We start from the raw sequence: 72,089 nt of genomic DNA, 5'->3' as shown, positions 1-72,089 counted from the left end.
ACCCATTTTCTTTGCTCAAAGTTCTCACTATTTATTATCATTTGTTTCTGATCAGTTTTCTCTTTCTTGTTTCAAAATATATTTCAAAAAGCTGCATCGCTTTGGCGATCCCTCTCATTTATTCTAAAGTTGATTTGCATCCTTTGGGTTTATGTCAGTTTAATGTGTGTGTGTGTGTGTGTGTGTGTGTGTGGCACACATGCACACACTATAGCTCCTGACCACAAGAGAATGAAGGGTTTGGGACGAATACCGATCAAGGGCTTTCAATAGCTCACTCGGTACAGCACCGGACTAGTAATCCGGAGGTCTCGGGTTTGAATCGGGTTTGAATGAAAACCCATTTTCTTTGATCAAAGTACTCACTATTTATTATCATTTGTTTCTGATCAGTTTTTCTTTCTTGTTTATATATATATATATATATATATATATATATATATGAAACCTTCTAATTAGAAAACTTCCAAACTGAATAACATCACTAACTTGAAATGAAAAAATAAATTGGGCATTAATTTAGGCAAATTTATGAGTTTTGATGTAAGGTTACAATGAATTCGCTTTATTTCAATTGAAAGAAAAATCAGAATTAAGTGCTTATTCATGTGCATGTCATTGATAGACTTATGATGGCTTCATGGAAATGTTTTTTTTTTTTCATTTTTACATTATAGTTCGGACTGATACAGAAGACGATGAGTAGTGAAAACATTTCAAGCTATGATACTTGACATTAAAAATGAAATTTACTGCGGATATTCATGAAATTTTGCTTTGCTCTATTCATCAAGTGAATAATTATTATATATGAACATGAAGTGCCAATGGGCCTCCACACCTCTGTTTTTAATGTTAATAAACAATGAATTGAAAATTCGATCATCACCATATAATTTCCAGAAGAGCTGCACATTCCCTCCACTACGTTAAATTTTGTCCCATTGGCACTGCAAAAGACCATGTAGGATGTCACCCACTGATCATAGTTTGATCGACCCTGCGTTGCTATGCCAACGATCCGATGAGGCGACTGAAAATCCACCTTGGGGTAGGGATAAAAAAAAAAAAAGATTAATGAGCGCCTTACCATTCATAAAGACAATAGTCGTAGTATTTTATGAGCATACAGATAACTTCTTTTTTGACATTCTAATGTTTCAGAGAAAAAGTATATCTCAAAAAAACTAAAGATTTTGGTATTTGTAGTGATTGGTAGATATCTTCAACTACCGTCTTACGGCAGCCCCACTGTATCCCTCCTCCTTGATTTTAAAAAGCCAAAAGCGGCAGCTCAGATACTTGCTCCCTCTCCCTCTCTTTCCTCTCTCTCTCTCTCTCTCTCTCTCTTTCTATTATATATATATATATGTATATATTTGTTTGTTTGTTTGTTTGTTTTTTATTGTTCCATATTCCACATTTCAACAAATACATAAAGCATAAACATCACAATACAAAAGCATGAATGAATTGTCAAGTACAGCTTATAAGACAATAAAACATGTGAAATATGAGGAATCTACATAGAAGCATTGCTTGTAGGGTGTAAATTCCCAGATGCGGATGTGATATTATACAAATGATGCACAGGATAGAGTGCGTTAGTGGAGGCGTAGCGCACTCGAGGGTATTTACAATTGTGAAACATGCACTACACATACTCGAGAGTGAGCTCCCCACGAAATAATCCTGTGCATCATTTGTTTTATAAAATGGGTCGAAAACTAACAGCATTCCCATTTGATAATATTTCTTACTTGGTATATGTAATTAAAGGAATGGCAATTTTTGAATTGGAGAAATACAAACGTTGAAAAGTAAAAAAGAAAAAGAAAAAAAAACGATAACAATGTCCGCGGCACAAGACTTCTTGAGTGTTGCGTGATCACCCGCGCGGGGTACAAGTCAGCTGCAGTTTACAATAGCAGAGATACCAAATGTGTACAAAGGAAGTTCAGGAGATAGTACAAAAATCACGAACGAGGCACAATGTCATGTTACATAATCGATAATGTCAGTAATGTGAAATATGAACAGAGAATGTCGAGGAGGATTGGAGAATAGCTATAAATATGAATTCAGAAAAACTAGTTTAAGGTTATGCTTAAAATGAATAAAGAGACTGAGATTGAATTATTTCTCTATCCAATTCATTCCAAAATTAAGGTCCTGTAGTGGTTATTGTTTTTAAAGCAGATACGGTCCGTACAGGAGAAAGATGAAAAGAATCTTTTTGTCTAGTAGGGTAAGAATGAACTTCAGTATTTTTGACAAACATCGGAGAAAGCACATCACGGAGACCACTTGAGTATAACTGATACATAAATACCCCGATATTGAAATGATATAAATCCTAGATCTTAAGTGTTCTACTGGCATATGACTGGAAAAGAATAGGACATTAGTGTGTTCCAGAAATGTGGCGAAGTTAATTATCCGTATACCTCTTTTCTGTATCAATAATAAAGAATTAAGTCTAATTGTAAGGCAGTTTCCCCATGCCAGGATTCCATAACCTTTATAAGGTAAAAAAAGAGTAGAATACAATGAATTCAGAACATGTTTAGGAAAATACTGTTTTAACTTAAACATAGCACCTACATTTTTTTTAAAGTAATTTAAGCAAAGAATCAACATGAACTTTCCATGTCAACTTACAATCAATATAAAGACCAAGGAATTTTATATATTCCACCTGGTTAAATTCCACGTCGTTTTCCACCAACTTGCCCGGTAAAATATTGATTATATTGCTAAAGACCATATATATATATATATATATATATATATATATACATTATGAACACGTACAGAGAAGTAGATAGACAGTATACCAAAGGCGGGGAGAGAGAGAGAGTGAGAGAGACGGAGAGGGGTGAGGGAGAGATGGAAGAGGGAAGCAGAAAGGATATGACGCGATTAAAGAAAAAAAATTAACGACTGTCTGTCATTGTCTTCCTTTCTCAAAGAAATGAAAAAAAAAGTTCATGTCATACTCTACCTGGATCCACTCGTTCGCAAAATGTCCGTTAGCACACCACCCTCCCGCCAAATGCAGTCGTCCCCTGCTGGGTCCAAACTGGGCTACCTTCCCAGCGGAAGTGCTGGATGCGGTGATGCTGGAGTCGGGTATGGCGTAACTCTGAAGGCCGAGGGGTACAGCATCCGTTGGTATGCCTTACGGATAGGCGAAAATGATAAGGGTAACTTCGTAACTAACACCTTCTCGTGTGATGAGGAGTGGGGTGGACAGCTAGACCATTAGTGGGGCAGGTATGTTTTGGTATAAAGTTGAAAACGTTTCATTTTCGGCAAACTATGAACATCGTGCATTCTTATAACAATGTCAGATGGCATTCTCCTGCAGTATTCGTCTGAAAACAATTCACCGTTGTTGTTTTGTTTTTTTCAATACAATGGTGTGTTCCAAAACAAAACTGATGGGGACATAACATGTACATTTTATATTTTGGTCGCTATAGACGTATTTATGAATGGGAGAGTAATTGACATCCGTCCAACCACACACGTAAGTTAGTTGTTTCTGATAACTCGTTTTGTTGCCTCCATTTCTAAAAAAAGAAAAAAAAAAGATGCTGTTAGATCTCTATCATGAATTCATTTTTTTCTCATCCATCTACTAGACTTCGGAAGCAAACTTCAGTGCCAGACTTTTACTTTTGCAATCGCTAAGGTCATACCAGAAGTAGGGGTTGTTGGAATATCGTCGGTTGTTTGTGAGACTTCTGTTGTTTTGTCATTTGTATCTGGCGCATCTGCAGAGGTCGTTGGGATATCGTCAGTTGTCGGAGAGACATACGTTGTCTTTTCATCTGTGCTTGGCGCATATGCAGAGGTTGTTAGGATATCGTCAGTTGTTGGAGAGACATACGTTGTCTTTTCATCTGTGCTTGGCGCATATGCAGAGGTTGTTGGGATGTCGTCAGTTGTTGGAGAGACATACGTTGTCTTTTCATCTGTGCTTGGCGCATTGGTAGAGGTCGTTCGGATATCGTCGGTTGTCGGTGAGACATCCGCTGTCTTTTCAGGTGAGTTCGGTGCATCTTCTTAGACGGAAAATGAAACATACAAACATTACATAGTAAGGTAATTTTGTGAACGGCCAAAAAAAAGAGAGGGGGGAGGGAATCGACTATAGACACCTGAACGAGGTGATAAAGTGTAGACAGGAAACTGAGAAGTGACAACAACTCTATATACAGACTATGTTTATATCGGTGAACGATGATTATTACACATTATCGTGCGCGCGCGCACACACACACACACGCACTCACAAACATATTGAATACGTCATAAAATATATGTACATGTATATGTATGTATATATGTATATATATATATATGTATATATATATGTATATATATATATATATATATATATATATATATATATGTAGTTCAGTTCAGTTCAGTTCAGCTTATTTTTACCATCAGGCAAGACGTGAAACAAAATATAATCTGATAATAAATAAAGCATGCGAAAAACAATCACGTAGTTGGTTAATTTTAAACAAGGGAAACAGAAATCCCAAACGAGTGAATTCGCATAGTATATAATACTATACGATATATACATAAGTAGTATAACTGAGATCATTTAGGCATGCTTTGAAAGATAACTATAAAGTAGGTATGGAAAAAGAGTGATCCATTAAAAGCTAAGCATGTAATACATGGATCACTCAAACATAATAAATGATATATCATATCAAGGGTCATACCGGATTCTGTGGTCGTTGGGACACCGCCGGTTGTTGGTGATGCATTCGTTGTTTCAGATTCCTCAGTGGTTGGTATATCTATAGAGAAAAAGTTTTGGTGCAAAGTCAAAGAAATGAGGTTTTATACAGAAAAGTTATTCCCCTGTGACTAGTCTACCACCCTCATATCTATACATCAAGAACCTAATAACAAAAAGCCAAATCTGAAAAAAAAACTACAGTTCAGGTGAATACACACCTACACGCACACACACACACACACACACACACACACATATATATATATATAATTTATATATATATATAGACTGCGAGAAGGGGTCTCGACCATTTACAGCACCAGTGTAGCTCCTTCATTATTTATATTCAGTGCGAGAAGAAGAGCAATCGTGGACGTTGCTAGTGGTCAACGTGCGTGTTTATTGCCGAGCTTTCGGTCCCGTTAGGACCTTCATCAGGGCTGTAACGATACAAACATGACTCACTCGTATGGCTACATTAATATATATATATATATATATATATATATATATATATATATATATATATAATTATACTAATAAAATCTAATAATTATACTAATAAAATCCAATAATGATATACATAATCAATTGCATATTATTGAATACATTTCATATCAAACTCGTGTTATTAATTGAGATGAAGGTATATAACAAAAACGCCAATTCAGTATCTTCATATTGTGTGTTGTATAACATACACGAGGCACTTCAACCTCCCAGAACACAGCTTACAAACTGCTTACAAATCATTGCCATTGAACTAATCAAGAAGAAGATCCGCTCTGTGATTCTAAATCGTGAATCCTACTGGATAGCCACACTAAAAACATTACAGCCAACCGGCATCAATGTTGATCCTTAACCACCAGACCATTAACTGCACATGCGCAACAATGTGATGCGCATATGCAACCGTACACCATATGAAATGTATTCAATAATATGCAATTGATTATGTATATCATTATTGGATTCTGTTATATGATTACGGATTGATTGGTTACATAGTCATTATAGACTCACGCCAGTTAGATTTATATATATATATATATATATATATATATATATATATTACAGGGCTCGACACTAACGGTGGCCCGGTGGCCCGGGGCCACCAAAAATGAAAGTCGGGCCACCAAATTTCAGAAAAGGGCAAATTTGGTGGCCCACCTCGGGCCACCAAAAATTTTTTGAAAAATATATCAATAAATTCGTAACTTTTTGCGACGGAAATTAGCAGAAAGGACTGAATGAGTGCCTGAGAGTGAGTGATGCAAGTTTGTTGAAGTTTATTTATGAGTAGATAATTATGTCCAACTTCTAATTCTTACTATCATAAAACTTAAATATTTGACTCATTAAAAAAAGTACTTTTAATGTTTTTTATTGTTTGTTTTTTTCGGGACACCAAATTTTTCTCTCGGGCCACCAAAAATTTGAAATTTAGGATTTTGGTGGCCCCATCGGGCCACCAAACAAAAAAGTTAGTGTCGAGCCATGATATATATATATATATATATATATATATATATATATATATATTTATTTATTGATGTAGCCATACGAGTGAGTCATTTTTGTATCATTACAGCCCTGATGAAGGTCCTATTAACGAGACCGAAAGCTTGGCAATAAACACGCACGTTGACCCTAGCTACGTCCACGATTGCTCTTCTTCTCGCACTCTATTATTATTATTATTTTATATATATATATATATATATATATATATATATATATATAGATATCTGTCCATACAGACATGCAATCGTGTATTGCTGAATGCTGGAATTCCGCAGATATATTAAACCTTGGATAACTGCATTGGGGGAAGATAGATATACTTGTTTTGGCCATTGCTGACATTCAAGTGACGCAATAGGTGTAGGATTAAGGATTTAATTTATATTTTTTGGGAGAGGAATGTTTTGATATATAGCATTTGATGGTTGGCAAATTAAGGCGCATTTTTATCCTCTGTATATTATGCAGACATGTGAAGGACAACTATCCCGTTTGCAAATATCTTGTTCATGTAGCATATGTCCGCCATTTCAGTGAGTGTTAGCGCGGGGTGACTGAATATCGTTATACCAATACATTTTAATTAAAAGCACTGCGTGTTGAACTATTTTCATATTTCTTTGGTTTCAATATATTGCATGTAAACGTACGTACCATCGATGGATGGCATCGGACAACTGTGGGCTTGAGTGTATAATTGCATTATTTAATCTGCTATTAGAGATGAATTGAAAAAAGGATTTAATGAAAGGAATATGTTTAGAAAGCGTGGATATGAAAACAGCTTTACATCGTTGCAATGAACGGACACATGCATGCAAGGGTTAATTAGATTGGTGATTGATCTGTGCATTTCAGACAAGGTCTGACAAATATTGTTACTGAAGGAATTGATCTTATTGAGCTATTTGAAAACCAGTTCACCGTCTATTTTTGGTAATATAACTGGAGGTCTTCATCAAGAAGAAATGTGCTTTTACAGTTGTGATTACAAAATCAGTTTTTTTTTTCATTGCAACTGATTGACAAATTGCCCTGCATCGAGGTAAATAAGCCCTGAATTGATCAGTGTTTTAGTAGTAGCCATGATAAAAATCATGGGCGTACATACTCAAGCAGGATTCGAACCTACGACCTCCTGATCACCGGACAGGCGTCATCTCCACTAGACCACCGGGCTTTCGCCCAACAGCAAGTGTTGGTTCTAATCCTTATAGCATACAGCGGGTACTGCTTTTGTTAGTCAAAACAGGGAGGTGATCTCTTCCCACATCCCTGGTCAAAATTAGTGAAATTCTTCCGTCGAGATGTTGCAATTTCATTGCAACTGATTGACAAATTGTCCTACATCGACATTAATAAGCACTGAATTGATCAGTGTTTTAGTAGTAGCCATGATAAAAATCATGGGCGTACATACTCGAGCAGGATTCGAACCTACGACCTTCTGATCCCTAGATAGGCGTCATCTCCACTAGACCAACGAGCTTTCGCCCGACAGCAAGTGTTGGTTCTACTCCTTATAGCATGCAGCGGGTACTGCGTAATTATTTAAATTCATGAAATTCTTCCGTCGAGATGCTTTCATTGCAACTGATTGACAAATTGCCCTGCATCGACGTAAATAAGCACTGAATTGATCAGTGTTTTAGTAGTAGCCATGATAAAAAAAATCATGGGCGTAGATACTCGAGCGGGATTCGAACCCGCGACCTCCTGATCTCCGGATAGGCGTCATCTCCACTAGACCACCGGGCTTTCGCCCGACAGCAAGTGTTGGTTCTAATCCTTATAGCATACAGCGGGTACTGCTTTTATTATTCAAAATTAGTTCGAATTGAAGTTCGATGTAGGGCAATTTGTCAATCAGTTGCAATGAAAAACATCTCGACGGAAGAATTTCACTAATTTTGAATAAGTCAAAGCTTGCTGTCATATCAGTATTTGTTCTAACAATGCATATTATTGTATTACTTAGGTTGAAGATAATGTGTGTAAACGAACGCGGTACTCTGCTTTGCACAAGCCAATGTTTTATTTTTATTGATTCAGTATGATAAAAGACGTAGCGTCTTCTGACATCTCTATTGGTACTAACCCAATGGGCATATCCCGTCCTCACAATTTCACAACACACACATGTATGTATGTCTGTATGCATGTATACATATATATATATATATATATATATATATATATATATATATATATATAAACCCTTCAAAAAAGTTTGGAAATCTAACTTCAGTTGTAAATTTCTCCAGTTTGTAAGCACTATACAATACATGCTTGATATCAATGGAAAGATCATTAAATTCTCTTTGAAATTATATCCTACCCATTGTGATTATGCTATCAAGTAAAGGGCTGTACTCAAAAGTGTATGATAAAGTCTGCATTGAAAAGCTGCAAAATCAAAATGAACATAGAACGGTCCTTATGAATGAGAATGGTCGTGAAGAATAAAGAGAACATCTTCTTTTGTGTAATGTCTTTTGTTCTCAGCTGGTCAGCCATGAAGGCAAATTTCAAGAGACATCTTAATTTCACATCCAAGTTTTCAGTGGTGCAGTATGCCATGCCAGGCAATTTTGATAGCTTATGAAGTTTTATGGTTGTACATCATGCCACGTATAACCAATGTTCGAAAAGCCCGCGCCATAGGGCAAATGGAAGCTGAGGTGCTTCAAAAAGATGACAACGCTAGACTGCATAGAGCGAGACTTGCGCGCGACTTTCTCGAGAGAGAGAAGGAGAGAGAGCATCACTAGAATGGACTGGACTGCATGCAGCCCACACCTCAACGCCATAGAATATCTTTGGGATCAACTTGGCCGAGCTGTGGGGAAGAGGATCACAAATCCAACGACATGGGCAGGACTCCGTCAGATACTGGTTGACGAGTGGAACGCCATTCCTCAGCAGCGGAATCACGAAGCTAATCGACAGCATGAGGACACGGTGCCAGGCGGTGGTGCCAGCACTTGGGTCGTCCACCAGATACTGAGCCCCGATCATGTTCATTGACAATTATATTGAGAAAGTAAACATTAAGTAAAGACAAAATAACGCAAACTGAAGACAAAATAAAGATGAAACTCCAATAAACCCAAGACCATATCATTTCACATCTTTATGTCTTTGTTGTGGTTAATATGGCGTGGTTCTGTGAGATAAAATGGTTTTAGTCATGATCGCCTGTATTTGTGTGTGTGCGCGCGTGTGTGTGCGTGTGTGTGTGTGTGTGTGCGTTTGTTTATCTGTTTGCTTGAACGCATACATGTTTCACTCCATAAGAATGCTGATGTTACAGTAAATGAACACCAAAGAAACATTGGGGAACTCATTCATAACGAGGAAACTCCATTAGGAACGTCAAAAATTTGACCAATTTGCAGCTTTTAAATTCTGACTCTACCTCATATTTGTAAGTACTGCACCTCCATGTATACGATAATCATAACAAGTATGGTATCATTTTAAAGAGAATCAAACAATCTTTGTGTGGTACTAAGCACAAATAAATCATTTCTAAGGAAAAATGAGAAATGATTGATCAAACTCAGATTTCCAAACTTTTTAAGGGTTATATAAATATACACATTAAATGTATTGTATGTACATGCACACCATGCGCCTCTCAGAAATACAGGGCCTATGGGACAGTGCCAGTACTGCATGTATATGGTAGCCTTGGCGCAGACTCCTTTACGACCGACAAGAATTTGTACCTGTAATTTACATCTTCACTGATTTAAAAATGAATTATTGGGGACGTGTACAATTAGCTATGTAGGGGCCTACATATAAGCTCCATGCACCAGTCTAGTTTACGAAAGTTTCCATCCGCAATTTATTCTCGTTAGCCGTGAGAATAAAGGCATAACCTCTCGTGATCAGTGTCAAGCAGGAGTTCGTCATTGTTTGAAAATCAGTCTTTACAAACCTTGAAACGTACCACCGGCGAAAATAATCCAGTGAAAGCAGTAATCCGATAAAACGCCATGGCAGATCGGTAGATGGCTTGATGGATTAACCTATCAGTCGCCAGTAAATGCATGTGATTTGTTGCAGTGTAACGTGACAACCAATCTTTCTCTATTAAAGGTCCAGTTTACCTTTGGGAGCATTGATTTCAAAAATGTTCAAGATATCACATTTGATTCAAATGTGTAGGTCTGTTGTGTCATAAAACATCCTACCATATAAATTTTTTGCAATAAAGCCTAAAATATAAGGGGATATCAGTGTTTTTCTCAATAGACCGTAACTGTATACGCTTCAGTCTGGAAACATTTTTATTATAACCATTGTTTATATTTTGTGTATTTAACAACACTTGACATCGATTATACGGATTCAAATTTTTACAGTGGTTGTTTCTATCCCTAACTCACATTTTAGAACAATTTAAAGCACTAATGCTGGGTTTTTGTTTCATCTGCAAAATGGTAAATTATGCCTTTAAGTCATATCCGAACTGCTATCTGATGGGCGACGAATACGCTACAAACAGAAAAAGCGTCAAAATGGCCATGAGTTGGCCATGACATTGACAATGTATCAAGTTTTGGCAAATTTGATATCATTCAAACAACAAACCTTGGTCTACGCAGCTCGATACTGTCGATATGTGTGGCGCCCATTGTGACATCATCATGGCTAGCTTTGAACCTGGCGGTACCGGGACCAATTCCTGCTGAACGAATGACCCGCTACGCCGGTCCCACTTCTTACCACACGTGATCTTTTCTAGCCCTCGACCGAGTACCATTGGGATCAAAACGACTGGATAAGAGAGAAAATTCCTTCCATCAATGTATAGTACTGTATGATAATGATGGCAATAAGGTAATCATTAACTAATCATAATGATGATAATAATCATAATATAAACGATGCCAGCATTACAAGTTAGCTACGGAGAAGGGAATCAGCTTTATAAACTTGAGACATATCGTTATTGTCAAATGTGAATACAATGTATAGATGCAGAGAAAATTCACCGGTGTCTGATTGAATATCCTAGAATTTCAACAATCCCTTCAAGTTTAGATTGAATAAAGAACACAACATCCCACGCGAGAAAAAAATAACTTAAGTGTTAACGCCAAAAGAAACAACAATGCGTCATACTGATGTTGGTAACTATGAAACAACATATTGTGAGAAATAAAATTGTGTCAATGCACACTTATTCGGTCGTTTCCACTATCAGCCTATCGGTCCGTAACAGGCTAAGAACGCAATCGTGAAGCTTGCAAAACCATGGCATGAATGACTGGATTAGACAAAAATCCACGATATCATCATCAAGATACTTACAAGTCAGAATGAGAAAAGCCATTTGGTCCGTCATGTCACTTTACAAGCACGCTGAAAAGAAAATCCAAGAAAATAAGATAGCAACAAAACAAAGCTGTAAGGTGTGGTAGTATAGTCACGACGCAGTGGGTAGCATTATTCATGGTAAAGCCACTATTCATCAGTTGCAGTTGAAAAAAAAAAACCAGCTTCCGTGCTTCGAAATAGTTCTTCAATTTGAGTTAGGGATAGAAACAACCAACGTAAAAAAAAAAATGTAACCAGTAGGCCTACAATCAATGATAAGTATTGTTAAATACACAAAATGTGAACAATAGTTTTATCAAAATCGTTTCTAGAATAAACCGTCTACAGTTATGGTTTGTTGGGAAAATTAGTAATAACTCGTCAAGTTTGCGGCTTTATTGCCATTTGTTATTCATCATGGTCGGATGTTTTGTGATATAACTAAACTATACCTATGCATCAAATGTGATAATTCGAATACTTTTTACCCACTGCTCCCGATGATAAACAGTAGCTTTGAAGTTGATATAATTGACAAATATATTGCGGAAAATGGATATTACGAGCCAAAAGAGCAAAATAACTTTGCAATTTCTATAATCCTACAGGCTACAGACAGATCAGAGATATTTTTACGAGCAACTGTATAAGTGTCTTATTTGATTGATTTGATTTTGATTTGATTTTTGAATTTCTTTTTCAAACATAAATGAAATACAAAGTCAATTTAACGAACTAATTGAGCACAGTATAATTTGCATCTGACAGTTAAAACAGATAAATGATTGATTTAAACATCCAACATTTTTTTTTTCTGACACAATGCAAAATGAAAACAAATTATTCCATGCATGCATTTATGCAAACATAGGTTCCCGTATATCTGAGCAACTCTTGATGTACAGAAATTCAGGAGACCATCATCATAACCAAACGCTTGACGAAGACAATGGCCTCGGAAATGATTGTCTAAACAATTATACGACATTGTAAAGAATATAATATACAAGTTACCACTCACTGAGTGGTGATAAAGAGAGAGGGAGGGAAGAATGAAGGGGGAAAAAGTGCATTCGATAATACATAATTATTTGATCAGTACCTCTTATGATAGGAGGGAATCTTAAAGTGTAGCAATACCTTGAGTATTATGTTTGTTATATTTGTAGAATATAGATATACGAACTTTTGTTGGGACATGCCCTCTGCAAAACGTTTGAAATTTTTGTCATTCTAATCTTTATTTATGAGGGTTTAAAGGTGAATTTCAAAGAGTATGTGAGAATTAGATCCTTTGACACCGTATAATACATGCTTATCTTAGCCGAAGCAGCACTTGTATTGATTAGTAAAACATAAAGATATGAATTATATATAGCAAGAATGTAGTTAAAGGCATTTTCTGTGAACGCTTATAATATACAGTTTTGTTTTGTTCCACGGAAAGCCCTTGGTCGATGCAAAAATAAAATAATAGGAAAAATATTTATTGGAAGTCAAGGATATGTTAGATGAATATATGGTGGACCTTTCAGTTGGAAGATTGTAAAGGCAAGAGTATACTTCACTCTTATCAGGTTCAGGGTCAGTCTGATTTAACTCTTGCACAAATGAAATCATATTGTCAAATAATATAGAATATAGAATATGCCCACATCAACACATAAATAAGAGATCTCAAAGGGCACTTTATAGGAGAAACCAGCATTCAGCGTGTCCTATAGAAATCAGGACAAGTATAAGTGTTACAGCACGTTTCTGTAGTGATAATATAGAATTGATTTTGTTAGTAGGCCTACCTCAGGTTCCCGTACGACATTCATCATTTCGTCGGGTGCCCGTGCATTGGCCGCTAACGCAATACAATTTGTATTGCGTTAGCGGCCAATGCACGGGCACCCGACGATTTGTTCATTAGGTGATAATGTTATAAGCTATAGTGAGGATGTATCATAAAGCATTTGCAGTGTGTTTTAAGTTAGATATTTTCAAACTTTCAACACGACCCCGAAACGTCTTGCTATTGCTGAATGAACCCTGTCAATTCTGTGAATATGATTTATCATTTCAAGAATTAGTCAGTAGTTACTTCCCAAAATGTTAATGCACTTTATATTTTAAGCCAGTCGTTTGCTATAATCATATTTGAGCAACGATATTTTACATTTGATCGGTATACGATCTTTTTTTTCAAAATACCTTTTTTTTCAATAAACTATTTTCGAAGTTCATGAGAGAGAGAGAGAAAAAAAAGAAGAAAGAAATGCTCTCATCGTCTTTAATATACCGACCAATTAACAGTGCATTAAATTGAAATCACGTTTCAGGGCACATTATTATATACTGTCTTTTCATTTCGTAAATGCCTTTCATTTATATCTACATTTCGGAATCGAAGTGCAACCCCTTCGATATTGGCCGTTAAAGGGATCGTATAGTTTTGGTTGACACCTAATTTCAGGTTTCTAACATTTTTGGTGAGATAATGAGAAACCTCTTATGAAACATGAAAGAGCATGTAATTCTATGAGGAATTCAACATTTATTTGATAAGAATTGGTTTTGAAATGGCTGAGATATCCAAAAAAGAGCTATTCTTATAAAGTGTGGGACCCACACCTTATTACGATCACTTTATTTTACTTTGTTTTTGGATGTTTCAGTCATTCCAAACCCGATTTTCATCAAATAAACTTTGAATTCCTCTTAAAATGGTATGCTCTGTACCATATCATAAGTGTTTTCTTGGTATCTCACAAAGAGCTAAAAGCCCAATTCTCATCTCCACCAATACTGTACTATCCCTTTAAAGTAAAACAAGCAAATATATCATACAACAACACGTACACACAAACACACACACACACACACACACACACACATGTGCACAATCGATCTGTTCGTTGAATCTTAACTCAAGAGGTGAAACAAGGTTAAACTAAGCGTTTGAACTCTCAAGTTACTCTGTTAGTACTCTTTACTATTACTATTTTTTTATTGTTGACAAGGTAGAAAAAAGAGAACTTGTGCTGTTATTTTTGGTGTATTATTGATATACGAAACGTATGAAAATAAAATGAAATTGAATTGAATTGAAATTGAATCGACTTGCACTGAATTGAAAACCTCTTAAACTGATCTGCAAAGGAAATACACACAAATGTTGTCTCAGCGTTGGACTCTCAAGTTCTTTGTGATTACTCGAATCGTTTTGAATTGAAAACATTTTAAACTGAACTGCAAATGAATTATACACAAATATATGTTGTCTTACTCCGATAGTGAGAAAACAAAATCTAACGTCATATAAACATCGATAAATTCAACAAAAATATATCGTACTTACATTGTGTTAAGTACAAAAAGACGCCTTCTGTGTCATGCATAGAGATTGAGGACAAAGAAAAAATTGAGGAGAAGAAAGAAGATAGCTGACTACGAGACTTGTTACCAATACCATACCCTCAAACCCTTCATCACTCTGATCGGCTCGCAGTAGGTTGATGTCTTACTACCCAGTATAGAGCGCAATTTCACTCCGAGCCTCTTCTCGAATAAAACTGTCCCCATTTTTTAACGAGCCAGACACTTAGCTGCTCAAGCGAATGTGTTTGTGCGTATATATTTATTGTGTTTTCTCTAGGCACGAAATCCCCTCTTTTGAAGTTATGAGTCAAGGAAAGTACACATGCCATGAAGTTACAAGATTTGGTTTACCTTAAAGATATCTCGTCACATCGGCGACTGACGTAAAATCAAGATACAGTAATCCTTTCCGATTTGTGGTCGTGCAGTCGGCGGGTATCTGCCGCGGGTGGTAAACTGCCGTCATGCAGGACTGTCCGGCAATATCATGTCGAAAGAGCCGTATAGGCTGATGGCTAATTGTTTGTGGCCTGTACTAGGAGTGTTTCTGTTGCGCACTTGCTGATTTTCATATTCATGCATTGCGCATGCCCCGCGTCAAGGTCAACGACGCGGAGTTTGAGGAGTTTAGTATCAGAATGCTGCTGCCAATGAATCAAGTTTTCTTTTGTTTTGCTTTGCTTTGTTTTGTTTTGTTTTGTTTTTTTTATAAAGCGGGGTTCCCACTATCACGTTTGGCGCAACGATTGAAATCGTGGCCTTAATCGTGAAGGAATCGGGGTGATCTTATCAGATCGTATTAGATTGTATCAGATCTTGAGGTCAATCGTGACAATCGCATTAATCGTAAAAAAATTTTGGACGGTTCAAATATTTTCTATGATTAACACGATTAATTTTTGATCGTGATCATCGCATCAGATTGTCTTGGATCGTTTCAAAACGCAGCAAATCTTATCTAATCGTGGTTCTTAATCGTGTAGATCGGGATCGACTTTTTCACTTTTCTTCTGCTTATTTTACAAATTTACCCTTGTTTTACTCGCAAATCGTATATATTTTGTATTTTTCTTTTTGTTACACAGCGGCATTATTTTAGGGGAGTTACCTTTCTGTTGTGTGTGTGTATTTCGGTTTTGTTAAACACTGTTATATAAAACAATAAATCAAACCAAACCAACCAATCTTTCAACACCCCGTGAGATAACGACATGTTGAAATAAAAATGCATATGATACATGATATGCGAATATGAAATCAAACACAAAAGCGATGCTATCAGTTCGGCCAACTTCCTTATATTGAGCGTTTATAACACGTATTATGTTAGCATTCAAGAATATTCCATTCTCTTTTTTTAGCTTCAATTTTAATCATATTTTCTTCTTGTATTTCAAACAAAGGTGAAAACATTAGTCTTGATTTTTTTTCTGGAGAAAATGGGGCAATGATCTGATCTTGTGTATTCGGGTTTTTTTTCTTTCTTTTTTTTTGTGGAGGGGGGGGGAGGAATGAGCACGTCGATTCAATAATCTATTAATTTCTTTAGGTTAAATTAGAGGAGGGACTATCTGAGGTTGTGGCTGGCCTAGGTGATGCTTTCTATCTGATGATAACGTAATCGTTATTCGCAATGCTGCAAAGGTCACGTTCTCATCATCCTCAACCTGTCAATCAACCCTTGCCATCATCAATAGTTGTGGATAGTAGGCCTAATCACTCTGCAGAAGGTGAGGAAACAATGAAATCCATCGTCAGCCGGACTAGGCCCATAATATTCCCATTCGGGTCCAATCGCTTTTGATCCCGATCGTGAAAGATATCATATCATATCACAGCAGCCCGTATTGGTTCGCGGTATTCGTATTGGAACGTATAAGAATGTAGCTGCACGTACCAGATCGGGATCCGGATCGTAATGATAGTGGTATAGATCGGATCCAGTCATGGACTCAATTGGGACAATCCTATCGGATCGTATTTGAACGGGAGACCAAATCGTGACAGATCAAATTGCTTGAAATAGACCAATCGTGACCATATCGCATCCTAGCGAAGCAGCACGTATTGACTCGCATAACTTTGTATCCAAACGTGAAATTTCAGACGAGTTCAACGAAACTTCCACAATCAGTTACGAATGTCCAATCGTGGCGTTCGTAATAGATCATACGATTAAGTGGGAACCCCGCTTTAAAAAGCAGTGTTCGGGGAAAACATTGGCGTGCATCACTCAGGTTTGGATCGTCAATTCGTGTTTGATTGACCAAGAAGATGCGAGACGGATTGCGTATAGTGAGAGTTCTCTGGTTTAAAAAGGGGGAAATTAATGATTTTCCATGCTACTTTTAATCAAAGGCCTGTACAGCTGTAAACAGGCATCCTAATGTCCTTTGATAAGTCCAAAATATGCTGGCATCTATACAGCATACAATATCCAAATAGCAGGCGGAGATAAACCTCTTACTAACAAGATTTTGAAGTAATTTCTAATGATATACAGTCAAAATTCAAGCGTTTCAGAAGATTTTAACGACAGCTTTTATAGACTTCTTATCTAATAATCAATCTAGACTCATCATCTCACACTTAAGTTGATTAAACATCTTTGACCTACGTTTGGAAAATACTAGCTTTACACACGAATTGACATTGACATTTACGAATATGTCGTGTCGGTGCGCAACCAATGTTTCTGAGCTCTCGGTTTCTTGAGACTATTTCCTGATTTTTACTGATATTTATCTCGGAAAACGTGTCTTCTTGACGAGAAATACCATCGTGAGCTATTTGTATCAACTTTGTTTGGATTGTGTGCTCTGATCTCAGGTAGTTTAACTGATGTTTCTGTGGAATACTGATTTGTTCATATTCGGACTCACGCACTCATATACCGCTGTTGCTTCAACGTGACGTACATTGCCGTAAGTACCACTAAACTACTACGAGTGCTACACGTCTGTGCAGTCATTGTATTCTATGTGTTTCGTCACAGTGTTTTCGAGAGAACAAGTCATGGAGCAATAATTTCGCAGTATACAACATCAGTTTGAGGATGCACCTAAGTCAACATTTTGGAACTTAAAAGATCAGGCACCTGTCATTATGAGAATCTGCACCAATCGCCATTTTCGATAGATCTGATGAATGAGATACGAGTTTTATGACAGATTTGACCCCGAGCTATCTCCCCAATAATGATCGAACATTTACATCGTTACAGATACATGATATTGATATATTACGTTCCATCGTGATATAACTCATCAGGTCTCTGCTGACTGATTTTCCATGCATATCATATATTACAACTTCGCCCGCAATTATGGTTGCAATGACCCAAGATAGAGTCCGAGCCATTATTGACGAGGCGTTGCAGTCTTTTGTTGAAAGCGATTCCTTCCTTCAACTAATCCGTGAAGCTGTGCGTGAATCAGTGAAGGCCGAGATGTCCATCGTCACGGAGCGGATTGAAAAGAATGAGGCGAGGATAATGGATCTGGAGAAACAAATTGAAAACCAATCATCCGAGATCGCTAAACTCGAGAAAGCAGTTGAACGTGAACAAGAAGTTGTAAAGAGCCTGCAAAGGAACGCCAACGCACAAGAACAATATTCAAGACGCAATTGTCTGCGTTTCTATGGCGTCGAGGAGTCCAACGGAGAGAACACTGACGATCATGTGTGTCGAATAGTGAGCGAGGTTCTCAAAATTCCGATCACCAAAAACGACATAGAGAGATCGCATCGCGTCGGTTCTGTGAACAAGGCGGAGCAAAGGTCTCGAAATACTCGCGCATCACGAAACACCAAAGAAAAGTCTCGTCCTATCATTGTGAAGTTTACTTATTGGCGGCCATTTTGAAAAAATATGACCACCATGCTAGATATAACATATCCTTAAAACGTATGGACAAAGGGTCATGACTCTGGTACCAACTTATATGTTTTTGGGGTCAAGGATTCTGATAAATTCAACTGTAAGTAAATATGAATCGTTTCATCATACGTTTTGGCGGCCATTTTAATAAGTATGGCTGCCATACAACAGATAATGAATATTGTATATCTTCCAACTTAAAAGATATATAATCACGATTCAAGTGTAGATAGTTTTTGGGTGAAGGTTTTCAATATAATGATGCTTTAGCAAAGTGAATAGGTTCATCACATCCTTTGTTTTGGCGGCCATGAAAGTGTTATGAAAGCGGGATGCCCATTGTGGATTGATTCTGGTGTAAACGTTTGTTTTAGGGGTCAATAATTACTTGTTCACTCATTTTTAGTATTCTAATGTGGAACATCTGGGCATAGTTAACTTTGTAAGCATTTTGGAAAATATGCTCAACTTCCTTTATAGGATTTCTGTGTGTACAGTGTATGTGAAAAACATGATCTTCACAATTTCATATCTGAAGTACATATCAATCAAGATTATACATTTTCTAGAAATATAGACTCTCGCTTTCTCTGGTCCCTGGACTATGGAATGAAAGTCAAAGTTTCCAACCAATATACAGTAGTACATCTGTTTTCTTTGGAAACATGACACTAAGTGTGAGAAAACTTCTAAAACTTCTTGGGTCACTTACATCCAATGTAAACACATTATGTATATCTATAAAATCCATGATTGACCAGGCTGTTCTGATACTTATAACTACACTGAATCCTATACATCAAACAATAAAGTAAATAGTGGCAGTGGGCTGGTCCTTCTGGTCCTGTACGGGTAGAGAGACGTCCCCGCCCTCCACGAGTCTCCCGCTGCCTTGCGGGCAGTTTTTTTGGTTAATCAAAGGCTAGGGAGTAAACCTTATCCAAATCCGGAGCGGAACCCCTATTAAGGCGGTTAGGTGTTGTAGTTCATCATCTCTCCGGCAAATATAGTAGGTATTATACAATACATCTTTATAGGTTTACATCTAATTGTCATTTGCAGGTCCACATGAGCCTACTAGCAAAATATAAACAACAAGAAAAATTATGCTAATTTATGAATTTAAGGAAAACCTCAAAGAAATACAAATTTTTAGGTTCATAATTATTATTGGAAGATAAAACTGCAGAATGAAATGTATTCAGTAAATCGATCTTACTTACCGGCACCAATAGAAATACTGACGACGTTCTCTAAAGCGCACCTGCATCTATATATGCATTCACGTTCATTATCGCTCATCAATGGATGATCAGGAACAATAATTGTTTTGGATTGTCAGAGCTAATTCGATTTCTTCATATGATTCCTTATAATTTTGTGTAACAGTTTTGACAAGGTCATACTATGAAATAATGAACAAGAACTGAAAACAAACTTTAGAAATCAGTAGGTCTTATAAGACTGCAATAATCATGTCTTTGTGGCTGGAGGCTATGACAGTACACTATTTGTACTCTCCTGTCTATGCATCCAAAATTGGGGGGAAAGTCTTCTATTCCATTCTCACCATTTTATTCTACCTTTGATATTCAGCATAACTATCTTTAGTATTCCAGGTATGCAACAATTGTACTTATGTGATGTTCAATACATACTTGAATAGTGAATGTGATAGAAGTATGGTCAATCAACAACAATCAATGAACAATAAAGAACTAAACGCCGCAACAACATAGGAGGTTCATTTACCAATAATAGGTGAACGATTCTTGTCAATGGGACAATACATATGGCAAGTGAGGGTGTATATATAACATATACAGGGTGACCCCTAAGAAAATGGAAACGAATATTTTTCCAAAACCAAAACGAAATTGTCCAATTTGGTTGAGTACTTTTCTTTCTCTATAGACATGTTTTTGTTAATCATTAATTTCTTACTTTTTTTTATCAAAGCTCAGCAACGGAGACTACCCAACAATTGAAGGTCAATTTTCGACAATAATCCCATTCAAGCATTTCACATTGTGATGTGCGGCTTCAATTCTTTGTTAGTCTCCCAAGGCAGTGGCTTTTGTTCGATGCTGAAATTTGTTGAATTGAGCTAAGAAATTTACGCTCTACCCGTCTTTACAAAAACATCTGTAGAATGAAAACTACTCAACCAAATCGGATGATTTTGGTGTCATTCTTCTTCTAGACAAATTCTTTACAACTATATGTCATTCATTTTGGCATCAAGGTAATTCAAATGTGCAGATATTTGCGAAAACTCGCGTTTCTAGGCCACACTGTATATAATGTGTGTGTGTGTGTGTGTGTATGTGCATACTCTATGTAGTGCGGCAGTCATATTTATCAAAATGGACAGGAAAACGAAATGTGTTAGTTCTATTTATCAACAAATGCTTGTTTAAAATCATTGACCCCAATTAGTTTCAGAGACGGACAGTATAGTATATATTGCGGTGGCCGTGTTTTAAAATGGCAGCCAAAACATAGGATGTGATGGTTGTATATACGAATAGATGTATCCATTTAAATAATTGAACCTCAAAAACATATTTTTGTACCAGAATCATGAAGATGCATCCATTGGTTTTAAAGATATATGAATAGAATGTAGAGCGGCAGCCATGTTTAACTGGAGAGAGGCCATATTTATTAAATGGCCGCCAAAACAAAGGATGTGATGAACCTATTTATTTTGCTAGAACATCATTATACTGAAAACCTTCACCCCAAAACTATACTTTTACTTACACTTGAATCGTGATTGTATATCTTTTGAGTTCGAAGATATACAATATTCATTATCTGTTGTATGGCAGCCATATTTATCAAAATGGCCGCTAAAACGTAGGATGAAACGATTCATATTCACTTACAGTTGAATTTATCGGAATCCTTGACGCCAAAAACATATAAGTTGGTACCAGGGTCATGACCCTTTGTCCATACGTTTTAAGGATATGTTATATCTAGCATGGTGGCCATGATTTTTTCAAAATGGCCGCCAATAAGTAGGTTGCCATGGTTTTATACTCTTGAAAATTATTTTATTGGAATCCTTGACCCTCAAAACCTATACTTTGGTACAAGAATCACGACAATCGGACTTATAGTTTCCAAAATACACAGCATTGCTACATCACATGGCGGCCATTTTGAAAAATGGCCGCCACGGCCGCCACAGGCAGAATCTGAGTGGCTTCCATATCAGAAATGACTTGTATTGACATCATGTACATGTGTATCAAATATGGTGCTTTTACCATAATGTGCACGATTCACCCTATATGTGCTCTATATCCGCTAGACTACGGCAAAAAAAAAAAAAAAAAAAAAAAAAAGTTGTATTGGCGTAACATGAGATTTTCAAATAGGGTCAGGCGGGCGGATTTTTTTTTTTTTTTTTGCTACCTGTATTTTACGTGTAAAACTCATATTTAACAAAACCCCATTCGATAGAGAGGGTCTGTTGCATCCAAAGTTTGTTATATCACCGGTTTAAAAGCAATGAATATTAAAAGAGAATCATATTTTGGACATGGAAAAACACCCTGGCCCCCCACTCGAACCCATAGGAGACCGCATGCGTGTTCCCGTTTTTAACGTCTATCTACGGAAGATTTGTCCTTAGAAATTTATGAAGGGAGGGGGTGATTTTTAGTCTTTTCCGTAGATAGGGGTGTCCATTGAAAATTCTTTCGTAGATGGGGGGAGGGGGTCTGTTGAAAACTCTTCCGTAGATAGGGGGTCAGAGCCCACCCCCCCCCCCCCCAAAAAAAAAAAATGGACTGATCTCCAGAAGATTTTCCCAAGAAATTTATGAAAAGGGGGGGGGGGGTTATTTTGTCAGTTTCTGTAGATAGGGGGTAATTTTCTGAATGTTTTCCCTAGATGGGGGGGGGGGGTCTTTTGAAAATAGGGAACAAGTATAGGCGTCCACCCAAAATTGGGGGGGTGGAGAGGGGGGGGGGTGAAATACGCGAAGGTGGTTTTGGTTTAAGCCATGGGGTGGTTTAAATTTGAGATGCGTTCATTGGACCACTTTTGAAATATGCGTTTGTACTGGCGCGACCGGCACTTCTTCGCCTCCATCGTATTCGTAGTAGCAAACCATATACCGGTACCCCATATCCAACAGAATGGCACTCTGGTCGGACAGCAGGACATCTTTGAACGGACCTGTTTCCGCCTTCCCCACTTTAACAGCCGTCACGACATACCGGTCAGAATACGAACGAACAAATTCCTGGGCTAAATCACCCAGATCCACAGACAAATCGATTCTCCGAATAATATTAAATAAAATCTTCGAACCGGACTTGCCGGTCGCCGACACGATGTACTGCGCGGCCATTTTCCGACACCAGCTGTTGTTGTTGTTGTTGTTTTTGATAATAATTTGCAAACCCGTATCGCGCCCTCTCTCGGTAAAAACGATGTATTTCCTTTTTCTTTTCTTGTTTCTTTTTTTTTTAAGTTCAGGGTCGGGTTTTTTTTTTTAGGGTCGGGCGGGTTAAGCCAATACAACGATTTTTTTTTTTTTTTTTTTTTTTTTGGGGGGGGGGCCTAATTGTCAAAGCAAACAGGCTTACATATCCTGACCTTATTAAAGTGAAACCTACCTCTCTGATCTTATTGAAGATTCTGAAATGTCTTGTGAAGGTTATTTCATCGAGCGCAGAGATAGAAACAGATCAGGCGGAGGTGTTGCTGTCTTTATCAGAGAAGATATAGACTATGTTGTTAAAAGGGATTTCTTTGTTTACGATTTAGAAATGATTGTCATTGAGGTTAAACGACCACACACCCCTTCCACGTGTATTGTTAACTGGTATAGGCCGCCCAACTCCAATGCTGCAAAATATAAATTTGTTTGAATCAGTGTTAGAGAGACTCGACTCAACAAGCCCTGATTGTGTAATACTAGGTGATATGAATTGTGACCTTATGAAGATAGATAAGCCTCATTATACGAAACGATTGTGTGAAATAATGGAAAGATTTAATTATAAACAATTAATTTCTTCCCCCACAAGAGTGACAAAAGACACGGGGGCTCTGATTGATTTAATTTGGACGAATGAACCTGAGAAAATTGGTAGAGCTGACGTCATTGAAACCGCGTTCAGCGACCATTATCTTGTTTTTTGTACGATCGGGAAAAAGAACTGTGGTAAGGAAAATGAACACAGGTATAAAGTGGGACGAAAAATGAATAAAGTCGATGATTAAAAAGTTAGGGAAGATATTGCAGCTTTATCATGGGAAGAAATTGAATCAATGGATGATGTAAAGGAGGTGTATGATATGTTTGAAAAAGCAATGTTACGTGTAATTGATCGACATGCACCCTTAAGAAAAACGCGAATTAAGAAAAAAGAATCCCCGTGGATTAGTAATGATGTTTTGATCTTAATAAGACAAAGAAATGAACAGAAGAAAAAAGCAAAACTTTCAGGCTTATCTGAAGATTGGAAACATTATAATCATTTACGAAATAGAGTTACTGCATGTATCCGAATAGAGAAGGAGAATTATGTTACAACCTGTATTAATAAAAGTAATGGTCGATCGGCTGAAATATGGCAATATTTAAAATGTTTAATGCCACATAACTTTAATTCTGTGAAAGTTTCATGTATCAAAAAAGATAATTTTGAAGTTACAGATAAGGTTGAAATAGCTGATGGTTTTAATAATCATTTTATTGATATTGGACGAAAAATACAGGAAAGAGTTCAAGTTTCTGCCAATACCTGTTTAAATGAAAACATACAATCTATTTCCAGTGATGTATCCCTATTTAAGTGTGACAGTATTTTCAGTTTTGAACCGGTAACGGAACAACAAGTTTTAGATGTTATTAAGAATCTCAAAGAAAATAAGGCGTGTGGTCCAGACAATATACCGGCTGCCTTCTGGAAAATGGTAGCTGATGTTATAGTTAAACCTTTTACGTATATTATAAATGTATCATTCAGTCAGGACGTTTCCACTATGAATTGGAAAGAATCACGTGTTATTCCGATACATAAGACGGGCGATAAAAGCGATATGAATAATTATCGGCCAATATCAATTTTTTCTGTCTCTTCTAAAATTGTTGAAAAGTTGGCATTCGATCAACTATACTCTTACGTTGATCAGAACGCCATCCTAAGTAGCACTCAGTGTGGATTCAGACCAAAGCATTCTACCGCGACAGCTCTACTCAATGTCACGGAAGACTGGTCTCAGAGTCTAGACAAAGGCCAGTATGTCGGAGTTGTATATGATGTATAAGATTGCATATGATATGATACCGGGAGAATTTGTAAAACATTTTGTTTTTAAAGAATATTATTATGGTTTAAGAAATGTGTATAAATGCTTTGAGTTATTTAAACCACGAACCAATATTAAGAAACGGAGTTTTTCATTTCGAGGAATTAAAGAGTGGAATCGATTGCCTAGAAATCTGAAAGAAATGTCCTTTACTAGACTTAAATTGAATATATAGTTGTTGTTTGTTTGTTTTTTTTTATTAACGAGACATCAGCGATGGAGTCATGTGTTCTGTGTATATTTGTTTGTGTGTTATTATGTAAAAGTTAAACATGTATAGATTTTGTGTAGTGTCTGTAGGGGGATAGAGAATGTGATATGTAACATGTAAGCTCATTTTTTTTGTTTTTTTCCTTCTTCTACTTTTTCTTCCTCTTCTTCTTCCTCTCCTTCCTTTTCTTCAGTATGATTTTGTGTATTATGATGTTTTTGTATTACGTGATGTAACTGTTTTTTATCAATAATGAATGAATGCATAAGAACAATCAAGAGGGGACCCCTTTTTGTGAATACTAAAACATCATGACTAATTTTGTTGAACGAAAAAGACTCTTTACAAGCGTATTTTCCTGTGCTGTGGTAGTGAGGACATTAAAGGGGATGGCTAGTAACCGATCAGTGGGAATCAGTGGGAATGCTGAGGGATGATTGTTCCAATCCTTGTGGGATTCATTTAAGAGTACATTATACCTACTGTTGTGTGAAAATTATTTGCTTCAGAATGGTCTCATATTCAAGTAATGTGCAGATTAATGCCCCGTCACTGACCAGGCACGCTAGCCTGGAAACATTAAACTGCAAATTACTTGAATATGAGACCATTCTGAAGCAAATAATTTTCACACAACAATAGATATATAATGTACTCTTAAATGAATCCCACAAGGATTGGAACAATCATCCCCCAGCATTCCCACTGATTCCCACTGATCAGTTACTAGCCATCCCCTTTAAGTCTAATTCACGCAATCTTATTTGCTTTGATTCTATTCTTTTCAGTTCCATTTTTATTTTTACTTCTCTTTGTTCTTATATATGCATATATATATATATATATATATATATATTGCTTGTAATGTAATTTCATTTTCTCTCTCTCTCTCTCTTTCTCCATTTCCAGTTTAGCCAGCTTAGGACGTGTGGTCCCACTACGCTCAAGAAGAGCTTGTGTGGCGATTTCAGTTTGTTCTATGAGCTTCATGACTGTGATATGCATGTGTGTGTTTTGTGTATCGTATCAGTTAGCGTAAGTGAGTGTGTATCTCATTTGTATGGACCTCTTTACAGGGAGATTCGATGCCTTTGCCTTTCCAAACACGTTTTCTTTTCTTTCTTTTTTCGTTTTACATTTCTTCCACCTTTTTTAAGACTCATAATCCTAGAGAATAAGACTTAAATGAAGTGGTATAATATACATATCTCTCTCTCTCTCTCTCTCTCTCTCTCTATATATATATATATATATATATATATATATATTTGGTCAGTAAAGAAGAATGAATTTATTCGACTCAAATTTTTCAGCCGCCTCCGCTTTCTTCATGTGTCTTGACAGAAGAAGGCGGAGGCCGCTGAAAATTTGAGTCAAATAAACTCATTCTTCTTTATTGACCGAAAATGCATTACCAGTTTATTTCTTCATTTCTTCGTGAAGCCATTACGCGAAATCTATATATATATATACATATATATATATATATATATATATATATATATATTAGTATCATTATTATTGTTATTTTCATTATCATTATCATTATTATCATCATTATTACTATTATCATTATTATTATTATTATCATCATCATTATTATTGTAGTCGCTAACACAACAAATGTGTTGGGTAACACCGTGCTAAAATTTTTGTTCCCAAAGGTTCTAAATCTACGCAATCAAACAGAAATGTGTCACACGTCAAATCCTACAAGACTGCAATTTATTAGTTATGGATATCCACACAAGAAGGTTGAAATGGGCAGATTGTTGTTTTCTTTTTCTTTAAAGCAAATGTTATATTAGCTTTAAACATATGAAATCACTGCAACTAGTATGATATGAAGCTGCCGTTATTCATGTCAGACATTTGAGAGATATTGCAACAGGTTCTAAGAATATATGAAACCTGTTTTGCTTTGTCATGTGAAGATAGATCATGAAAATTCGAAACATTCAACTTTTTAACTTAAGGGCTAATTAGTATGGTAATCACTGCTGGTGCAAATACACGTGTAGGCCTGCTGCTTTCTTACGTAATGTCATCACCATTATATACTTTAAACTGAGTAAAAATTCCTTAAACCGCTACACATTGTATAAGATATATAAGGTAATGTCAGGACAAGAGAATTATTATACAAAATGATAAAAGCACGTAATAGTAGATGATATTATACTTTATGCAATGTATGACATCTCCTATTAGTATACTATTAGTATTATTAGTATATTATATTTGTTCAATCACAAAAGATCCTCAATGTAACATGAACATAACGAACTTCGACACTGTCTAATATCTTTTTAAAGTGTAAATCAATTGCAATTTTAACGGTTTCGAATTAATCATGAACGCTACTAGACTTATCGCGAAACGCTACAAAATTGTCTTTATTTAGATGACTTAATGAACAATCTACTTATTACTTTTGAATCACGCGCTTATTATATCTAGTTCAAACTCAATATCATTGCTTTGATTTACTGTACCAGGTTGGGTGTAAAATAAAGTGATATTATCAGCTTATATGATGATATGAAACGGTTATGTCATCGTATATTATGTAAAAACAAATGGGGGCCTACCCTATACACAAGGCCCTTGAGGAAAGCAAAGCATACAGTGTTCGGAATCTCATGGATTGCCAAGAAAATATTGCAATATTCAAACAAAGTGGTGTCAAAAATGGCTCAATCAAATTTCAAACGTAGATGGAGCTGTTCACATTACACCTTCATCTAAGCAAGGGTGTTAGTGCAGAGAATATTTGATTTAAAAAAAAATACTGAGAGTAGTAGTTGGCAAAGCAGGCAGAAAAAACCAAAAGCGAATAAAATTACGCGTGGTATCGGTTGTAAAGAATTTTCAGCAATATCAGTTTTCGGATACCATTAAAAACAACCGCAAAACAAAACATCCTTTCTGTACCTTTCCACAAATGTGAATTTCTAAAGGTCATGCCATGACCAGATGAGAAATTCAAACAATTATTTCAAGACATCAATTTGACCGACCAGAATGCAAGCAGATATGTATCTTTCAACAAATAGAGCAATGCTTTTCCTTTCGTTGGAAAGTTGTCTTTGTAGTTTAACGACATCTTTTTACGTTTTCGAAATCTAAATTTATAAAAAGCTCACAGAGAAGAAGCGACTCAGAGAACAAATAGAAAACTAAAAAATAGTAGAAAATAGAAAATTGTAAGTGCTTGCAAGAAGAATGTTTTAAATACATAATAAGAAATATATACAAACGCATAAGTAACTTCAAACAAGTAACAAGTAATAAGCTATCATGTTTTGGTACTTATGATATCCATCACTAATGGATAAACATTGCAATAAAGTTTGGAAACATTGGAAAAGTGAATCACAGAAGACTGCTAATTTTCGTCAAGAGATAAAATCTATTCCATTTATGATATGCATTTGATTATCACAAAAAAGAAGGAATGATTGCTCCAAATACGTTGATTCTTCAGTGAAAGTCTACAAGGTAAGTTATATTTGCCAGATTATTAATCTACATCGTCACCTTAACTAAGTAACACAAGTATGCTTTGTCATTTTGGCGGGTATAACAGTTTTGTGAAAACATTAGGGAAAATCCAGATTTGAACTGTCTAACATTTTGTGAGACCTTTGTGAGACCGACATTGATTGATATGTCGATTAAGCTTCTCGAAATATTAACAATCCTCCATTATCTTCAACTATACAGCTTTAAAGATATCTCTGTTTTAAGAGTAGCTTTTAACGAGAAATGCGTTATCTTTGAGGCTTGTACAGGACGAGTGATCACATTGCACGTCTATTAATTCCGTAATTATAAAATATCATTAATATACTTAGTACAACTGTATATGCATCATACGTGTTTACATTTCTACTTTTTCCCCTAGTACTTATACAGGGAAACCTCATTTAAAGCGAGGACCCAAAACAATGACAATAACCTCACACCAGGTATATCACTATGCTAGGGTACAACCACACAGAAATAAAGAGTTAGGACCTGCAGAACACAGCTTATATCCAATCTCTTCACTAAACGAGAACCCTCTGCTTGTATACGGGATCGACCTACCCATCGACCTACACATTTAAGCAGAGGTTCCATACAGTTCCATTCGAAAGACGATGTTTTTTTTAGGGTTCCAAGAAACAGGTACGATGCGGACGTAACGGCAATACAACGGGTCGGGGAGACGGTTGAACACCACCGTTTGACTGTCCCAGTTGGCCGTGAAGATCTGAAAGAAGGTAGGAGAAGAGGGGTGGGCTTACAACATTTTATAAAATGACGGAGCAGATCCTAATCAAATGATTGGTTGAAAGCATACACGTGAACAGGCATTCACTTTACCGAACATTTGATTTTGCTTGTTACTGCACTGGTCATTGGCAAAGTATAGTGACCAACCATTAGCATTTTCACGTCGCGATGCATGGTCGTAATCCATCGTTCCGTTCACTCGCAACAATTGCTGGCGCAATCTTATCAAACGCAAGTATGTGCTTTATTATTTGAAAAAGCAATATATATATATATATATATATATATATATATATACATATATATATTATACATATGTATATAATATGTATATAACATACTATATAAAATACATACATGTATATCATATAGGCCTATATACATATATATATATATATATATATAATACATATGTATATAATATGTATATAACATACTATATAAAATACATACATGTATATCATATAGGCCTATAAACATACATATATATATATATATATATTATATATATTTATTGTATGCGTGTGTGTATTAAAGCTTGGTGTTATTCAACCTGTGAGTGAATTCAAATCGGCGTTACAATCAAAACTGGCAAATAATAGTAATTGCCTGTAGGACTACATGATAAAGTGAAAAGTCTGAATAGTATGTAAAGTAAAACTTTGTGGAAACTGAACCATGGAGAAGTGGTTAGTCTAGCTTTTTTTCTTTTTTTTTTGCAGTGTCGAGGAGCGAATCTCTCAAAATTCCATGTTTCTGTTATTAAAGTGCAAAACATGATGTCATTCGTGTTTGAATAATATCAGAATAATGATCTGTTAGATATATAAAGATTTGAGACTGAGGTGTAATGCGTTTGAATGAAAAAATGGAAATTTCATGCAGGCCCACAATTTAATTATATTGCAAGTTGTGAAGGGAGGACACCATAATCTCACTATTTGCATATTTATATTGATGGTTCAAGAACTGTTTCTTGAAGAATAAAAAAAAGATTAAATGGCATAACCTTCGTATTTTTCATTTGATGTGGGTGAAATTTTTACTGTTGTGCTAAGAACATTTTTACTCGTCCTTTTCAGATAAACTTTCAACTACACTGGAATTCCCTTTTAAAAGTCTTCCGCAGCATCCTTGTCCTTTCGGAGAGCCCAGATATGAGCCACTTTCCTGGGCGTCCTGTTTATCAACAAGTCTAAGCTAAGAATCAGCAGGTCGTTTTTCTGCCTTCCAGTCCTAGGGAATGCATGCCCCAAGCGAGTTCAACAAATCCACCTCTTGCATTCGGGTCTTTAACAAAGCGTCGATTCTTGTTTCAAAACGTTACCTTCTCCACACTAGTTTAGCTATAGAAGTACATACACCAAACTACAAGTAACGACCAAAAAAAAAAGTTTCAAAAAGTATTGCCTGTTACGAAGGGAAGCAGAATTCAAAACTGGAGCCGCTTGTTTTCCCGCTTCCTTCTGCATCCCTTCCCAACCCCTGAGCTCCCTTTGCAAAAAAAAAGAAAAAAAAAGATATATTTAGCGCCTAAGTTCTGAGTCAATTATTGAGTATTTGTCACGTGATAGAAGAAATCGAGTCATTCCTTACCATGTCTCCACAGGATCCCTGTACGAAAGTGAAATTTGCTCCATTCATCCCGGAGGACACTTTATACGACTCCACCCATGATCCGATGTCAGGCTTACTTCCATGGGTGGCTATTCCGACGACTTTCTCCGTGGTCCGCAGATCCACCTATTGGCAAGGTTGAGAGTTGTCAACTTTATTAAAGCAAGTACAAGGTTGTGCTTTAAAATTAAATCTCCAAATACGTGTAGTGCCTTTCCTAAAAAGACGCACACCAGTCCATACAGCAATATTTCAATACCTCCCCACCCCCCCCCCCCCCCCCCCGGCATTAATAGGTAAAATCCATCCATGAATAACAATAATAATAATAATAATAATAATAATAATAATAATAATAATAATAATAACAATAATAACAATTATGATAATAATGATAATAATGATAACAACAATACTGATAACAATAATACAATTCTCAATATGAATTTGGCCAATTATGGTCGACATGGCTGCGTTGGCCCACAGTGGCCCGGGATCACAGTAGCCCGGGCCCTCTGTCTACAAATAGATGGCCACCAGTTTCTAAAGACATTATGTTTTGGTGACTGATTTGCTCATTGTTTACTCTTCAGGAAAAGGGAGGAATATCATATTAAACGGCCGAGTGCTTTAGCACTGCAAGCATTTCCGCTTAGTCGGGTCGATCAGGGGTGCTAGTATACTAGTCACTGCTAGTATCTTTGTTGCTAAGCTTTTCTACGGACAATTTTGGCACAACATTCTTATTTTCTAATGGTCACATTTCATTGCCAAATTCTACATATCCCATATGCATAACAGAAATAGGTATACTCCCATGTTGTATTCATTCATTTCATGAATATTTGGTGTCTTGGTAAATCATGTTCATGTCTCGATTTTATTACTTTTCGGAAGATTTGCAAAATTAATTATCTCAGTTTCAAGCTTCTGGGTCTTTTCCTACATGATATCCGAAGCAATTTCTCAAAGGTGTCAATTTTTCCCATATTTGCTCTCATTAAAGGATTTGAATATCTATGTTTTTTCCTCTCCCCCCCCCCCAAAAAAAAAATGATCCTCTTCGTTACCCAAACGGACCACAAAAGCGAAAAAAAAGGTTTAGCCATCGTTAAAAGGCGAAACAAACCAAAGCCAAAGCTTTGAGACATAAGGGCTTTTTACACTTGTGTTTCTTAACCCCGGACTTTCTCTGACCCAGGACTATCGTTAGTCCCGTACCAATTTTTTCAGCTTTTTACACTCGCTAATTAGTCCCGTACTATCTCTTGTCCGGGGCTAAGGAGAAAACTGACGTTTTTACACTCGTATTTCTTAGCCCCGGACTTTCCAAACCACATGAATATTCATAATTACGTTGTGTACTGTACACGTACACGCACGCACCGGCAGCACTTGATTACCTCGTTTCTGATTGGTCAGTGAGGGTCGGACTTCGTCTCCGTCGCTTAGCCCAGGATTATTTTTTCGTTCTGTTTACACTCACTTGCTTGGCACCGCAATTGCGGTGCTAACCCCTGCTAATTTGCAGGGCCATATAGTACCGTACTATCGGTGGGGCTAGCCCACTTTGGCAAAAACGAGTGTAAACAGAAAGTGGGCTAAGGATAGTCCCGTACCAACGGTGGGGCTAAGGCCCCCCCTTAGCCCCACCGTTGGTCCGGGGCTAAGCAAAAATTTACAAGTGTAAAAAGCCCTATACACTGTGAGCTAGTTAGTTCAGTTAGTTTCATAACTTTGAATTAACTGCATTTTTTACTGCAAGTTCCGCATTATCTTTCCATTATAGCATGTTATGCTTCGAACCAGTCGTATATGAACGACTACATTAATAGATTGATATAGATAATGTAATTACTCTATTGCACCCCACCTCACAGAAATCTAATATAATCTGGCAAGAAATGTATTTGACTTGAGTAGACGCAGGTGAAATAACTAACAGAGGCATGATCCAATTTGGATATTACATAAAATCTCAAAATTCATATTTTAACAAACAAAGCACACGAAGTGGAAACGACGATGTTTCTACTTCGCAACCCGCCCAGTGGCTTGTATACACATTTTCACTGAAATCAATAGTTTGTTTGATTTAGCAAGCTCAAATTTTTCCTCAATTTCCGTGAAAAAAGGAGGAACAATTATCAATAACTATCCGGGATGTGCGAAATGGACAAAATTTCGATCATGACATTTGTTTCGGGGATGATTTCTTTTTCATTTTCTTTTTTTACTTCGATTTTAGCATAACGAGTCGCAGTTATACCTGAATCCACTCCCATCCTTCTGGCACTGCACCTGTATAGCTGGGGTTATTGTTGAGGCGCCACAGACCGGCAAGACCCGGGCTGGCGGAGCCAGATACCCCGAGACTGGAGTCTAGTATATCCAAACTCTCCATCCCCAAGGGCGTGACGTCATCCGGAACTCCTGGAATTAGGCAAGAAAGACAGTCATCATACACCACATGGAAGATATGACACCGGAAATATGAGAGATGTTCGTTATATCGAAGGTTCTGTAATCCGAAAACGAAATAAAGTGCGTTATTCAAATATTTCGAGAGTTCGAAAAAAAAATGATAAGGTTCGGACTTACGAAACTTTCTAGACTAAAATACAGGAAAAATACAATACTATATCGAGTGATCCACTAAAGGGCTTCGATGTAACGTTACACAGGAGGATAAAGAAAATAAAGAGAAGGAGAATTAGGCATTTTTTTTTAATGGCATCCATACTCCGAGATTAGAGCAATCTGTATATTCCCCAAAACTAAAGTCACCAAATCTTTTATCAGTGAGATTGTCTAGAGAACACTCACCTCAGTCAGTACTAGTAAGTCGTGAAATCTCTGTTGAGCCAACTTGGTAGAGATCAGCTATTATCATTAATAGGACTTGGACTATATACCAACCTGTATACTGAGTGGCTTTTCTTGTATATCATTTCCTTTATCATTGAATCGGCCTTCTTGTTTTTAAGATATGAATTTATAAAATAGAATTTCATTATTCATCCAAAGCGTTATGTTGAACTTTATCACAATATTGATATTTTGATGTCGTTTAGGCATTAGTGTACACGAACATATTATAGCACAGGAAAATGTGATAGGTTACACGTGACCATATGTACATCCTATCATTGACTAGGTACCTTTAATACGAACATTTACATGCAAATGAGCAATGAAATGTTCTTACATTACGAAACGGATGGGCAGGCGTCCTCCCGCATATTCGTGGTTATCGTCGAAAACTTACCTGGGGTTTGCTCGTACACTTCCAGTCGCAGACTGATATGTTTATGGTAGGTGATCGGCGCAACTCTCACGGACTTGCAGTTTTGTGGGCGTGGCAGGGCGTTGTAAACTACCGTGTTGCGATCCATGTTACCCTGGAATATCTGTGGAAGACACGCTTAAATGTTGAAATGTATGGAAGCTTAAACGAGAAGGTATGGCACAAAGTGACTAAAACTGAACAAGGCGCCTTGTATACTGAGACAACGTAACGTGGGGACTGTCAAAATTTAGTGTGTATTTGTTCAGGTTTATATATATATATATATATATATATATATACAGTACTCTCCGCGTAATCGGGTATCGCTTAAACGGGTACTCCGTTTAATTGGGTAGTAATGTCAAAATCAGTTCCAATGCACATTAAAATTACCTGATAATCGGGTTGCCTCTCCCCATAAATGGGTAAAAAATTTTCTTCTAATCTAATTTCTACCCACATATTATCGCAGATATAACACTTCAAGAAATCATGAATGTCAAAATTTCCACGGGTAATCGCATTCTCTGTTTAATTTGCAAAGAAGACCGATCATTTGGGGAGTGATTAAACATGAAAACACATGTGCCAGTACCGACTTGCCACACGTAAACGAACATTACACATGTAGCTGGCACTCACAATTGCCTAGACAGACATGAGTTGAACACATTTGCGCTCCTCCATTGCTCCGCAACAAAATTCACAATACGAGATGTTTGCAACGAAAATCAGGCCATGCACAAGCTCCAAAATTTTGCTTTAACTTCCCTAGTCACTTCTTGAAAAGTAACCCGACGTTCTACGTGACTAATGCACGCAAGGAGACGTGTTCATTTCGGAAAATGCCTGCGTGTTAGCGAGGAGTCCATAGTCAAACGACAAAGTTTTCTAAAGATACATTGTCCATAAAAAGAGTGTAAATTATTGCTCGTAACTGAGCAAGTGTAAGGTATGATTAATGTGCCGTGAGAGCACGCGTGTTAAGCATACAGTGTAGATGTTTGGTGCACTGTACAATGCATGTACATACACATTGTGTGTGTCAATTGTGAACGAGACGTGTTCTTCTGTTAATTGGGTACTCCGCTTAATCGGGTAAGAAACGCTCCGCTCGAGCCTACCCGATTATGCGGAGAGTACTGTATATATATATATATATATATATATATATATATATATATAATATATATATTATATCTCACGTTGCAACTTCAAAACTACTTAGTTACTATGGTGTTTTCTCAAAAATAATGAAAAGGTACTTGATAGCACTAAATTCATTAATTAACATTCATCAAGCCAGGGCAAAACAAACATAGACTTAAGAAAAAATAATCGATACAGGGTATTTTGCATTATTTTCATATTTAACATTTTCCGCAACAAATTGCGCCAATCGGCTTATGTCTTTTTTTTTTTTTTTTAACGGGACACATCACGTACATTCATATGCATGCAGGGTTAATGTATCATGAAATGATAAAGACATATATTAAGTAGAAGTAAAGTTTAAACACTGTAAAATCTCATTTCTTTTGAACTGTTTTCCGATTGACTTTAAACCTCACTGAATTATACTAATAATATGTCTGCATTAACTGAATCCAGATATATTTTTGGCTTTTTTTTCTTTAAGAACGTCTAATCGAATAACCTGTATGTACAGGGATAATATTATTAACTTCAAAAGAAGAAAATCATTAACAAACATTCATGACCTGGCATCTAAATCCCTTTGCTTTAAAAGTGGGCATAGGCAAATTTGATGAGTTTTGATGCAAGGTTACAATGAATTCGTTTTATTTCAATAAAAAGAAAAATCGGAAATTATTAGTGATTATTCATGTGCATGTCATTGGTAGACTTACGATAACATTATGGATATATGATTTTTTTTTTCTTTTAACATACTTATGGCTGTTACAGATGCCAATATTTAGTGAAAACATTTGAAACTGTGATATATGAACACAAAGTGGCATTGCTCTTCCACACTCTCTCTCTCTTTAATGTAAGTAAATGTGATGAAAATTTGATCCTTACCATATAATTTCCAGAAGCGCTGCACATTTCCTCCACGGCATTAAATGTCGTTCCGTTGGCACTGCACATGACCTTGTAGGATGTCACCCACTGATCAGCATCTGATCGACCCTGCGTTGCTATGCCAACGATGCGATGAGGAGACTGAAAATCCACCTTGGGGTATCGATTAATCAAGATTATCGCGCGCCTTACCCTTCATAAACACAATAGTCTTACTATTTTATGAACACACAGATAACTTCTTTCTTGACATTCTAATGTTTCAGAGAAAGAAATATCCCCCAAACAAAACAAACAAAAAAATCTCGAAAAAAACCCAACAACAACCAATCTTTATCTAAGCAACACGTCCTTCCAACTATCCATTGGAATAAAAGAAGAAGCCGGAGTTCCACGTTTTATTTGTAGGCCATTCTGGAAAACTTAATCGATTGTATTGTTTGTCTGTTACAGTCGATTAGTATCTTTGTTTAGCAAATCGATATAGCAAAAAATAAACAAGTCTTATCATCAGTGGAAGCACTGTGAAACAGTCATTGGAGAGTACTGGCTACAGATTAGAGGTAAATACAAGACGTAGTCGACTTTGTTTTACTTTGAACAATTTTCTAAACATTTTGGTATTGGTAGTGATTGGTAGATAACCTCAACCCCCATCTTCCGGCCGCCCCACTATACCCCTCCTCCTTGATTTTAAAAAGCCAAAAGTGGCAGTTCAGATGCTTGTTCCCGCTCCCTCTCTTTTCTCTCTCTCTCTCTCTCTCTCTCTCTCTCTCTCTCTCTTTATATATATATATATATATATATATATATATATATATATATATATATAAAGACTAGACGCATTCCATCACAAGCAGGTTAGTTTTGAAATCCGTCCGACCAGGAGCAGACGTATACCTTTGTGTGTACGTTCTGCTTCAGAAACGGATTTTTAATCTAACATCACATCGCATCCTGGTCGCTGATGAAGAATGCGATGACTAACCTGTTTGGTGTCTTGTTTCTAAAACATGCGCTTTCCTCGCCAGGTTAAAGCGTTTTAATGCCATTTTAGGTTTTAATCTTATATATATATATATATATATATATATATATATATATATATATATATTATATATATGTGTGTGTGTGTGTGAGTTGAGTGCATGAGTGTCTGAATGTCTGTATACACATTATGAACACGTATAGAGAAGTAGATAGACAGTATACCAGAGGCGGAGAGAGAGAGAGAGAGAGAGATAGAGACGGAGAGGGGTGAGGGGAGAGATGGAGGAGGGAAGTAGAAAGGATATGACGCGATTAAAGAAAAAAGATTACCAAACATAAAAGTTAAAAACTTTGACGACTGTCTGTCATTTTCTTCCTTTCTCAAAGAAATGAAGAAAAAAAGTTTATGTCATACTCTACCTGGATCCACTCGTTAGAAAAAGGTACGTTAGCACACCACGCTCCGGCCAAACCGCCTCCATTAGTCAGGTGCAGTCGTCCCCTGCTGGGTCCAAACTGAGCTTTCCCAGCGGAAATGCTGGATGCGGTGATGCGGGAGTCGGGAATGGCGAAACTCTGAAGGCCCAGAGGTACCGCATCCGTTGGTATGCCTATTAAACGGATGGGCAAAAAGGATGACTTCGTAATACTCTTTCGTGTGGTGAGGAGTGGGACGGACAGACCGGGTGGGAAGGCATTTGTATGGAATAAAGTTGAAAACATTTCATTTTAGCACAGCTGCAAGGTGCCATTCTTATGATAATCTCTAACAATTCGATGTCTTTTTCAATACTTTGGTGTGTTCCAAAACAAAAGCGATGGGTATCTTAAATATACTTCTTCTTCTTCTTTTTTTTTCTTTTTTGCCGCTATACCCATTCATAAATGGAAAATGTATTGACATCTATTTTCTCTAACCATGAGTTACTACATAAGTTGTAATAATATAAGCCATTGTATTTGTTTTCTCCGTTTCTAAAAAGAAGCTGTTATATCTTTCAAGTTGATTAGTGTTTTTTCTCATCCATCTAATCAACTAGCCCCCGCAAGCAAACTTTAAAGTCAGAATCTCGCTTTAGCAATCATTAGGTGGACGTACCAGAATAAGTGGTTGTTGGGATATCGTCGGTTGTCGAGACATCCTTTGTCCTTTCATCTCTGTTTTGCGCATTGGTAGAGGTCGTTCGTATATCGTCGGTTCTAATTGGTGTGACATCCGTTGTCGTTTCATCTGCGTTTGGCGCATTGGTAGAGGTCGTTCGGACATCGTCGGTTGTCGGTGAGACATCCGGTGTCTTTTCATCTGTGTTTGGCGCATTGGAGGCCGTTCGGATATCGTCGATTGTCTGTGAGACATCCGTTGTCTTTTCATCTGTGTGCGGCGCATTGGTAGAGGTCGTTCGGATATCGTCGGTTCTAATTGGTGTGACATCCGTTGTCTTTTCATCTGTGTTTGGCGCATTGGTAGAGGCCGTTTGGATATCGTCGGTTGTCGGTGAGACATCCGTTGTCTTTTCAGCTGTGATCGGCGCATCTTCTCAGACAGAAAATATCACAAACAATTATTACGGTTTATGGCAGTGTTGTGCAAGAAAACCAAGACAAACGTTACTATACTGAATGACGTGATAGAAAGGAAACATAAAATCGGCAACTCTTCAGACTTACTAAGAAAAATGTTTATATCGGTAAATGACAGTCGAGATATCTGTCACACGCAAGCATGTAAATACACACACACACACACACACACACACACACACACTTACACACAGACACACAGACACATACAGTGCATATCTCTTTTTTTTCTAAAAAAAAGATACGTAAACGTTTGGTGAAAAGAAATCAAAATCATGTGAATTCCTGTCCTTACATGCCGATTTCCAGGGTTTTACTACCACTTCTTTTATAAAGCATGAAGATATGGCGGCCCAATTGTTCTAGAGCACTCTTTAAGATATGCAGACTGAAATCAAAATATTGTATATCACACCCAAATATATCTGCCCGAATTCATTGATTTTAAAAAAACTATTAGCGTCGAAAACTTTTGTGGGGGACAATCCTTCGTCGTTTATTTTCAGAGAGTCATTAAGTTTCACAGGTGCTGTTTTAGACATCGTTATACTGCATTCCCATACTCAGCTAATTTAGATAATTCTGGCATTGCATGACCTTTGTTAAGTTAAAAGTCAGTTGTATCTCATTAAAAGCCATTCCAATGACTCTGTTCACTATCTGTTGTATAAACAGATACTGTTATTTCCGTCATAGTTTATGCCCGTAACCAAAGATAGTGTTGTTGCTGTCATTTTTTGTTTAATTCAATCAGAGTCTATCACCGTATAGATAGCTGGGAAACTCGGTTTTCACAGTTTTGCACTTGCAATCAATCAAGGATCATACCTGATTGTGTGGTCGTTGGAATACCGCCTGTTGTTGGTGATGCATTCGTAGTTGTGGATTCCACAGTGGTTGGTACATCTGAAGCGACAAAGGTGTTGGTGCAATGCAAGAGCAATTTATGTGTGGCTTGTCTTTATAAACTCCTAATACCTATGCCAGAATCCCTAACCAGAAGTAATCAAAGTTACACCGTCCCAACCTTTTCAAAATGTGGTTGAAGTAGAAGTATCAGGAGGTGAAGTTTTATAGAAAACGGGAGTAAAGAGAATTTAAAGATTATGATCTTCCAGGCCGATATATTTCTATTTCGGCTTTGTTTTAATAAGTTGCTTAAGTAGCAACATTTAGACATTATAGGTAAAGAAAAGATTACTCTCCTAGGTAAGACGAACTTAAGAAATTTCGAGTGGTCACCACAAATGACTTTTTATGACGATTCATTACAGAAAATCCTAATCCGCATGTTTTTGTAGCTTTAAAGCTTAGCGGACACAATAATGTATTCATATATGTATATTAACATCATATGATATAACGTAATATATCATGATACAATTATGATATAACATAGAGATAGGTACATATATATATATATATATATATATATATATATATCATATACGATAATAATACATGTATATGGTACAGTGACATTTTAGTAGTTCAGCTCATTACAGTTCAATGTATTTTCAAATTTCAATATTTCTAAAAGAAATAGCAAATTCTTTGTCATTGATGCAACAAATAAAAACAAAGAAATATGTGAAACAACAATGTTTTTGGATTGCATATTACAAAATATAGCACATATTGAAAATGAATGTTAATGGTCATGTTGCGGTACAAAGTTGTCTCAAAGAAGTAACAGATATACGGGGTATGATATTTGAAACTGATTATTAGTCGTTCTGTACAAGTTGATTTCTCAGAGGTAAAGTAACATTAATTTCGTCGTGTGGGAAAACGAGTGACCAAGAGGGAAAGAGAGATTGGTTGGGGGGGGGGGAGAGATACGTTCACATCAGTCTTATCGGTGGTAGTATAGGTAGGAGTTGTCAACAAGAAAGTTAGGTCGCATGGCAACGGTCACAAGAGTTGATTCATGTTTTAAAAAATTGTGTAGCTACAGGCAAGTAATTTGCCTTACTACGGGGAACGGCCTTCAATGTGCAGAAGTTCAGATTTCAGTTTTTATCCAGTCAACAAAATCTAGACAGCTAGTTCACTCCTCTGATTTAACGCTCTTGCGAGCCACAGTGGAGAAGTTGTAGAACAACGAGAAACAGGCACTCTACCTTCAGTACGACAGGCGATCGTCGCCTCGTCTTCCGTTCGCACTTATATGCGCACCGTACAGTAATACTTAATGGTACTATTTTTGCATATTACAGTGGGTTTGAGAGATTCTTGTGTTGGATTCAGATATGAGCATGCAACGCTGTAGATAATTGTACGTAACATTCTGTCAAACAAGCTGCTCCACATTAAAGAAGGGTGTTGGTGATTTCTCTTTTTCATTGTTCCGATTATTTGTGCCCTGCTTGTGAATGCTGGAATTGTCCAAGTACAAGCCTGAATAAGTTGCGTGAAGATAAATATACTAGCTTTGGCCATTACCCAGTTCTAGTGACGTAAATCATGTAGGTTGCTAAGGAGACAAAAATGGAATTGGATGGGAATTCGGCAACGGTTTATGGCAACATGCAGCATTTGATAATCGGCAATTTAAGTTGCCTTTTAATCCACTGTATAATGTGAAGGACAATTATATTTTTCTATGTATCGTATGTGACATTAATTCAGTGAGTGTGCATTGCCGAGGCGAGACTGAGTAACTTTACACAAATAAATCTTAATTAAAAGATATTGTGTTGTTAAAGCTGTGCCGGAGTTTTAACAAACAGCATATAAACGTGCGTAACATTGATGGATGGCATCGGAGAACAGTGGATTAAATGATTGCATCATTTAATCTGCTTTTAGGCATGGATTGAGAGAAGGATTTAATGAAATGAATATACCATTATGTTTAGAAAGGGTGAATATGAAAACAGTTGATTGCATCACGATGAACGAACACATACAAGACTTTCACATTCAGATTGTTTTTGACCTATTATGCAGACAATACTGTAACTGGAGGAATTCTATTTAGTTAGCGAACCACTTCATATCAATCTATTTTTTTTAATATTGTAGTTGGAGGTCTTCATCGAGAAGAAAACATGTGCTTGGTTGTGATTACAAAAACAATGATTGTTGCTGCCATAACAGTTTTTGTTATAACAGTGCATATTATTGAACTATATAACAAAATATTGAGATGTATGTGTAATTGAACTCTACATTCGTTTCTCTGCTATGAAGGAGCTATTGCTTTTATTTGTACTAAAGTGTAAACCAAACATCTATGATATGGAGCGAAAATCATGCAAATTATAATCATTTGTTAATACATACAACTATATAGAAGAAGTGCGCCTTCCAGAAAAGGTTGCAGTTCATCAAAAATAAATGTATCATCTTATGCTATTATATAGCCGTCACGACCTACGTCAATTTTGCTATTCTCCTGTCATTGAGTTACAAGCTCCATGCTCCAGTTTACGAAAAATTCCATTTGTAATTCATTCTCGTCAGCAATGAGAATCATGACATGACCTCATGTAATCCTTGTCAAATAATAGTTCGCCGATGTTTGAAAATCAGTCTCTACAAACCTTGAAACGCATCATCGCCGAAAGTGATCCAGTGAAAGCAGTAATCCGATAAAACGCCAGATGACAGATCGGTAAATGGCTTAATGGATTAACGTATTAGTCGCCAGTAAATGCATGCGATATGTTGCATTGTAACGTAAAAAGAACAAAGTGACAGCGATTTTTGTTTTCGCGTTTACGTCATACTCTAGCTGATTTAAGCTAGACGATATGATACTGAGCTACAAAGCAGAATATTTCTATGAGTTGCAGTTGAAGCAATATTGAAATCTCAGTAATATGCAGTTCACTCACAAAGGAAGCACATTTACAATCCATCAATAAGTATGGCAAATTTAATATCATGAAAAGAAACAACAACAACAATGCCAAAATAAATTATGGTCTTTACCTGAGTCGAAGCAACTCGATACTGTCGATATGTGTGGAGCCCATTGTGACATCATCATGGCTAACTTTGAAGCTGGCGGTACCGAGACCAATTCCTGCTGAACGAATGACCCGCTACGCCGGTCCCACTTCTTGCCACACGTAATCTTTTCTAGCCCTTGACCGAGTACCATCGGGATCAAAACGACTGGACAAGAAAAAATATCACTTCCAAAATTGTAAAGTGCTACAGCATTGATGATGATAATCACAATAATCATCCCATTTATCACGATATTTTATATGCATATCATATACATACACACACACACACACACACATACATATATAAATATATATATATATATATATATATATATATATATATATATACTTATATAGGCAACTTTGAAAGATAGATATGGGTGCAAAAATCATCTAGGTTTGTTATTTATTGTTACTGTCAAATGTGTCACTATGATTAGATGCAAAGAAAGTTCGCAGGCATCCGTATCACTATATTCAAGAATTTCTGCATTTCCTTCAGTTGTAGATCATATTAAAAAGAAGAACAAAGCACCCTACCGAAAAATGAGCATCTAAGTGTTAACGCCCGAACAGTACGTCATGCTGATGTCGAAAAGTATGAAATTAGAGTAAATAAAATTGTATCAATATACAAGAGAAGGTCGAATCGACTGTTAGAGTCTATCGGTCCATCACAGGATGTCAAATGCAATTATGAAGCTTACTAAACCATGGCATGAATGAATGGATTTGACAGAAGTCCACGATATCGTCATCAAGATACTTACACGTCAGAATGAGAAAACTGGTTTCACCAAAACTTGAAGCCATTCGGGTCGCCATTTCGCTTTTCAAGCAAACTAGAAGAAAAATTCAGAAAGATAACAACCAAACCACGCCCTTTTACATGGTGATATGGTAGTATAGTCACAAAGTAGGGGTAGCATGATTCATATTCATGTTCATACTCATTTTCATGTTAAAGTTGATATCATTGGCAGGTATAATTCCGATAATTGATACCTTCACAAGTCAAAATAAGCAACAACAACAACAAAAACAACTTTGTAATAATATTATTCATGTGCCTGCTGGCGTCAAACACATAAGAGACGTTTTGATGAGCAAAACTGAGATTGTCTCATCATGTCAATCGATATTAAACTATTGCCTATCATAAATGCACTTTTGAGCAGAAATCATAGAAATAGACTCTGAGGTAACTTGGTAGCATTTAATGTCCTGTACGATGTGTTTTCTGAAATACAATATGGCTTTGATTTAGTATATATCTGGAATCATGTGAATTTTGAATTTGATAAATTTTTAATTTGTGTGTGTGATTTTGTGTGTGTGTGTTTGTGTGTGTGTTTGTGTGTGTGTTACCATATTGTTGTTTGTTTTTCATTTATCGTTGTTCTCTTTTCTTCTTTTTTTATCAAATAGAGTAAAGGTATAATTTGAGTTTGGTTTTGAAGTAAATATTGCATAATTTTGGGTATGTTTTCATTCATCTTTTGTATTTCAATGAGATATTTTCATCATTGGTCTGTTTTGATGAATTTGTGTATTTTTATTTGTCATTCTATATGTGTAAGGGCATGCATCGCATGATGGCTCTTGCCTTAGGGTATTAGCAGTAAAATGATTACTTGTGTGAGCCAGAGCCTACTAGTATGTGTTGCTTCCCTGTTCATACACTATTTGCGTTATACGTCAACTGTGCCATTTCCATGTGACTGTACACTTAAACTGTGATTGTCATTCTCGTATATGTGAATGAATAATTCTTATTATCAATTAAGGAAATCCCTTTGTCAAAAAGTGAAAAGTTAAAAGTAGCTTCAGTACAGCGTAGATGAGATCTCTAAATGATATCAAATGCCCTTCAGAAATATGTGAAGGAAACTATACCATTCCTGCTGTTGGAACTGACTACTCTGCAAATTTAAAAGATAGAAAGGAAATATGTAGATGGAAATTTAGCAATTATAGTCTTTATGAGAATGAGCGAGCTGAGAGGTCAAGGGAGTAATGAATTTTTACACTTTGTATCTAGAGTTATGGGTTAAATCTGGGGCGGGGGGGTAGCATAAGTGTATGTTTTTTGCGGGTAAATTTATAGTATTCTAAAAGGTATATGAAGAAGAGAGAAGAGAAACATGTATTGAAAAAAAAAATCGATGACAATGAAAATCAGCTCCGCCAAGAATATGTAAAGGTTAAATGTGATTATGATAAGTTGTGAATCATATCAATATGTTACGATATTGAGGTGCAGATCTAAATGTTTTAACAAGTATAGAAAAACAACTAACAGTATTATTTTCTTAATCTGGAAAAAATAATACTGCTAAAGTATACTCATTACTTTGCTGAAAGAAGGGGACGAATTTTTGGTTAACAATAATTAATTTGATAAACAAATAAACCATTAATTTTTATGAGTTAAACAGGGAGCCTGAAAAAGAAATCGTTTACAGACTGTTCTTTTTAAAGATCTTATGTTGCCCGTCTTTGTCATCAGAAAAAAAAAATGATACATGCAATCATGACGGAGACTTTATTTTGAGGGAATCCACAATAGCCTAGAATGGCCAAAAATATTATTTATTGCAAATTTGGGGATAAACTTGGAGCTTTTCAAGCAGAAAACGCTGAGTAACAGCTTTGTGGTTGTATTAATGATTGTCATTGCAAAAAAACAAGGGAGTTTAGGAAGGGAAAATAAGTATTCAATTATCAAGAATTATCGGCCGATAACTTTATTAAATGTTGATTATAAGATATATGATATACGAACATACATTTCATCGTACCTTCAAGTATATATGTGAAGACCGTTTTCAATAAAGCTGTTTGCTTGACAGAAATAACGGCCTCACAACCTGGACGATAAGTTGTAATTCACTCTTATTTGTAACAGTGTGTTTTTAGTTAGATATTCTCTAACTCTCAAGAGGATCCTGACATTTCTTGATGGTGGTGAGCCCTGTGAATTATTATGATCGACCACTTCGAGTCTGAATCGGTCTTTGCATTGTACTCTCAACAATTTAACGCAATTCGATGAATTTTAATCAAATTACACTGGCATCATCTATTTGAATAACAATGTGCTGTGTTGGTGTAGGATTTTTTTTTTTAAAGAATATAATTCGTCTTGTCAATATTAGTGAGAGTTTATTACACGTGAACTATATTAGAACATCAAATAATTCTACGTAAACTACTGTGGTCAGTCTGTGTAAGTTTTTTCTATAAAATAAAAAAGTTTTTTGTATAAAATAAAAAAGATGCTCGTATCGTCTGTAAACAGATTTTCCTCTTATTGAATGTACCTTTATTATCAGGTTGTCAGCGAAGATTTAATTTTTTTTATTTTAAAGTTTGTATATCTTTCCTTTATAGGCTACCCCAATTTCTGAATGGAAGTAATATTTCAATCCCTCCGATATTGACTTTTCAAATAGGAAAAAACACACACACCATAGCATAAACACACACACACACACACACACACAACCAATCGACGTGTTCACTTAATCTTAAGTCAAAAGGTCAATCTTAGAACAAAGTGTAGCTAAGCTTTTGACAATGTTTGGACTATCAGGTTGCTGGAAAATTAAATCGAAATTGACTTGAATTGACTTAAATGGAATTGACTACCCCTTAAATTAAACTGCCAATTATTGTACTATCGAGACAGCTATCTTGTCTCGATTTTATGAAATATATATATATATATATATATATATATATATATATATCATATATCTATATATATATTCATATTTATATATTCATCATGTTTAACTGGTAAATATGACAAATTTGAGAAAAGAAATATATTGTACTTGCATCGAGTGACAGGAAAATGTCATGCATGAATATAAAGGACAAATAAAAAAAAAAGAAAAAAGATTGCTACATTGATACAAGGCCTGCTACTGGTACAAACAATCAAAGCATTCATCACTCTGATCGGCTTGCCGGCTGTTCTTCTATGAACTTTTGATTTGTTTTATCCCCTCAGCTTAACATTTTACTAGTGCCATCTCACTCCAAGCCTTAAGGTATTCCTCATGAATAAATTAGCCCCATTTTGGAACAACTCAGACACTGAGCGACTCACGTGTCTCACACTTGTATGTATTTGTGTATATTTATGTTTTCTTATGCACGAGAATCCCTAGTTTGAGATTTAAAAAATAAAAGGTTATGGGTCAAGATAAGTACACAAGCCATGAAATTATTGGAGTTAGTTTACCTTTCAGATATCCCGTTACATCGACGACTGACGAGGAATCAAGAAAATCTTTCAGGGTGGTGGTCGAGCAGGTGGTTGGTATCTACCGGTGGTAAACTGCCGTCATGCAGGACTGTCTGGCTTTGTCGTGTCGAAAGAGCCGTAAAGGCCGATGGGAATAGTCAGGATAATTGTCGTACTATGAGTGATTCAGCTGCGCGCTCACCAAAAGTCAGGAATCCCGAGACTGTAACTTGGCTAGAACAACTGAGAGACGTTACTCAGCTGCCGCTGCCTCATACGCAAGAAGAAGAAGCCAAAAGTCATATTCATTCATATTCATATTGCATTGCGCATGCGTCAAGGTCAACGACGCGATGTTTCATGAGTTAAGTATCAGCAATGCTGCTGTCAATTATTTGAGGTTTTTTTTTATAATCAAGCGGTGCTCTGGGACAGCATTGGTGTCTATCAGTCAGGTTTGGTTTTTAAGCAAATTTTCAAGAGAGATGCGAGATGGATTGCGTATTGTTAATGTCGTACGTAAATAAAACAGAAGAAATAGAAAAATTATGCACTGATACTTTTAATATCAATATCTAATGCTTGATGTCGTATTTGATTCAACTTTGATTCGGCATTTGACATGCAAGTCACAACATTTATTTTATTTCAGTTTACTGTACTTTCCTTTATTACATTGTTTTACAGTTTTTGTGCCATTATGTGTATTCAATGTTTCATTGAAATTATAGTATATTTGTCAGAAATAACATTGAAACGAACTGAAAGCATTCTTGGCATACTGATCGGATACAACACATTTCAGAGGAAAAGGAATATAGAACAAAATGAGAAACAATTAAAGTTAATCGAATTTGTGACGTTGGATACTTTCCCTTTTTATTGAATGTTATAAGCAGAGGAGGGACAAGATTTCAGAAATGACGATATGGGCAATTCCGCGGTTAGTAACGTTACATTTGAACAAATTTAGATATTTGTTTTTACTACTAAATTACCATTTATTCATTTCAAGCCAAAATTATGTCAAAAACATGTTCATCATTCCCAGGTTTATGATACAGAAAAGAATGAATACAATCCAAGAAATATTAGAATTTCTATGGCAACTTAAAGGGCTGGTTAGTAACGTTACGAAAAAAGGACATGACAAAAAAATCAATGTCTTGTAACAAAAAGTGTGCAAAAATTCAAGTTACTTCAAACAAAGTGTTGCATTGATTTCAATTATTGCATCATGACAAATGTTCACACAATGTTTTTTAGCAGTTTGACCAATAATTTCTTAGCTAGACCCCCAAAAGCATGGTTAGTAACGTTACGGTTAGTAACGTTACATTTGTCCGGAGTAATTCCGCAGGTCATTTCACCCTTTTGTAATTGACAAAATGTCACATGACTTCTGGAGTATTTAAATGTATTTGTTTTTTACCCTTTAGCAAAACTTTGAGGAAAAAATTTCAAAGGAACCCACTGTAATTTGCATTTAAGTGAATTTCAGCATCCCCAGTCCCACATGTACATTTTAAATGATGGTTTTAGATCTCGCGAAATCAATCAATATGAAAGATAAAATCTACTGAATTTGAAAGACCTTAATGATTGGAGAACATCCATGGCATTAGTTGATACCTAGATTAAAGAGTAAGATAAAGAGGCATATTTCTTTGATCCATGTCATGTCCACCTAACTGCGGAATTGCCCATATGCATATGGCTATGCCATAATGTGCACAAAATACAAAATCCTCACCAAAAGTTATACCTGGGCATGATTTACGATTACAGTTTGTGGTACACAGTCGTGTACTAAACACTTGTGCGCGACTCTTATACACGTGTAATATAATCTTTCGTTACATCAGTGTATAAATTTCATCTCATTAATCGGAAATGTCAAGGTGCATAATATGCAGGTACATGTTCAACCACGTGTACAGTTGACTACCAATAACTTATTTGCCAAGTCTATGCTTCCAATAACAACAAAATTAAACAACAAAATACACATTTTTGCATGGTTTTTACCTCTTAATCAAATATATTTTCAATCGAATCATAATTATGACACAGCACACATGGATAATTTCTGTATTTTTTCTTTAAATGAGCTCGTGAAGTTACAATAAAATCTCTATCATGTATGATTCGATTCTGGATACATAAGAGCAAATGATGTTCGTATTTACATTCAAATAACATTTACTTTTCTTATAGGAATGAAGGAAAAGGATTGAGGGCGATGCAATTCTTTCATTACCACATTATCAATACGATAACACTTTTACAAACAACTTTGAATGAATGAAGGAAAAGGATTACCTTGATTAAAAGGAGCGTCGTGCAATTCCTTTATTACCACGATATTAATACGATATTATGTATTGCATTTATATAACACTCTTACAAACTATTAGTTGTTTCACAGCGCTTTACATAACGTCATCGTCTATAGCGCAACTGTTTTATACCGAATACACTCTATTACCTACTTAATTTCTCTTTCGATTGTATATACCCGAAACAATTTCAAATCTGAAACCCAAACACGACATAATTAAAAACAAACACACATAGGCCAGTACTTTAGAGGCAAAGGAATTTACAGGAACCCCCTACCAGCACCCGCATCGAAGTGCGGGGATACGTGTGTTCCAGCCGACATGGAGAACTGCATGTATGAACAGTGCCTTTTATATGCCCCATGATATTTGGATGTGTTGGTATGAAAAACTATATTTCGTTCTCTATCTTGTTCATATTTATGTGCTATCGGAGGTCTGTCTGTTTGCCTACTTTTCTGCATTATAGTTTTTATACTTCGACTTCAAAAAAAAACCCTCTCAAAATAGAAAGTAAACTTTACCTTTATAATGACAGTAATTATTTTTCCTAAAATGGCAATATCAAATAGTTGCCGTTAACAAGGATCACTTTGAATATCTACGAGATTACACAACAAGCTTGATCACTTTAAGTCTTATATTTTCACGATAGTTTGATATCTATTACATGATAACTATTCATTATAGTTCTGTTCGTGAAGACAAGCTGCAAAAAAAAAAGATTCCAAAACATCACCTTCGACCTTATTTCCGTTCTAAATTAGTGACTTCACTGTTTTATACATTATATCTCTTAAACTTGCAATATCAGAGTTGCCGTTAACAAAAAACACTTTGATTATCTACGAGATTAAATAGCAAGCTTGATCACTCTATAAAATCTAATATATTTTATACACCACATTATTTGATATCTATTAGGGCCTACATGATAATCATTGATTTTAGATCTGTTCGTAAAGACATGCTGCAGGTAAAAAACAAAGAAGATTCCGAAACATCACCAACGACATTATTTCCGTTCTAAATGAGTGACTTCCTTGTTGTTGTTGTTGTTGTTTTTGTGTAAGTGAAATCCAACTTAACCTCTACTGTGACAATTATTATATCTCTTAAAATGGCTATATGAGAGTTGCTGTAAGAAACACATTGTTTATCTACGAGATTAAATAAGAAGATTGATCACTCGAAGTCTTATATTTTACACACGATATTATTTAATATCTTTACATAATAATTGTGACCGTGCACCTCAAAACAAACATAAAGTCGCACACACTGATTTTGCGTGAGGACTGAAAATAAGTGAAATGGATCAACCCAGCCGAACTTGACTTTCTTCATATTTTCTATGAGGGGTCTTCTTTTAAATTATGCTAAAATTTGGTATCATAAAACGGGCAGGAAAGTGTGTTTTTTTAGCCGTTTATCTCGAACATTTTTGGTACAATAGTGTGATTAGGTGTGTTTTGAGATTCCTGTTTTCATTTCTGAAAAACCTTGTCCACACTCTTCACTTTCAACTCTAATAACTCTTGAAAGGATAGTGCTACTGCTTTGAAAGTTTGCAGTAATTATGGACAAAATGTTTTAATGAGGCATACTTAATTTCAGTTTAATCTGATAATCCCTTCATTGTTGTTACTCTGGTGGTTTACTTCCTGTTTTTTTGTCCCATTCATCGCACAGCCACCGCGGTTTGGTAAAGATTAAGCGCTTAAATAGACACTGTACTTCAGAGCCTCTTTTCTCAGTTCACACTTTTCCTGAGTTTGCGCTTTCTTTCCAATATTTAGATAGGTTAGGAGAGTCCATTTGATTTGAGTTATACATCATTTTAAAGCTTAAAGTCTGCTCTTTCAGAATATAGTCTTAACTAAAAATTCATGTCTGGCGACTTTTTGTTTGTTTTGAGGTGCAGGGTCACAATTATTCATTATGCTTCAAATTCTTATTCACAGTACACAGGTACATGAATATCTGCCATCTTGCTTTTGCTTATGCACGTTTTGCACTCCAAAAAGAAATCGTCCTACAATCATGCGTAGAGTTCTAATCGAAAGACGGTGTTTTCTTGGGGGTTCCAAGAAACAGGCACGATGCGGACGTAGCGGCAAGACAACGGGTCGGGGAGACGGTTGAACACCATCGTTTGACTGTCCCAGTTGGCTGTAAAAATCTGAAAGAAGGTGACAGAGAGAGCGTGTTTGCAACATTATCATAAAATGACGAAGCAGAAAATGTACACGTGACTACACTCCTTCAAAGGTAACTTGTGTGAGTACTTCATCCAAATGCCCGCACTGATGTAGGCCTAAATTATTACTTGTATATCATATATATTGTACATACCGATGTGAGCTAATTTACAGACTGAATAAGCACAATTCCTCTACTCACACATGTGTAATATCATATATAAATACACTGATAAGCTGATTTATTCATTCATATGAGTGCGTGTAACTTTGCGTCTGTTCAAACAGTAAATGAAATCAAATCGGCGTGACAATCATCACTGGCAAGTGAAAGTGATTGCTCGTATAATATACAAGCAATCACCTTCATTTGGTAGTGTCGATTGTCACGCCGATTTGACTTCATTTACCGTGGAGTAGAGCAAGTATTATGTTTAGTGACACTTTGAGGAAACTGGACTACAGAGAAGACGTTGGTCTAGCCTTTTGGCCGTGTCGAGAGGCAGAAATAACCCTCAAAGGAATGGTAATTCACATTGACATTCTCATAAGCACTTAAGCGTACGAAATCATTTTATTTTCTAATGTTGACAAATTCTGAATAAAACATTTTCATTGCTTTTTTATTCAGGTTTTCCTTTTCCGCTTGATCCATGATGAAATATCAGCCTTGGAGCAGTTTACGAAAGTACAGAGTCCCAAAAACGTGCAGCGATAAGACGACTTGTTAACACTTGTCTTATTTAAGATTTAAAAAAAAAACTTGAGCGAGTTTACAAATAGAAGTTGAGATTTAACAAATCTCCTTCTTGCCGTAGTGTCCTAACCCAGCATAATTTCGTGTTTCAAAAAATCGTCTTCTCCAAGTTAGTTTAGCGTTAGAAGTACATTAAAGACAGAAGACGAAGAATGTTTTAACGGGGCTTGTTGTTACAATGAGAAGTAGTCTTCAAAACTAGCCGCATGTTTCCCCTCGACCTCCACCCTTTCCCCCATTCTTTCCTCAAAAAAACAAGAAACAAATTCAGCGTCAAAGTGGAGCGTCACATTGAATTGTGATGTGAGACATCCACCAGATGGAGTCATTTCTTACCATGTCTCCACATGATTCCTGGACAAAATAGAAATTTACTCCATCCGTCCCGTAGGATACTTTGTAGGATGTCACCCATGATCCAATGTCAGGTGTACTTCCTTGGGTTGCTATTCCGACGACTTTCTCCGTGGTCCGCAGATCCACCTAAAAAAAAAGAGTTGCACTTGAAAATAGAACCCCAAAATATATCAAATCCCTCTCACAAAAGACGCACACCAATCAATAGACCTGCTTCACCTTTTCCACCACGGCACTTATCACATCTGCACACAGTTAAATCAAATTATTGCAAAAGGGAAGTCTCAATTATGTCATTGAAATAGTCAAGGCTCGATATTACAAGTAGGCCTGTAGCCTTGGCCCATTAAGAAATTGAAGGCCATCACTTTTTTAAAAATATGTTGAGGTGACCCCCTATCAGGACATCAAAAACTTGTGAGTCTGTGTTTAAATTGTTTTATGTGTTTGTCTCATAAACAATAGGGGAGAATGACTCGCAATTGAAAGATTTTGATAACTGCAAACATTTTAGCTACCTGAGGCAGTCAGGCCCCAGGGTAGCCAAGTCTGCAGTCTTTTTGGCTAGACATGTCCGCGGGCTACTTTTGGCCTATTTCGGCGAAGCGTGTCTTTTGTTTCGTTTTTCTCTCTGAAATTTCATGTCCAAAATTTACCATCCCCATGACAAAATGAGATATAGTGTATACCTTTTTTTCAAATCCAATCATTTCATTCATGAATAATTAATGTCTTGAAAAATCATGTTCATGCTTCGATGCAATAATAATTGTGTTTAATCATTTCCCTTCTAATGTTTGGGGTCTTCTGTCTTTTATCATGTTTGGGTTTTTATGTCACAGTGTTGTTGACATCTGAAGCACTTTTCATTTTCGCCTAATTTCCATTATAAATCACAATTGATCGTATTTGGATTCTCATTAAATTGTTTATTATCTATGTTCTCCTTCAACTTAATTCATTTAAATTCGAGATATAAAGACTTTGTGTTGTCATCTTTGCTCTCTTTTTTTTTTCTTCTTCCAAAAGCTTACGGCTGGTTAGGCAATTCTAGGTCTATAATTCCGCTATACACAGACTTGCTATAATGAATAAACATAAGTATGAATAACCATTATAACAAACTGTATACAGGACATTTCAAATAGACGAAATTCCATGATAGGGCCTACAGTATGTTAACATAAATTATAAACACACTGTATGTATAAGTTTGTGTATTCAATATCGGAAAATGATTTATATATAATATCTGATAGACATAGTGTGTGTGTGTGTGTGTGTGTTCAAGGAAAACGTAAGCAAATTTTTCTTGGAATAGTAGGAAGAATGTGGGAAACAAGTGCATACATGACATTTGTTTCGGGCTGATTTCTTTTTCTTGTAGTTATTGTTGCTGTCGTTGTTGTTCCCAGACTTTGCTTTCCATGTTAGTAGAACGAGTAGCATTTATACCTGAATCCACTCGCATCCGTTTGGCACCACATCTGCGTAGCTGGGGTTATGGTTGAGGCGCCACAGATCGCCGGAACCTAGGCTGGCGGAGCCAGATATCTGGAGACGGGAGTCTGGTATACTCTTCCTCTCCATCCCTAAGGGCGTGACGTCATCAGGAACTCCTGTAGTTAGGAGAGAAAGGCAGTCATCACACACCATGTGGTTTTGACATGTTATTATAGAATGATGGAAGATGTTAGTTACTCCGAAGGTTCGAGAGTCCGAAATTGAAATGACGTTCGGACTAACGAAACTTTCTTCATTTCCGGACTATTAAACAAAGAGGAAAAATACAGTGATTGTGTGCATTTTAGCTTCGAAGGGCAAATAGTTTCAACAATGATCCACCCGAAAGGTTTCATTGAAATATTGTATGGTAGTTTTTCTGGTTTTTTTTAATCCAAAGACGGGATCGTACACTTCTGCGATGGCATCTCCGAAAGCGTAATTTCATTTCATTTCATTTCATTTCATTTCATTTCATTTCATTTATTTCCACAACTTGCACAACTAGTAAAAAAGGAGTAACAATTCAGGACAACATGTCAATCATAATTATATGCGATACAGAGTGTGGAGGAAGAAGCAAAGGCCATTGACCTGTCAAGGCTTCTCCCTAGTAAAAGGTAACAATTATGACACAATACTAAATAGAACAAAACAAAACTAAACTAAACAAAACAAATCGAAACAAAACAAAATGAAAACTACTGATCTAGCATCAATGATAAGGGGATTATTGCAGAAAGGCACTATTGGACTTAAATGATTTTACAATATATTATTTATGTTTTCTCTTAAATGAAGACATAGACACACACTGCTAATATCATTTGGAAGACTACACATCTATTCCACATCTAAGGGCCGAAATATCTTATTGTGAAAACTCATACTTAAAATTGGGTAATCTATAATCTTCCGCCTGTCTAATCATAAAACTCGGAGGTTGCAGCATCATGTAGGCCTATATTCCAAACCAAACTTGTATGGGTTAGGTAACCAAGAAATTACTCGCCTTTATTGTGAAATCTCTGTTGTTTTTTGAGGTTTTTCGAGGTTCTTTGAGGGTTTTCTTTTTTATAGATCGGCTATTCAATAATAATTCATAAGAGTTGAGACTGTTCTTCTAAACATTATATCGGTCATCTTGTTTTTTAATACTATTCAATATAAATAGATCATTCGTTCAAGCATTGTGTGAAAAGTTTGTTACTCAGTTATCTTTTCATGACGTCTCTTATTAATGTACAGGAACACATACAGTTTAAGACGTAATATGTTACGCATGAGCATGTTCAAAACACAAATTATGCACACAATGCACGAGCATAGTTGTTTTTGATTAATGCAAATAAGCGATAAGTTTAATGTTGATACATGACTAAGCGCATGGACGGGCGTGCTCGCGCATTTTCGTGGATAACGTCGACAACTGACCTGGGGTTTGCTCGTACACTTCCAGTCGCATACAAATGAAATTATGACACGTGATCGGCATGACTCGAACCGACTGGCAGTTTTGTGGGCGTGGCAGGGCGTTGTAAACTACCGTGGTGCGATCAACGTTACCCTGGAACGTCTGTGGGAGACACGGTTAAAGTTTAATGCTGAAACCTATGAAAGCTTAACCCGTTGAGGACGAGGCTTTCATCTTTAGATACCTCTTGCAAAGTCATGCAAAGAGTGATATTCATTCAAATTACTGTTTTACATTTTGTTTGTATACCGAACATTACCATATTATCTGAAAAATGAGATATATAATCAATGATTTGAATGTTGATTTTTTTTCTCAAAATTCTCAAATCGACCTCTACACCAGTGGTAACATTTTTTTTTTCAGTTTTGATGAAATGTGACCCTGCACCTCAAAACAAACAAAAAGTCGCCAGACATGAATTTTTATGATTAAGAACATATTCTGAAAGAGCAGACTTTAAGCTTTAAAATGATGTATAACTCAAATCAAATGGACTCTCCTAACCTATCTAAATATCGGAAAGAAAGCACAAACTCAGGAAAAGTGTGAACTGAGAAAAGAGGCTCTGAAGTACAGTGTCTATTCAAGCGCTTAATCTTGATCAAACCGCGCTGGCTGTGCGATGAATGGGACAAAAAACAGGAAGTAAACCACCAGAGTAACAACAATGGAGGGATTATCAAATTAAACTGAAATTGAGCATGCCTAATTAACACATTCTGTCCATAGTGTTTATTAATGCCAACTTTCAAAGCAGTAGCACTATCCTTTCAAAAGTGATTAAAGTTGAAAGTGAAGAGTGTGGACAAGGTTTTTCAGAAATGAAAAAAAGGATTCTAAAGACACACCTAATCACACTATTCTACCAAAAATGTTCGAGATAAACTGCTAAAAAACTCACTTTCCTGCCCGTTTTATGATACCAAATTTTAGCATAATGTAAAAGAAGACCCGCTCTTTCAGAAAATATGAAAAAGTCAAGTTCGGCTAGGTTGACCCATTTCACTTATTTTCAGTCCTCACGCAAAATCAGTGTGTGCGACTTTATGTTCGTTTTGAGGTGCATGTTCAAAAATCCCGTGCGAATTTGAATAATCGCAACTGTTAGTTCAGATGGTGTACGAACCCAAACACGAAGGGTAAATATGACTTACTATCAATTACCATTGAAAACGATTTTTCCAAAAATGCCTTTCGCCAGCCATCGCAAGTCATATTTCAGGCAATTCGCTCAGGTGTGAGGGGGCCTTTAACGGAACTTTCACCGTAACCAGGTAACATTCATTTTTATGAGATATTCATCGAAGTCAACTTAAACATGTTAAACATGGAGTAAAATTTCACAAGATGAAAAGAGCGAAAACGCTTACTTTTCGTTCAACTCGACTCTTCATTAAAGGAACTCTACGCCAAACATAATTATCCCTTAATAAGATGAATGCGGGATATTAAGTGGAAGTGAAGTCTAAACGATTGAAAATTCAATATTTTACAAGTATTTTTGTGATTGCCTTTTAACTTCACTGAAGTGTTCTAATGATACTTCTGTATTTGCTGAACCCATAAATTCATTGAAAAAAGTAATTTGAAAAGTCCATGATCTTACATAAACAGATTCTTTCCTTAAGAGTTGGTATAGGCAAATGTAATAATTGCATTGAGTTTTGATACAACACGTTACGTTGCATTTTTTTTAAATCATTACAATTCAAGAAATCAAGTGACAATTGCTGTGCATGTCATAGGTTGACTTTCATCAAGAATATGTAATTTTTGTTTATGTAATTAAAGCTATTACTGTCTAACAGAAGATGAAATTTACTTTTTGCAGGATGTTTTGTTTTGCTCTATTTATCAAAAATGAATGATTCTGAGCAAAAATTGGCAGCGCGCCTCGAGACTCTCCCCTGTCTATTTGTAAATAAATTTGATGGAAATTCGACTGCTACCTTATAATTTCCAGAAGCGCTGCAAATTTCCTCCACGGGGTTGAAGTTTGTTCCGTCGGCACTGCACATGACCTTGTAGGAAGTCACCCAATGACTCTTATCTGTTCGACCCTGCGTTGCTATGCCAACGATCCGATGAGGAGACTGCAAATCCATCTTGGGAGTATCGATTAAGCAAGATTATCGTGCGCCTTACTCTTCATAGACATGATGCTCTACTTCTACGAACACATACATATCTTTTGTTTTTTTAAGTTAAAATGTTTCTCCATAAAACCATACCAAAAAAGTCAAAACATCAATATGATCAATCAACTGGACTTTACAACAACAAAAAAAAAAACAAAACCGGAGTTGCGCATGATGTTTATGTTTTATTTTGAGACCATCGTCGGATGTATGAACCTTTGTTTACAAAATAATATGCATGCACAAATTTCGTGCGTTCGGAGGAGTTACATAATAACGTACCATAGGGAGGATCGTCCGACTTTAACCCTATAAAGCCCAAGCTATTTTGATCCCTTCCAGGCTGTACCCTCCCCCCCCCCCCCTTCATACTCCATTTGACCCAATATTTGAAATCTCTCATAGTCACCCGTTGAGGGCGCTATTTACCAAAATATAAAGTCTAAAAGAAATACATAGGAAATATGCTAAAATCATGTGTTTATCTTACATTTTTTATCCTCAGTATATATATCTTTATTTTATACTAATCATTGTCATATTTGCCACAAAGGAAACGCAAGTCACTACAGTGTTACGGTTTAAATTTCTCAAGGTGGACACGTGGGGTGTTATTTATTACAATATATAAGAAATATATGACACCAATGATGTACAGCTTAGGACAGGTACTTATATTGGTATCACATTTCATATTTCCATAATATTGGATTGATAAACAAATGATACTTCAGGCAAAGCCTGTGTCGAATTGACACAAAATAAAAGGGTAGTCTATGGAAAATGTTGTATTTTTATCATTTCTATTATGTCTATTTTGTTTTATTCCTACGTCATACAAAATATAAAGGAAATAAGAAGAAGACCATTTCAGGGTAATTCACGACCATATTACTTCACATTTTGGTCCTTCAGCAAATTATAGCCAACAAATACACCAAACTCACATTTCATCCATAGTTATATTGTTAAATAAAATGGGAACAGAAAAACATGCAAAATCTGACGGACATGGTTGTCATGGCAATCAGCAATATCGGATATAGCTATATATATCACATATCAAAATATTTGCGACAAGATTTTAGGAAAAGTCACCAAATGATTGAAATCGGGTAAAGGGCATAGGAGTGCCAAATAAAAATACGGCAGGGGTCACAATGTACCCCCACCCCCCCCCCCCCCCCTTGGGCTTATAGGGTTAAGAAGTCAAGGATTTCCTTATGTTTGGATATATGTTTTCATCCCCTCCGCGCCTCCTTTTATTAAGAGCCAAAAGTGGCTGTTTACGCGCGGCCCCTGCTCCCTCACTCTCTCCCTCTCTCTCTCTCTCTCTCTCTCTCTCTCTATATATATATATATATATATATATTATATGTATATATGTATATATATATATTATATGTATATATTTATATACATATATATATATATATATATATATATCATATGTATATTATGTATATGTATTATATCTATGTATACATAGAGAGAGAGAGAGAGGGAGAGTTTAGGCTCATGGCGCCATTCTTTTTAACATTATTAAAGGGACATTCCAGACGATTTTCATAATTTCACATCTTGTAGTACATAAATTAACAACTCCGTGTTTAGATTTGTGGAATTTATTGTGGTTCTTGAGCAGAGAAACAATAGTTTGAAAAACCTGAAACAAATTACACTGAACAAGGATGATGACATAGGAGGTTCACATATTTCAGAAATGTAGCAGTGTAATGTCCATTACAATACCGCTTGCTTGCGAGTTCACCTGTGTATAATCTTTGCATGCCTTCTTCTTTTGTTCTGCTTCCTTGAGCCCCAACTCATGCATTCTTATGGTGACTCTGCCGTGTCATCATCCTTGTTCATTGCAATTTGTTCTAAATTTTGAAAATATTCTGATTCTTCATTCCAATCATCACAAATTCTGAAACTCTGTCCTCAGTATAACTAATTTGTAGTTGTTCAGATGTAAAAATCTGAAAATCATCCGGAGGTCTCCTTTAAAGGAGAGTCAATCGTCAGAGCAAAATAGACCTTTGCAGTGATACCTCATTCGTAACATAAAAGGGAATATTCTTGGAGTTATTGTTAGAATTAAACCAAGTTTTCTTTTCATCTCCTTTTTAGCGGCTTAATTACATAATTATTTATAATACATGCATAAATATATATATATATATATATATATACACATATTCACAAAAATTGAGTAAACTTGCTTTGCTCTGAAACTTAGCACACATAATTAAGATTATATGTCTGTGTGTGTTGTGTGTGAGAGCGTGTGCGTAGCTATGTATACAAATGCGTGCGTCGATAGAATAGCAGAGAGAAAGAAATAAAGATAGATAGATAGACATAGGCATAGGTAGATGAAGTGAGAGAGAGGGGGGAGAAAGAGTAAGAATGATATACGCGATATACAAACAAATTAAAAAAATAAGGATACACGAATGAGAAGGTGAATGATATTATGTAAATTTTGATCGCTGTTTGCCAGTCTCTTCCTTTCTCAAGTTTATGACTCCTTTAACTACCTGGATCCACTCGTTGGAAAAGGGTTTGTCAGCACACCACGCTCCAGCCAAACTGTCTGTATGAGTCAGGTGCAGTCTCCCCCTACCAGGTCCAAATCTAGTTCTGGTCCCCTCAAAGCTGGATGAGCTGAGGCTGGTGTCGGGAATGGCGTAACTCTGAAGGCCGAGAGGTACGGCATCCGTTGGTATGACTACCGGATGGGCGAAAAGGATAAGGGTAACTTCGTAACACTTTCTCGTGTGATGAGGAGTGGGGTGGACATCTAGACCATGTGGGGCATGTATTTTGGGGTATGGAGTTGAAAACGTTTCATTTTCGGCAAACTATGAACATCGTGCATTCTTATAACAATGTCAGGTGGCATTCTTCTGCAGAATTCGTCTGAAAACAATTCAACGTCTTTTTCAATACAATGGTGTGTTCCAAAACAAAACTGATGGGGACATAACATGTACATTTTATATTTTGGTCGCTGTAGACGTATTTATAAATGGGAGAGTAATTGACATCCGTCCAACCACACACGTAAGTTAGTTGTTCTGATAATTTATTTTGTTGCCTCCATTTCTATTAAAAAAAAAAGATGCTGTTAGATCTTTATCATGAATTCCTTTTTTTCTCATCCATCTACTAGACTTCGGAAGCAAACTTCAGGGCCAGATTTTCACTTTTGCCATCGCTAAGGTCATACCAGAATCAGGGGTTGTTGGAATATCGTCGATTGTTTGTGAGACTTCTGTTGTTTTGTCATTTGTATCTGGCGCATCTGCAGAGGTTGTTGGGATATCGTCAGTTGTTGGAGAGACATCCGTTGTCTTTTCATCTGTGCTTGGCGCATTGGTAGAGGTTGTTGGGATATCGTCGGTTCTGATTGGTGTGACATTCGTTGTCTTTTCATCTGTGTTTGGCGCATTGGTAGAGGCCGTTCGGATATCGCCGGTTGTCGGTGAGACATCCGTTGTCTTTTCAGGTGAGTTCGGCGCATCTTCTTAGACGGAAAATGAAACATACAAACATTACATCGTAAGGTAATTTTGTGAACGGCCTTAAAAAGGGGGGGGGGAGGGAATCGACTATAGACACCTGATCGAGGTGATACAGTGTAGACGGGAAACTGAAAAGTGACAACAACTCTATGTATACAGACTAAAATATGTTTATATCGGTGAACGATTATTACACATTATTGCGCGCGCGCGCGCGCGCACACACACACACACACAAACATATTCAATACAGCATAAAATATATATACATATATATGTGTACAGATATATATATATATATATATATATATAGTTCAGTTCAGTTCAGTTCAGTTCAGCTTATTTTTACCATCAAGCAAGACGTGAAACAAAATATAATATGATAATAAATAAAGCATGCGAAAAACAATCACGTAGTTGGTTAATTTTAAACAAGGGAAACAGAAATCCCAAACGAGTGAATTCGCATAGTATATAATACTATACGATATATACATAAGTAGTATAACTGAGATCATTTAGGCATGCTTTGAAAGATAACAATAAAGTAGGTATGGAAAAAGAGTGATCCATTAAAAGCTAAGCATGTAATACATGGATCACTCAAACATAATAAATGATATATCATATCAAGGGTCATACCGGATTCTGTGGTCGTTGGAACACCGCCGGTTGTTGGTGATGCATTCGTTGTTTCGGATTCCTCAGTGGTTGGTATATCTATAGAGAAAAAGTTTTGGTGCAAAGTCAAAGAAATGAGGTTTTATACAGAAAAGTAATTCCCCCTGTGGCTAGTCTATCACCTTCTATACATCAAGAACCTGATAACAAAAAGCCAAATCTGAAAAAAAAAATCTACAGTTCAGGTGAATACACACACACACACACACACACACACACACCTATATATATATATATATATATATATATATATATATGTATATATATATATATATATATGTATATATATGTATATATATATACATATAGACATATATGTATATATATATACATATAGACATATATGTATATATATATATATATATATATATATATATATATCTGTCCATACAGACATGCAATCGTGTATTGCTGAATGCTGGAATTCCGTAGATATATTAAAGCTTGGATAAGTGCATTGTGGGAAGATGGATATACTTGTTTTGGCCATTGCTGAAATTCAAGTGACGTAATAGGTGTAGGATTAAGGATTTAATTCAATTTTTTTTGGAGGGGATTGTTTTGATGTATAGCATTTGATGGTTGGCAAATTAAGGCGCATTTTTATCCTTTGTATATTATGCAGACATGTGAAGGACAACTACCGTTTGCAAATATAATAATTATTTATTTATGTAGCATGTTCACCGTTTCAATGAGTGTTAGCGAGGGGTGACTGACTATCGTTATATGCCAACAGATTTTAATTAAAAGCACTGCGTGTTGAACTATTTTCATATTGCTTTGATTTTAATAAACGGCATGTAAATGTACATATCATCGATGGATGGCATCGGACAACTTTAGTATAATTGCATTATTTAATCTGCTATTTGACATGAATTGAAAAAAAGGATTTAATGAAAGGAATATCTTTAGAAAGCGTGGATATGAAAACAGCTTTACATCCCTGCAATGAACGGATACATGCAAGGGTTCATTAGATGGTGATTGATTTGTGCATTTCAGACAAGGTCAGACAAATATTGTTACTGAAGGAATTGATCTTATTGAGCTATTTGAAAACCAGTTCACCGTCTATTTTTGGTAATATAACTGGAGGTCTTCATCAAGAAGAAATGTGCTTAGTTGTGATTACAAAATCAAAGTTTTTTTCATTGCAACTGATTGACAAATTGCCCTGCATCGAGGTAAATAAGCCCTGAATTGATCAGTGTTTTAGTAGTAGCCATGATAAAAAGTCAGGGGCGTACATACTCGAGCAGAATTCGAACCTACGACCTCCTGATCACCGGACAGGCGTCATCCCCACTAGACCACCGAGCTTTCGCCCAACAGCAAGTGTTGGTTCTAATCCTTATAGCATACAGCGGGTACTGCTTTTATTAGTCAAAACAGGGAGGTGATCTCTTCCCACATCCCTGGTCAAAATTAGTGAAATTGAGTATATGAATAAAATAAGAACGACCCAAGTCCATGGAAGATCATTTCGAGTAAACTAAAAAAAAACTTCATATCTTTTTTATTTGTCCAATAATATTCTATTTAACTGTGATGGGAAGGCAACATTGTATACAAATTAGAACATATATTATTATGACAATTAACATTTACATTGTGGAGAGGCCATTTTGTGTGGTGGACTTGGGTCGTTCTTTGATTCATATGGACTTGGGTCGTTCTTTGATTCATATACATGATATTCTGCTATAGAGACGGGAGAAGAATGAGAGAGGGCGCTATTATATGAATGTAAGAATGACCCAAGTCCTTCATTCTTACATTAATATAAGATTTAACTCATTCATTTCAGGCACTTCCGGGGGTAATTAGGATTTATCATTTACACACAAGATGAGTCCATGCATAAGCTACAATTTCCTATGTCAAACTGAATTTGGCCAAAAATTGGACTTGGGTCGTTCTTATATTCATATACTCAATTCTTCCGTCGAGATGTTTTTTTTTTTTCATTGCAACTGATTGACAAATTGCCCTACATCGACGTTCATAAGCACTGAATTGATCAGTGTTTTAGTAGTAGCAATGATAAAAATCATGGGCGTACATACTCGAGCAGGATTTGAACCTACGACCTCCTGATCCCCGGACAGGCGTCATCTCCACTAGACCACCGAGCTTTCGCCCAACAGCAAGTGTTGGTTCTAATCCTTATAGCATGCAGCGGGTACTGCTTTTATTATTCAAAATTAGTGAAATTCGATGTAGGGCAATTTGTCAATCAGTTGCAATGAAAAACATCTCGACGGAAGAATTTCACTAATTTTGAATAAGTCAAAGCTTGCTGTCATATCAGTATTTGTTCTAACAATGCATATTATTGTATTACTTAGGTTGAAGATAATGTGTGTAAACGAACGCGGTACTTGTATTTCTCTGCTTTGCACGAGCTAATGTTTCATTTTTATTGATTCAGTGTGATAAAAGACGTAGCGTCTTCTGACATCTCTATTGGTACTAACCCAATGGACATATCCCGTCCATATCCTGTGGAATCACAATTTCACTACACACACACATGTATGTATGTAACTATGTATGTATGTATGTATTCATAAACCCTTCAAAAAAAGTTTGGAAATCTAACTTCACTTGTAAATTTCTCCAGTTTGTAAGCACTGTACAATACATGCTTGATATCAATGGAAAGATCATTAAATTCTCTTTGAAATTATATCCTACTCATTATGATTATGCTATCAAGTAAAGGGCTGTACTCAAAAGTGTCTGATAAAGTCTGCATTGAAAAGCTGCAAAATGAACAAGAACGGTCCTTATGAATGAGAATGGTCGTGAAGAATAAAGAGAACATCTTCTTTTGTGTTATGTCTTTTGTTCTCAGATGGTCAGCCATGAAGGCAAATTTCAATAGACATTTTAATTTCACATTCAAGTTTTCAGTGGTGCAGGATGCCATGCCAGGCAATTTTGATAGCTCATCAAGTTTTATGGTTGTACATCATGCCACGTATAACGAATGTTCAAAAAGCCCGCGCCACAGGGCAAATTGAAGCTGAGGTGCTTTAAAAAGATGACAACGCAAGACCGCATAGAGCGAGACTTGCGCGCTACTTTCTCGAAAGAGGGAGATAGCATCACTAGAATGGACTGGACTGCATGCAGCCTCGACCTCAACGCCATAGAATATCTTTGAGATCAACTTGGCCGAGCTGTGGGGAAGAGGGTCACAAATCCAACGACATGGGCGGGACTCCGTCAGATACTGGTTGACGAGTGGAACGCCATTCCTCAGCAGCGGAATCACGAAGCTAATCAACAGTATGAGGACACGGTGCCAGGCGGTGGTACAAGCACTTGGGTCGTCCACCAGATACTGAGCCCCGATCATATTCATTGACAATTATAAAGAGAAAGTAAACATTAAGTAAAGACAAAATAACGCAAACTGAAGAAAAAATAAAGATGAAACTCCAATAAAACCAAGACCATATCATTTCACATCTTTATGTCTTTGTTGTGGTTAATATGGCGTGGTTCTGTGAGATAAAATGGTTTGAGTCATGATCGCCTGTATTTGTGTGTGTGCGCGCGCGCGCGTGTGTGTGTGTGTGTGTGCGTTTGTTTATCTGTTTGGTTGAACGCATACATGTTTCACTCCATAAGAATGCTGATGTTACAGTAAATGAACATACGAATGAACACCAAAGAAACAATGGGGAACTCACTCATAACGAGGAAACTCCATTAGGAACGTCAAAAATTGGGCCAATTCGCAGCTTTTAAATTCTGACTGTACCTCATATTTGTAAGTACTGCACCTCCATGTATACGATAATCATAACAAGTATGGTATCATTTTTAAAGAGAAATAAACAATCTTTAAGTGTGGTACTAAGCACAAATTATTTCTAAGAAAAAATGAGAAATAATTGATCAAACTCAGATTTCCAAACTTTTTTTGAAGGGTTTATACATATATATACTGTACATACACATTAAATGTATTGTATACATGCACACAATGCGCATCTCAGAAAAAGTTGGGAGAAGCTACAATACAGGGCCTATTGGACAGTGCCAGTGGTGCATGTAGTAGTCTTGGCGCAGACTCCTTTACGACCGACAAGAATTTATACCTGTTAACTACATCGTCACTGATTTCTAAATAATGAATTATGGGGGACGTGCTATTCTACAGTTAGCTATGTAGGGGCCTACATAAGCTCCATGCACCAGTCTAGTTTACAAAAGTTTCCATCCGCAATTTATTCTCGTTAGCCGTGAGAATAAAGGCATAACCTCTCGTGATCAGTGTCAAATAGGAGTTCGTCATTGTTTGAAAATCAGTCTTTACAAACCTTGAAACGTACCACCGGCGAAAGTGATCCAATGAAAGCAGTAATCCGATAAAACGCCATGGCAGATCGGTAAATGGCTTGATGGATTAACCTATCAGTCGCCAGTAAATGCATGTGATTTGTTGCAGTGTAACGTGACGACCAATCTTTCTCTATTAAGTCATATCCGAACTGCTATCTGTTGGGCGACGAATACGCTACAAACAGAAAAAGCGTCAAAATGGCCATGAGTTGGCCATGATATTGACAATGTATCAAGTTTTGGCAAATTTGATATCATTCAAACAACAAACCTTGGTCTACGCAGCTCGATACTGTCGATATGTGTGGCGCCCATTGTGACATCATCATGGCTAGCTTTGAAGCTGGTGGTACCGGGACCAATTCCTGCTGAACGAATGACCCGCTACGCCGGTCCCACTTCTTACCACACGTGATCTTTTCTAGCCCTCGACCGAGTACCATTGGGATCAAAACGACTGGATAAGAAAGAAAATTCCTTCCATCAATGTATAGTACTGTATGATAATGATGGCAATAAGGTAATCATGAACTAATCAATGATGATAATAATCATGATAGAAATGATGCCAACATTAAGAGTTAGCTATGGAGGAGGGAATCAACTATAAAGACTTGAGACATATCGTTACTCTCAAATGTGAATACAATGTATATAGATGCAAAGAAAATTTACCAGCGTCCGAATGACAATCCTAGAATTTCAACAATCCCTTCAAGTTTAGATTGAATAAAGAACAAAACATCCCACGCGAGAAAAAGAACTTTGAGTGTTAACGCCTAAAGAAACAAAAAATGAGTCATACTGATGTTGAAAACTATGAAACCACATAGTGTGAAAAATGCAATTGTGTCAATATAGGCTAAAATTTTAGTCGTTTGCACCATCATCCTAACGGTCCGCAACACGCCAAGAACGCAATCATGAAGCTTGCCAAATACCATGGCATGAATGAATATGAATGAAATTTCCGGTAACATTATCAAGATACTTACACGTCAGAATGAGAAAAATGCTTCTACCAAAGTGTACAGCCATTTGGTCCGTCATGCCACAATCACGCTGAAAGGAAAATCCAAGAAGTGAAGGTAGCAACCAAACAAAGTCGTATAAGGTATGGTATAGTCACGACGCAGTGGGTAGCATTATTCATGTTAAAGCCACTATTCATCAGTTGCAGTTAGTGCTTCAAAATAGTTCTCAAATGTGATTTTGAGATAGAAAAAACCAACGTAAAAATTACAACCAGCACGCCCAGTAGACTTACTATTCATGGTAAGCATTGTTAGATATACAAAATGTGGACAATTTAATAGTTTTATTAGAATTGTTTTTAGAATAAACCGTATGACAGTTATGGTTTGGTGGGAAAGTGAGTGATACCTCGTTGTGTTTGCGGTTTTATTATGACATTTTTATATATATAATCCTATGGCATAGGATGTTTTGTGATACAACTTAACTTTACATTATGCATCAAATGTGATAATTCTAATAGTTTTCAACAGCTGCTGCTCTCAATAGTAAACAGTGGCTTTAAAGTTGGTATAATGGTCAAATATATATTGCGGGAAATTGATATTACGAGCCAAAAGAGCAAATAATTTTGAAATTTGTATAATCCTACAGGATATACAAACAGGCAGATCAGAGAGATTTTTACGAGCAACTGTATGAATGTCTTATGACATTCATTCATTTATTCATCCATTCATTCATTCATTCATTTTTTTCATTTCCAACAGAGACATATAGATATTTTAATTGAATACATAAATGTCAACTCAACATAATACATAATAAAGTATAAATTTACAAAATATTGTAAGTTTACGGAATTTAAGGAATGCTAAATAACAGTGCTTGTAAGGTTCCTTCCCCCTACACGTAATACCAAAAAATATATATATATATGATTGATAGACTGGTGATTTACATAAAAAGTTGGAAAGAAAAAGGAACTAAGATATGGAGACCTATAACTAAACCTAACTAACCCGAAACATTAAACACCCTGGACAAAACCATAAACACTAAAATCGCTGTCATGCGGGAAGAGAGAGGGAGAGAGAGAGAGAGAGAGTGTGTGTGTGTGTGTGTGTGTGTGTGTGTGTGTTTGTGTGTGAGAAACTTATTACGTGGTGTGAAGATAAAAGACAAAACGAGAAGGAAGAAGACTATACAAGCCTATAGGTAATGGATGATTGGAGCCGCTCAGCAGTGATTGCTTAGTTTCAACAGAAAATAAAGTTAGATTTTCCAGTTCTTTGCAACCATAAGGATCAGCACAACTTTACATTTTTCGTAATGTTGATATACATAATATTAATTTTCATGATAAGATTCATATGAATTCTAATAAATGTTCAAGATTTTTTTTTCAAATTCGATAATACATATTTGATCATTACCTCTTATAATAGGAGGGGATCTTAAAGTGTAACAATACCATGAGTATTATGTTTGCTATATTTGTAGTAAATAATTGAGACATGCCGTCTGCAAAATATTTGAATTTTTTGCAATCCCAATTCTTATTTATTAGGATTCAAAGGTGAATTTTAAAGAGTGTGTGAGAATGAGATCCTTTGACATCGTATAATATATGTTTGATTTAGCCAAAGGAGCTCTTAAATTGATTAGAAAAACAAAAAAGATATAAATTATTTAGGAAGAATTTAGTTGAAGGCACGAAAGGTAGAACACTTTCTGTAAACGCGAATAATTATACAGTTTTATTTTGTTTTTAATTTGGGAATAACATTTTATACCACGGTAAATCATTGGTCAATGCAAAACTAACATCACAGAAGAAGAGTTATAGAAAGTCGAGAGTATATCAAATGAGCAAAGGATTGCATTTTACCAAGTATACTTCACACTTTCAGGGTCAGTCTAGATCTCAAAGAGCACTTAAGGGAAAAACATATGCTTGATATGTGTATGCACGAACATTTTATCGTATCTTAAGGTACAAGAGGAGGAGACCGTTATCAACGGCCCATTGGGATAACGGCTTCTGGGCGATATGGTAATTGTAATTTTCTCCTATCTTTATAAGAAGGAACAACACACAGATACAAAATATAATGAACAATCGCTATTTGAACCTCGAGTATTTCCAATATCATTCAGCCGCTGAGAACAACGCAAAGGGAATAATGTATCAAGACAGAGACAAATAATATGTCTGGACACAGAATTGAACATCTTAAAGGTCCAGTTTACCTTTGGGAGCAGTCATTTGCAAAATGTTCAAGATATCGCCTTTCATTCATATGTGTAGGTCTGTTGTACCACAAAACACCCTTCCATGTGAAATTTTTGCATTGAAGCCTAAGTTATAAGGAGAGGTGAGCATTTTTCTCAATAAACTGTAGCGGTATACGGTTTAGTTGGAAACATTTTTGTTGTAACTATTGTTCACATTTTGTATATTTAACAATAATTACAATTACTGATTCCAATTTTCACAGAGGTTGTTTCTGTCCCTAACTCATACTTTAGAACTATTTTAAAGCATTAATGCTGGGTTTTCGTTTCATCTGCAAATGGTAAATTATGCCTTTAATAGGGAGAAGAGATAGAAACAGTATTTGAAGAATTTTGGAGCTTAATCACAAATTAACAAAAAAGAGAACACCTTACCTGCAAATTCGTATTTTAGGCATAGGTCTACGAAAACTAGAATTTACTGTAGGCAAAAAAAAAGTTAAGATTTGTGATATTCAGCAAATCGGTGAGCGATTTGTGATAGGCAGGAAACCTGTGAACAAAATTGCTAATCCAATTATTATTGCACGGAGAGTATTGTAGGATGATTTCAAACACCGAAAAGAAGGGCTGCGTCTTAGATCAACAGATAATGAGTTCTACAAATCAGGTCCATGGTGTCTTACAGATGTGCTATGATAAGTCTAAGATTTTCCAAATGATAGTTTGTCTCGTGACGGGAACGATAAAAATGGATGAACATTTTTTAGCATTACCTGAACCTCTTTACTATACATTTACTCTTATCTATACATGAAAGTTACAGTTTGCCGTGTGTAAGTCAAGTGATTTTTCGAGGCTTTATGAAACCAGCATTCAGTGTGTGCCAAGAAATCAGAACAATTAGTAATATAAAGTGTTACAGCACGTTTCTGTAGTGACAATATATTTATTTTACTAGTACCGCAGTTTCCCGTACGATATTCATTACGTGATATAGCTTGTGTGAATGTATCATAAGGAATTTGCAGTGTGTTTCAGTGAGATATTCTCCAAGTTTCCGCACAACCCCGATATTTCTTGATATTGTTGAATGAACTCTGTGAATATGATCGACCATTTCACGTGTTAGTGAGTAGTTACTTCCCAAAATGTAAACGCTTACCATAATTATGTTTGAGCAACGATATTTTGAGTCGGATCGGTATACGACTTTTTTTTCAAAATAATTTTTTTTCCAATATCAAGTGGCAGTTTAGAACACCTTAAAACCATTTTGGAAGTTCATGAGAGAGAGAGAGAGAGAGAGAGAAAGATCCTCTCATCATCCTTAAACAGATATACCAACCACTATAACGGTACATTAAATTTGAAGTCACGTTTCAGGGCACATTAGTATATAATCTCTTTCCATTTCACAAGTTTCTATAATTATACCTTTCGTTTATATCTACATTTCGGAAGCGAGGTACTCTCAATCCCTTCGGTATTGGCTGTTAAAAGAAAACAAAGTTAACACAACAAATGGAAGCACACATACACATACACACAAACACACACACACACACACACACACACATGCACAATCGACCTGTTCGTTGAATCTTAACTGAAGAGGTGAATTTCAGAAACAACGTTAAACTTAGCGTTTGGACTCTCAAGTTCTCTCCGACTGACTTGAATCGACTTAAATGGAATTGCAAACCTCTTAAACTTAACTGCAAAGGAAATATATACAATACATTGTTGTCTTGCTCTGACAGTGGGACAACATCTAACGCAATATAAACATCGGTAAATTCAACAAAAAAAATATATATATATATTGCACTTACATTGTGTAACAGCAAAGTACAAAAGACGCCTTCTGTGTCATGTATCGAGATTGAGGACAAAGAAAAAATTGAGAAGAGAGAAGATATGTGGACACGAGGCCTGTTACCAGTACCATACCCTCAAACCCTTCATCACTCTGATTGACTCGCAGTAGATTGATATTTTATATTATATTTTTAGATACTTAGTATAGCAACATTTCACTCCGAGCCTCTTCTCGAATAGAACTGTCTCCCTCTTTTTTTG

The 72,089-nt window shown here is 36.2% G+C and overlaps 1 protein-coding gene and 1 non-coding gene across 2 annotated transcripts; both read right to left on the bottom strand.

The window, feature by feature from the left end:
• Positions 1–29,530: 29,530 nt before the first annotated feature.
• LOC139741354 (uncharacterized) lies at positions 29,531–67,237 on the bottom strand. The gene is made up of 18 exons (XM_071651935.1): positions 67,066–67,237; positions 62,394–62,471; positions 61,457–61,753; positions 60,765–60,955; positions 58,033–58,188; positions 56,041–56,182; positions 54,559–54,722; positions 53,083–53,229; positions 51,857–51,970; positions 50,066–50,117; positions 40,058–40,135; positions 38,748–39,182; positions 38,069–38,259; positions 36,656–36,799; positions 34,589–34,730; positions 33,590–33,753; positions 31,300–31,446; positions 29,531–29,680 (listed from the first exon to the last, which is right to left on the bottom strand). Exons 1-18 carry the CDS (start codon positions 67,235–67,237, stop codon positions 29,531–29,533), a joined length of 2,964 nt encoding a protein of 987 aa, XP_071508036.1.
• Positions 64,501–64,573, bottom strand: Trnap-ggg (transfer RNA proline (anticodon GGG)). The gene has a single exon. It is a non-coding gene; the product is annotated as a tRNA-Pro (tRNA).
• Positions 67,238–72,089: the final 4,852 nt, after the last annotated feature.

This window comes from Diadema antillarum, unplaced genomic scaffold (assembly GCF_040938485.1).
Source record: "Diadema antillarum isolate AM-2024a unplaced genomic scaffold, OU_Dant_1.0 seq00000923_RagTag, whole genome shotgun sequence".
In the NCBI taxonomy this organism is placed as follows: Eukaryota; Metazoa; Echinodermata; class Echinoidea; order Diadematoida; family Diadematidae; genus Diadema; species Diadema antillarum.
Note: the sequence above shows the minus strand (reverse complement) of the source record. Positions and strands in the feature narration are given on the sequence as shown.

Excerpts from the sequence above, each read along its gene's own strand:
- LOC139741354 (XM_071651935.1), bottom strand. The coding sequence starts at position 67,237 with ATGGTACTCGGTCGAGGGCTAGAAAAGATCACGTGTGGTAAGAAGTGG. Across the intron at positions 53,230-54,558 it reads ACGGATGCGAGTGGATTCAG|GTGGATCTGCGGACCACGGA; the intron begins GTATAAATGCTA and ends CTTTTTTTTTAG. Across the intron at positions 38,260-38,747 it reads CCCAACAACCACTTATTCTG|GCATACCAACGGATGCGGTA; the intron begins GTACGTCCACCT and ends TCCGTTTAATAG.